The following is a 72,089-nucleotide window of genomic DNA, read 5'->3' as shown; positions in this document are numbered from 1 at the left end:
TGGTGAGAGAACATGAGTTTTGTTTTGAGAGATATTTGTGTTAAACAAACCAGAATCAGTCGTAAAGATAAGGCTCTGAGGAGTTTTATCGACGGAAGTGAAAGAGTTACGATTACCGTGAAGTTTATCAACATTAATAGTGAGGTCATAAGCTTTAAGACCTGAAGTGGCAGTGCCAGCATCATCCTGCAATAAACAAGGTAAGATGTCGGTTTAATCATTTAGTTAAAATTAGAAGACAGTATGTGGGTTGAAACCCAAATACCTTGGTTGGGATATTGTCTGGACTTGAATTATGGCTTTCGACAACGAAAGCATTACTGGCGGTTTTTAGAGGAGATTCTTCAGAAGATGCCTTGTCGCCAGGAGAAGCAACTTTGGAAGAACTTACCCCTTTCTCTTTTCCTGAAGGGGTAACAGCCTTTTGTCTCTTTCTATGTCCTTGTCTGATACGAGGAGGAGATTTATCGTCATCATCTGAGACAACTGTTGAAGAGACTTTCCATTTCGAACCTGTTGGGGGTTTCGAGCTCTGGAAAAAAATATATATTAAGCAAAATGAGTACTGCTCACAGATTATACAAGATTAAGAATATAAAGTGGGTATGTACCGTGGGCTTCTTGTCAGTAACAATGGAGTCACTTTCACTTGGTTTGTTGCTTTTAGATGCCCCAGAATCCTTTTGGGTAGGAGCTTCTTTAATCTTCCTCCTTCGAGCAACAGCTGTAGTTGAAACTGAAATCAGTATATCAGCAAAGAAAAGAAAAGTCAGTCGAAAAATTGTCTGAATCCAAACCTTCAGGTATTAGAGTCAAGACACGAACATGTTCAAGATCTATATGAAGATGTCCTTTGAAAGTATCCAAGGTATGCTTAGTCAGAACCACTCGTTCAGCACGTTTTTTAGTACTTTCTTGAAGATCTCTTAAAACGTTGCCACACACAAACCAATTTGGAAAAGGGGGGCTCAGAGCCACACCAAAATCCGCACTTGGTAGTGGAGGGAATTTTGGAGGATTAAGTTTGAAAGCCACTTCATAACGTAGTTCTGGTCGAACATACGAGGGCAATTTCAACTTATCCAGTTTGGCGGAAAACTTTTCGCGCAAAATGACTGCAGCCTCACGAACGGTCCGACTAAGATCATCAGGCCTGTAGATAGTTTCAAAGAATTTTTGAAAAGCTTGGATTTCTTTAATGTGAGTCGAGGTACCTTTTTGAAAATTCTCCTGCACATCAGCAAAAGCTGCAGTTAGTTCTTGAGTAAGACTATCGGCATCAAAGATTTTAGAAGTATAGTAATCCGTCCACCACTGGTGAAAGTCTGGTGTAGTATAAAAAGCAGGTTCGAAAGGAATAGGAGAAAGATTGGCGACGCCAACGTATTTGTTGATTTTGGGATTCACATTCTTCTTCAGTCAGGTACAAGGTATGGAAACACATATGGTTCCTTTTCTCATATAAACACTTGGGTTTTACTTGAACCAACCCAAACTGTCTCGAAACCAGATTTGGTTGGTAGCATACAAGGACACATTGACCTTTTGATGGTCGAAGGCGATGAGAAAACAACCTTGGGGTCAGAAAGGCCTCCCAAATTTCCATAGACTCAGTTTGTTGATCCTGAGATGTTGATGGGAACCTTCGAGTAAACCATTCAGGACCAATTGTTCTATGTACGAACGGAGCCATAGAAGGATCGAACTGATTGCGCTGGGCGAACATCATTGTGTATGCTAGAAAATGTTCACGAAGCTTCCCAGTTTCTTCTTTTGGAGTTAGGTAAGCCAACCTGGTTCCTTCTATAGTTCGATTCTTAATTTTGTTATCTTCTTCGTTGACATTGCCTCGAAAAGGAAGATGAGTTTCGAACGTAGCATTAAGCCACAGTTGCAGTAGCCAGAAAGGACCAGCAAAAAGCAGAGTGCCAGTTTGGTAGTTTTTGGTAAGGTTCGAGGCTTCGCTAAGATTTTCATAAAGAGATCCTAAAAGTAACTGGCTTAGGTTGAGCTTTTTTCCAGCATGTAGCTGATTAGCCATGCAAAGGTATCTCTTTGCGACCTGTATGGATCTTGAGCAGAAGGCACATCGTGAGAGCCATAATGCCAAGAAAGCAATATGCTCTTCATCAGAAACTTCTTCTTGCGTTTTGTTATGGTGCTTCTGAATGAATGCAGTGTAAGTAACTGTCGATTCATTGAAACCAATAGTATCAGTATCCATCTCATTGGGATCGAAGGTCTCCCCAGTTGGTTGAAGTCCCGTAATAGCAGCTATATCAAAGAGAGTGGGGGTAACCATCCCATATGGGAGATGGAAAGTGTTGTGAGAAGCATCCCAAAAGTGAACCGCTGCTACTAACATTGGTTGGTTATATTCTAAGCCTGTTTTTGACAGTTGAATTAAATCATATATGCCTAACGATTTCCAGAAAGATCCTTTCGTTCTCTCTACTTTTTCTAACTAGGCATAGTACAAATCAGGATCTTTGGCTAAAGGGATTGACCTAAACACTTTTACAAAGTTGGTCATATAGTTTAACCTAATTTTCGCCAAAGCCAAAGGGGTCACAGTTGAAGTTTCTTCAGTATTAGCAGATTCTCCTAAGGGGGAACGTCCATCTTCATCTATCTTAATCTTACTAACTAAGGGTCTAGTTTTGTAATAAGCGGGGAAGAATCTGTTCATGGATGAATTGTTTTCACCTGGTAATGGACCCATAAAAGCAAGAGGTTTTCCAAAAAGTTCAAAGGGAATGATTACCTGGGAAGCGTAATTAGCGCGCACTTCTGCGGTATTAGGGTTTGGAATGTGTTCTTGGTCCCCAGACCGCATTGTTGTTTGGAGCTTCAGAACAGGTTGAAGAACATTTGAAGATGAAGCCATGGAGAGGTTTTGATTGGAAAAGTAAGCTTTTTGAAAGGGTTGAGAGTTGTTTTTTCTTTTGAAGAGGATGAAGAGGTAGGAATGAAAAGTTGTATAAAAGTGCAAGACCAAGTATTTAAAGGTTTAACGGAAACCCTTTTTAAATCTTTTTGGGTAAAAACCAAGGGACACGTGGCGGCTAGTGATTTAATCCAACGGCGGTCGAATAAATTAGCTTTACTCCTAGTATGTAGGAGTAATGATCAAGAAGTAAGGTCAAAAACGTGGGAATGTATGTGGTGAGAAGACATCTTTGAAAATGACAAGACGTTTTGGAAACAGGGTCAGCAATGATTGTGACGTTAGTCAGCAATCTTGGAACTTTCAAAGATCAATAAGAGACGAAATCTTATGATGGCAAAAAACGCCTATTTCTCTTGATTTTCGAAACAGGCATTTATTGGGGGCAATTTGTTAGCTGAAGATTTCGTTTTATAAATTGGTTCTTCGAAGAAGTAAAAAATTCGAAGGAAAGATGGTTACTGATGACCATCCCTTAAAAATAAAAGAATGGCTCCTGATGGCCATGCTTCGAGAATGAAGACTTCTAAGTTCGTTAAGAAGATAATGAATACTGAAGCTAGTAGAAGTGTATGTCTTCGAGGACTTAGACAAAATTTATGAAATATGTTCAAGTATTACTTCTTAGCGTGTTTTCGTAGTGTTTTTAAATACACTGCCACGCGTCGAAGAAGGACTCAGGCGGGAAGATTTGAAATTCGAAGACGGTTTCGTAACTGTCTAAATAACAGATGGCGTCCCTGGAGTTCTTATGAGAAACGTGGCATTAGATTAGCGTAGGGTCGTTAAGGTCGAAATTAGTATAAATAGGAGTCTTAATGTTAGGATTCTGGGTGTTCATTTTGTACAAATCACTCACATATTACTCAAGTATCAAGTGTTAAGAGAAAGAGTTCGCTGAGAAAATGTACGTATGACACCACCATTTTAATACATGTGTATTCTCTTTCGTTTTCAAATATCTTTCAGTATTATTGCATTTCATTTACTTCTTGCCATTTACATTTCTGTATTTTTACTTTCATGTCATTTACTTTTGAAGTATTTAACATTCCTGCATTTTAAGATTCTTTACGCTTTAACAATACTTTCGTTTCATATGTTATTTTACTTATCCTTTCACTGAAATTATACTTACGTATAACCAAGTGATTGTCAAGATTACTCGTTTTATTCGAAACAATTCTTATTAACGAAGACGAATCATGACTATGGTTCGAATGACCATTGATAACAATCTTTTTGACTATGTGTCCTAGGATCAATCTAGTCGATCCTGCGAGTAACCAAATCATATTTATTATAGTTTGGAAGACTAGCGGTTGTTTACCGGAAATCACCGTAAACAGACACCTAACTCCCCCTTCACTTCAACAACATTCCTGAACAAATGCCCACTTGATAAACCCATCAACTCCTTCTACGAAATTTGGTTTAAGTGCACGTCTTCCTGGTTCCAATCTATCGTACATCCAACTACGATAGTACAGATAATATTCCATACTGCATATTTGTACAATCATTACACTAATTAATCCATAACATTTATGTAAACTATATATATAACTTTTTTATCTAACATATTCTCACACATATATATATATATATATATATATATATATATATATATATATATATATATACTTTATTCTCACATAATCTATAACCTATAACAAGAATATTCTCACATAATATATAAACTTTATTCTTTTAACATATAACATACTAACATATATATATATATATATATATATATATATATATATATATATATATATATATATATATATATATATATATATATATATATATATATATATATATAAATATATAAACTTTATTCTTTTAACATATAACATATAATATACAAAATCTATAACATATATATATATATATAATATTATATTTTTTTACCATTTTTTAACATAATAACATACTATATATACATAATAAATTTTCTTTTTACCTTTTTAACATATACACATTTATAATAAATTTTATTTTTACCATTTTAAAAAATATTCTATTTCCCAATATATATTAATATAATATTATATTCTTTTTACCAATAATATTATTTTTTACGATTTTTTAACATAATAATAACATACTATATACATATTAAAATTTATTTTTACCATTTTAAAATATATTATATTTTTCAATACATATTAAACCTCTATTTTTCATTAAATAATATATATTAAACTTTAAAAAAAATTGTATCTATTTACAATAATATATAAAAATTGTATCTATTTACAAAAATATATAAAAAAAATTGTATCTATTTACAAAAATATATAAAAAAATTGTATCTATTTACATATATAGATTATGTTTAATTAGATATCATAACTTACATTTATAAATCATTTTTAATAATATATAAAAATTACATATATAAATTATGTTTAATAATATTATATCTATTTACAAAAAATATAACATATATAAATTATGTTTAATAATATTATATCTATTTACAAAAAATATAACATATATAAATTATGTTTAATAATATTATATCTATTTACAAAAAATATAACATATCTAAATATTATAAATTTTAAAATATATAATTTCAATTTACTAAATTATATTCTTTTTTACTAAATTATATTTCGATTAAAAATATATATATTACCATGAACTAAACAAATTATCTCTATTAACCAAAATCTATTTTAATAAAAAACATAATATTTTTTATTAAAAAACATAAATATTTCTATTTACCATAAATTACTACATAACCTACAATTTATATCACAAAATTTTTATAAAAACACATACAATTTATCTATTATCACAAATATTACATACTACATTTATATATCACAAAAATTCCAGAAAAAACATACAATTAATCACAAATATTACATACTACATAACCTAACAATATTCAATAATCTAATTAATATATCAAAACATTACACTAAAAATATAATATTTACCTATTAACACAAATATAACACAAAACTATACTTCAAAATATTATATTTAAAATTATAAAAATACCTCAATCTTCTAATCTCCTCCAATCTTCAAGTTCAACTCTTAAAAAATTTATCTCCTCCAATCTTCAAAATCTTGAATAAAAAAAATTAAAATAAGTTAGAATTTTAATCAATACAAATTATAAACAAACAAAATATAAAATATAAATAAACTAAATAACTTACCTTCAACAATGGTGTGAGAGTGGAATTAATGAAAAGAGGAAGAGAATGAGAGAATAGCAATGGAGAAAATACAGAGAAGAGAAGAGAGGAAGAATATGAGAAATGAGGAAGAGAGGAAGAAATGAGGAAGAGAGGAAGAAAGGAGGAGAAGGGGAAGCGTGCAGATCTACATTTATTAAAAGAGTTGCGACGTGATTGACCAGACGGAAAGCACTGAAGTTAAAGCCACGTCGCAAGCTGCCAACGGTCCAGTTGGCAGCGGAATGGATCTCACGTCGCTAATATAGTGACTCATCAGCCACGTCGCTAATTTCAACGGTAAGAAAATTTTGAATTTGGATCTGTCTTCACCTGCCAAAGCCTGCGCAGGTCAGGTCAGTGTCAGCATTAAATTGTTCCGACGTGAATACCACGTCACAACTGAAAAGTTCAAAAATTTTATTTCCCCCCATTTGACTTTACAGATTTCAAAGTTTATAAATTTTGTTTTATTTCTTGCGACGTGTACTTCATTTCACAAGTTTTTTAAAAAATTATTTTTTTCTGATCCCCCATGTGAATGCGTAATTATTAATATTATTGATTAAAATAATATTCCGACGTGTTACTCACGTCAGAACAAGCCTTTTCTTCCCACGTGAATAACACGTCACAAATATATGAGGCTAGGGAACCAATTTCTTGTAGTGAGTCTTCCTCTCCACATCTCTAGTGAACCAGCTTTATCCATTGCTTTCTCAATTAAAAATCGATCACTACAGAGAACAAATATTATTATATTGGAAATTGTTGAAATTTAAAGACATGATTCAACCTAAATCCCTTAACAAGAAACATATATTTTACATCGATGAGAAAATTGATTCTTTCTCATTAATAAAATATATTGAAAAGCAATTATCCCTATTTATAAAAATATATATTTGTAATTGTAATAAAAGAAAAGTCCAGTTATATACATGAAGATATTTGTGATATATATTTTCATTGTCCATATCAAAACTATATCCTATTGTACCCAAAGAGATAAGCTAAAAATCTAGGGGTATTAACATAGACATTTTAATCTTTTTCAAATAAATAAAACATAAAATTCTCATAGATTAAGACGGTTAAGCTATACAAGGAAAAGTCATAGAGATTTGTAGAGGAAAACGACTAAATTCAAGAAGTCGAACATATACATCAAATTTCAAAGGAAAATTTCTGATTAACATATTAAAATAATATTTATACCAGCATAAATATTATATAAAATAAAAATTTAATAATTTAATATAGAGATTTTAATATTGTAAAAATTTAATAATTTTAATAAATGAATATTATATAAAATAACAATTTGATTGGTGGGTAGTTTTTTTTAGTGATTATCATTATTATTAAATATTATTATTATTATGTCTATTATTATATTAATATATTATTATCTTAATATTTAAAATATATTAATATTAAAGTAATTATCAAAATTAATTTATAATTATGTAAGGATTAAATTTTAGAAAATGAACAAAATATTGAAAATTAATTTCAACATATCGCATAATTTACTGCAAATGAATGAATGATATATTTAAGTAAGTATTTGATTATAATTTATTTAAGTAAGTATTTGATTATAATTTGTTAGTGTAGATTTGCTTTCGAATCCTTCATTATACAAAAGAAGTTAGGATTTGTTGTTTATAGTTTGTGGGTTATTAAATAACCACAAATTGAATTAAAATAAAAGAATAAAAGAAAATTTAAAGAGTTAACATTTTTAATTAATATTTTGCATTATTATAGTGTTATTATAGACATTATCACATGTTGGATTATTGAGTCAATGGGATGAAGTTGCATGGATTATATATAGAGATTAACTAATAATATCATTGTACTATTTGTCAAAAGTGTTCATATATATATATATATATATATATATATATATATATATATATATATATATATATATATATATATATATATATATATATATATATATATATATATATATATATATATATATATATATATATATATATATATATATATATATATATATATATATAAATGAGAAACAAAAGCTTCAATTTTAAGATTAAGAAATTAATTTGAAGTTCTTTACAAAGCATCTAATATCATAACTAAAAATCTAGGCCAAATAAAGATAAAGTAAAATATCATTGTTTTAGTAGAGATTATTGTCTGATGGCTCACTATCTATTAATAATTGAAACAAAAATATTGAGTATTAGATAATAAATAAAAAAGAAAAAATAATTAAAATAATGAAACATAAAAATATTACAATCCATTTGTCTTAAATTTCTTTACCAAAAATAATGTGATGCTTCAAAATGTATAACTACAAAATAAACATAACTAAAAATTAATAAACAATAATAAAATTAAGAATAAAAGAAAATAAGAATAAAATTAAAATAAAACACAACATAATAAATTGAAAATTCTTTTTTTATAATTATTTTATGTTCATTTCGGATTCATTTTGTTTAACATAATATTTATAAAAATGCAAAGTTTTCAAAATACACCTAAAAACATAAATAACAAATAGCAATAACTAAAATTAATAAACAATGATAAAATTAAGAATGAAAGGAAATAAAAAAAATTGGACAAAAAAATGGTTTACCATGATATTTATTAAAATGTCAAGTCTTCAAAATACACCTTAAAAAACATAATCAACAAATAGCAAACAATAATAACTATTAAAAGAAAATATCAAAGAACTTAATTTATGAAAATAAATATGAGAGACTGAAGAAGTTTTATGAACAAACTGTATTTTGTGTCTTCAAAATACACCAGAAGAAACATAATCAATCAATAGCAAAAACCAATAAATATTAGATGAAAATAACAAAAAACTAATTTATGAATTGAAAATTGAGAGATTGATAAAGTTTTATGAACAAACCTTATTTTGTGTATGCAAAATACACCTAAAAAAACATAATAACAAATAACAAAATTAATAAATATTAGAAGAAAATAAGAAAGAATAAGTTTATAGAAGAAAAACAATAAATTGAGAGATTGAAGAAGTTTTATAGTCAAACTTGTTAGTTGTGAAAATCTACTCCATCATAAATAAATGAAGTGTAGAAGTCTCTTGTGGTTGAACCATAAAAAAAATAAGGTTGATGGTGGAATCTTTTGCAAAATTACATATTAAAAAATTGTGTACTCCGAAGAACGTTGATAGCGTGATTTGAATGTGTGCAAGGGACTTCAATTACAAAATTGCATGTTAAGAAGAGTAGTAAAACCAAGGAAAAATCTCTTGTGCCTAAACTATATGAAAATGAGTGTCATGACTAAAGTTAAAGGTGAGATCCCTTGCAAAATTGCATGCATTATCGGTAAATATGGCCACTAAGAATGTGTCAAGGATGCAAGTTTGGTTTTATTTCAATTTAGTAAACAACATAAATTGATGTAGTGGAGTTTTAATTTTTAATTTTTTAATTATAAAATTTCTTATAAATTTTGTATTCTATAACTATAAATTTTAAATAATGATTTTTTTTCAATTGGGAGAAGAAAGAAACTATTTTTTAATATTCTGAGGGATATTTAATTAGTTAGGTAAAAATTTTATTAAGAATATGTTCTAAAATTATGTATATTCTTTTAAAATTAAAATGAGAGATTTTCTATATGTTGATTATCAATTATGAGTTTTTTTATTAATGATTATTAAGATAATAGTGATTTTTTTAATAGGGAGATTTTAAAAAAATTAATTGGTAGAATTTTGTAAGAATGACACATAAGTCAATTAATTGGTAGTTTTTGGTGACACTACGCCAAAATTTATATTTTGTAGCGCCTAATTTAATAGCACTTTTAAAAAAGGTGCTATTAAAAAGGAAAAAACATATTTATAATAGCACTTTATGGTCGGACGCTATTATAAAATACAAACAATGTGATTTTGATAGCACTTGGTAAGAAAACGCTATTATTAAATCTCAGTAAGATAGCACTTTCTGAAAAACGCTATTAATATTGTACATTTAGATAGCGCTTTCTGAAAAATGCTATTAATATTATACACTAAGATATCGCTTTCTGAAAAATGCTATTAATATTCTTAACTATTTAAAAAAAAAAATATTTATCATTTAGATAGCACTTTATGTAAAAGTGCTATTATTTTAGCCATCCCTAAATAAAGGGGGTAGTCTTATAATAACACTTTGTTAGAAAGCGCTATTACAAATCATTCCAAAAAATAATAAAAAAAAAAGACGCACATTGGTCGCGTGTTCGACACATAAGTATGATGCTAGAGTTTTTGTGTAGGATTGTCATCATGACAACTTTAGATTTATATTAAGTAGATAAGATTTTAAAAAATTAAATACATTATTTTTAATATAATATATTTATTACTTAAAATACAATTTCCATTTCAAGTAAATTTCTTTATTATTCCATTATTTCCATTTCTCATTCTTCATTCTCGACACCAACCTCACTTACCCAACGATTTACACATTAAATCTAGTCATTTACATGTGTAAAATTTATCTTAACCTTCAACTCTCCAAACTAACAATAACCACATGATTTCAACTATCTAACGTCTCACATTAAAGCTACCAGAACTTTCTCATCTTTCTTTCCCTTTATATTACGTGTTTATATTTGTTGTGAAAATGACAAGGTTGAATTCAAATCAAAACTTTATATTATGTCTTTTTCATTCCGTACACATGTTTTTCACTCTTGGTTCGTGCTCTCCTCGTGCCAATTTCGTGCTTTTTTTCTTCTTATATTTCAAGGTTCGATCGCTTTCACTTTTGATTTAGCTTTTTCTTTATCATACTTATTGTACAATATTTTAGATTAGATCCATGTTTTGATATTGTTTTTACTTCGATTTATTTACACACACGATGATCTGATTCTATTATCTAATAAATGATATTTTGTTTTGAATTTGTTGCAGAATTCGTTAGCTATGAGAAAACCATACCCAACTATCAGTCCCGATCAAGAAGTCCGTGGAAAAGGCTGTTTTGATCATCCTTCAAAACATAAAAATATATCATTTCTATGTCGTTTATGGCTATTTTGGTGATTGTTTTACTCCAACTCCACCATCAAGTTACTCCTCAGTCCTTGCTCCTAGACTTGCTTGAAATCATAATCATATGTACAATAACAATCACCATAATAGTCATAAATAGCATAGAAATGATCTTTTGCTTTCTATGATATAGCAGCAAATGGTAGTGGCAGTTAGAGTGAAAAAGGTATGAAACAATGTATGAAAATTTTTAGCTTGTTTTATTTCTTCTTGCTTTGCGGCTTAGATCTATCATTTAGTTTGTGATGTATTTGTAGTTGATATAATTGTTTATCATTCAAAGTTTTCATTTTATTAATCTACCTGTCATTGTTATTTTTGTTTTCATACGATTTTTTTGATTTTCAGAAAAAATACTCATGTTTTTAGATTTATCGGTTTGTGCATTGTGAATTTTTTTTTTAATGATGACAAATTGATTTTCAATTTAAATACTTATAATGATAACGATTTAATGTTTTGTACTCAATTTGAGCCCAGTTGTTTGGATTTGGATAGTTGCTTGGGAATTTTTTATATATTAGGTACTTCCTCTCATTCTTTTGTTGTCAGTGTTGTTCTTGAACATATTTTGGGGCTTTCATTTATTGTATGTTTAGGTTTTTGTAGTGATGGCAAGTCCGGCTTCACATTCTTCCATATTTGAAATTATTGAATTTATTATGCATCTATTTGAAATTATTGAAATTATTATGCATGTATTTTTTTCTGTAATTTGACGTCTATTTATTAACTTCACAGACTTGTCAATGACGGGCATGAATTCTTCACCTCATGTGACGAATTCTATGATAGGTTTATGATATGGATCTACAATAAGAAATTCCTCCAAAGCACATATGCCTATGGTATATAGCGGCAAATTCATTTCTTTATATTAAGTGCTTTTTGTCTTAAGTTGTGTTTAAATTGCACTCCACAACGGTAAATGCGGATACAATATTGCGGATGCGGTAGCTCCGCAATCACATCGGACTGGAATTTCTTTTTCAAATATTTTCATCAAATCTCAAATTTTCATAAGGCGAAAGCTCATTTTTCACCTTCATATGTAATTAAATTTTAACATTAAGTATTTTTCAACATTGTATTTCAAACACAACTCACTCGAAATTCAAACCGCAACGACTCTAATATCCATCACACCAAATGCAAAGACAATATTTGTTTCGTACTTTTGTTGAATCTTTGATATATTTTCTATATCTCATTCATTTTTGTTTTGTGGACTTGGATTATTTCTACGCAGTTGTAACAGAATTTAGAACAATATTTAATGTTAAAAAGACGTAATGCCTATTACTTTTTTTTTGTTGGATAAGTTTGTTAATAAAAGAAAATATTAAATTATTGGATACAGATCATTATTTAGTGTTGAATTGTTTGCATGGTTTGATTGTTAGATAATTAAATTTTATTTATGTTGTAATGGTATTGTTTTTGGATTTGTTTTGTAGGATTTGATTTTTATGATGGTTCTCATCTCCACGACTCATATACTAAAAAGACATATGCTTTTTTAAGGTATATTAATTTCACTCTACAGATTGTTTGTTACTTTAAATATTATATCAATCATGATTCATGAGATAGCACAAAATAAAAGGTTGTAGACAAAAGAAAAAAGGAATCATGCAATAGACTTGAATGATTTTATTAGTTTTCTGACATATAAAGTAATTTCCCATCGCTTTTCTTTATTATTACCTTTAATGGTTTTATTATTGGCAAGCTTTGTTTTAAAGGAATGGGAAAATCAAGTGAAATGTTATTTGTCAATATGAAGATTTATAACATAATCTTGATGAATTAGAGATGTTTATTGAAATTATCAATCCACATGGAAAAATCCTTCAGTGTGAGTTGTTTAAACCTTTTACTTATTAACCAAGTATGCATATTAAACTTAATCATTGTAGAAATTCAAAAATTCAACCAATTTGTAAATTGAACACTCCACCTCTATACAGCGTGTACAGTGAAGAAAACATTACTCAATTTGAATTATGATAGAATTCATAATAATCTCCAAAAAGTTGATCAATGATTTTATTATTTCATGACAAATGAAGTGCAATATCTTAACATTAACTTCTCAAATAGAATATGAAGTCGAAACAACAACATACTTGTGTATGTATATTTATTGCTCATGTTATTGTATAATATCTATTGGTGTTATCCTTGTTTTTGCTTTGTGCTTGGGGTTTGGGTTGTTATAGACATATACGGCTCAAATCTCATTCTTGGATGATTACCTATTATATTTTAGACTCTAGCGATAGATTTAGGTCTAATATTCATAGTGGGTACATCGCCAACAAGAGTAATATGATTGTTCTCTCAACTCTGTGTTAGACATAACCTTGTTGTGAGCGATACATGATGATATTAACGAGTAATTTAGGTTGCGTACAATTTATCAGTAGGTTTAAGTATTTGACGGGTATATGAAATTCAGTTTTGAGAGTTCTCTCATATCCAAAGAATGTGTTTATTTCCTGTTCATATGTTTTATTTTCCGCCCTTTACTTTTAAACCATTTTAACCTAAGCTCAGAAACGCGAAAACTATTAAACGACATTTTTTTCCCTCGCACCGATTCCTGTTGAGACGATAAAATAAGGAATACTTCCAATCTTTTGCGTGCCGCTTTACTACATCATCACATCTTTAGCCACAGTACAAGTATTTATCAACCTGAACATATTTTTGTCAATACCATTGAATAAGACATTCAAAGCTTTGGAGTTTTCAAGAGCAAGTTCATCTTCTTCTTTAGACCATTCCTCTTCTGGTTTCAAAGTTTCATTCCCTTATTTGTCCTTTACAACAGGATGGTTCCGACCTTTTAAGATAACTTTCCAAGTTTTGCTATCCATAGATTTTAGGAATGCAATCATACGAGCCTTCTAATAGTCATAATTGGTGCAATCTAAGAATGGTGGTATGTTGTTAAAACCTCCTTCTTTGTCCATGGTACCAGAAAGTATCTCCCCTAGATCTCACCCAAAATAGCACAAGGTGTTTGCTCTGTTGCAAATTGAAATGCTGGCACACAGATAAACCAGATGTTACGACACTAGGATCAAATCAGTAACAACACTAAGGATAATTATGCATATAAAATAGATTGTTGAAAGTAAAATAACACTATATATTGTTTACTCAGTTTGGTTCAACATCACATACATCAAGGTGCTACAAAGACATGAAGAAAATCCAATATAGTAGTATTATTTTGAAACCCTAAATAACACATGTTTACAAGTTTGTCACCTAATCACTACCAATGCAATTTCTAACTAGGATACTCCTAGATATGAGAACCCCCTCTCACTTCCTACCATTCACAAACTAGTCACAAACCCATAATAATAACCAAAAATAGAAGACATTTTTCCAAGACAAAATCAGTTATGGTTAAAAGTTTTTGACTGATGAACAATAGAAAACTTGACGCACAATCCTCTCTTGCTTAAAAGCTTATGAGATATTGACAATGAACAATAAAAATTAGTCATACTATGATTATCAAAGAGATAATCGAGTGGATTACAATGAACAAGAACACACTAAAAACCCTAAACCTTATCTCATGCGCAAGACTTATGTACATATGTTTTTAGGTCTTGAAGATTCTTTTAAATATACTCTTGCATTATGGGCTTAGACTCTTCACGCAAATCCAATCTTCTAGTAGTAAATCTTCTGCTGAATCTTTTCCCCAAAAATATGAACAAATCTTCCAGATTTCCTAAAAAGTCTCCAAGATCCTTTTTATGAAATCAAATCAAATCTGCAATGCTCCTAAAAACTGCTTCCTTAGTTACGACTGTGTGAGTACTAAATCCATACAGAATCTTCATAAAAATAAAATAAATCTTTCAATATTTTAAAACCTGAATTGTCATGATGTTCTGGTATAACATGTTACTACATCTGTCCGAACAACTGTCATTTGTGATGTCTTACCAGCATGTTAAGAAATCTGTTACAATATCTTGAAGTGAACCATGTTTTAGCAAAATTGCTTCCAATCATAAAACCAAGGAACATGTGTTATTGTGTGAAAATATGTTAGACATGTGTTTTTTGTTGTTGGGAACTTTATATGATATCATAGCTACAATGTTTGCTTTTGATTCAGAATCGTGAATGGTGACTTGATGAAGAATGGCTATGTAAATTACTCACTTTTTAATTCATGTCCATTTTGCCTTTTGATCTTTGATTCAAGGTGATTGGATATGGAAAATACGGAGCTTATGACTTGAAGAACAAGGATAATTCGATCCAAGAAAGTGATGAAGGAGTGCCCATGGAAGTGAAGCTCAAAAGTTCGATTTTATTCCATTTAGAATCTTGAAAAAATTTGGTTCCTCTTAGTTTTAGAACTTTGGACTTTCGAATTTTAGGACTTAGAAAACATGGCAAGTTTCTTGTAGTTTGAATGTATTTTCTTCTTGTAAATTGACTTGTAGGAACAAACTTGTAATTTGCCAATATGAATGAAAATTAGCAAAGAAAACACCCTTGGGCAAGGACATTAGCCAAAGTCACATGCAAATGAATGACAATGAATGATTGATGAGAAAGATGTTGATGAATGATAGGTGGTATCTTAGGGGTAAAAATTAGGGTATGACACATGTCATCTTACTCATATCCATAAAGGAAAAGTAACATGTCGGACCCTCCAAATGGTCAATTCTCTCAGCCAAGCCAACTTGACTTTCATCAATCACTCCTTTTAATTCACGTAGGACATTTTTTCTAACCCATCATCTATGTTGTCCTCTTTTCCCATTACTCATTCCAAACCGACCAAACATGTTCCCTTTTCCACAAACTTAGCAACCTTATCTCTTTCCCCATCGTCATTTTCTCATCTATTGGATCCTCCCAAACTTCAATCTAAACTACTAGAATCCATATTGGATTCCAACCAATCTTCTCCCCCTCCCTAAAAAATCAAAATTCTTCTTCCTCCTTACCCAAAATTTATGATGTTTAACTAAATCCAAGATCCTCAACCCCCTGCCCCCTCCGTCTCTTTTTCCCAAAACTCCTCTAAGTCACATGATAACACCAACTTTTCCCTTTTTTCCTCTCCACCGCATGACACACATGATTGCAACATTGTTTCCTATTTTTTCTCCTCATGAATCTCACGTGACATCAACTTGGACTTTAATGCAAAAACTTCAATTTTCCTCCTCCAATCATAGATCGACACATGACCATTCCTCCATGAATCTTGAGGATAACATTCTTATTGGGCCAATGATTATTGTTAGTGGACCAGTATTCAAGCCCAAAAATAAATTAAAAAGCCCTTTTGGCTCAAAGATTGCATTCAGTATTAAAAATGGTGCATCGATAATTATCTCTATTTCTATTATTATAGTTAGCCTTAAATACACTTTTGATCCCCCTCTTTTGATTTTAATGATTTTTTAGTCTCCATGTATAAAAAACTAGCTTTTTTGTCCCTCTATTTCATATTTTTGGAATTTTTTTGTTCTCCTTCAAATTTGTCTAGTTGGCTCTTCATTTTATGACGTGTCATTATGTATGTGGCTCCATGTCACACGATTTGCCATGTCACATTTTTAAAATAAAAAGTTAATAAAAATAAATTTTATTACATTATTGAATATAATTTGTAATTTATAAATTAAATTATATTCATTAAATAATTCATATTATTTAATATTTATTAAATATTTATAATTTGTAGTTTAAAGATACATGATTTTTTTAGAGGTATACATTAGTAGCGATAATTTAAAAATGAACAATTGGAAATTTGGTCGACTACTGAGAATTTTGAATGAATTATCGGAAATTTTGTTCGCACTTTTGACACAAATATGTCCATGAGCAATTTGTGAATTACTAAAATATGTGGGTGTGAGATTTAATTTTTAAAGTGCCAGGTAAAATTCTCTTGATGTGTTATTTTAAAAAGTAGCCCAGGCCCATTAGGTTAAAAAAATATAACTTTTTAAGTTGTAATGTTGCTTTAGTGAGACGGTGTATGAAAATTTTGAGCTTGATTTATTTCTTCTTGCTTTGCGGCTTAGATCTAGTATATTAACTAAACACTAATATATCATTTAGTTTGTGATGATTTTGTAGTGACGGGCATGAATTGTTCACCCCAAATGATAGGTTTGATGCTATGGGACTACAAGAAAATCTTACTGTATGTACTGGCAAATTCATTTCTTTATATTACTGTCTGTGTTTTTTGTCTTAAGTTGTGTTTATGGTTTTAAATTGCAACCGCATCAGCATGTAATTTCTGCTACGTACATTTAAAACCATACAGCTCACTCACAGCAAAAGGAACACAATTTAGAACCATTGTAATTCAATTAGTCTGCTTTGATTTTTTATTGTGAGTTGATGAATAAATGCTTAAATGCATTATTTAGTAGTTTTGATGAATCTTTGATATATTTGATATATTTGCTATATCTCACTAATTTATGTATTATTTATATGTGATCAGTGGTTGAAAGAGAATTTAGAACAATATATAACGTTAAAAAGACATAATGCCTATTACCATATATGCTTCATTATGTTGCAATGTTATTTTGTTTTTGGATTTGTTTTGTAGGGTTTGATTTTTATGAAGGTTCTCATCTCCTCGACTCACATATATGCTTCTTTAAGGTATAGTAATTACAATCTAAAGATCGTTTGTTACTTTTATATTCAAACTAATATATATAGAAAGATTTTACCACACTCATATTATTTAAGTCAATGAGTGAATCATTGGCCATATGAGAGGGAGTAAGAAAAAGTAGTATATTCTAGAATTATTAACTCAACAGTGCAATCATGTAAATGAAAACTGCATTCTACTTCAACAAAGTATTTCATCTAGTAATATTTTTTTAAGTAAGCAAGAGAAACTATATTAATGAATAAGGAGAACAAAGGGTTCTCCAAACCTTTACAAGCGGACTCGGAAAACAACCGACCAAAAGGAGAATTACAAACCAACTACTACTACGAGAGAAACAACAAAGGGTCCATAACAAACTCGTAATAGGAGAAATTGGGATGTGTAATTTTACCGCAAAACGTCCACTTCCAAGCTAAAAACTTAATATTCCAAACAATATCGTTAACATTCCACTTACCCTTCCGAAAACGAACACCGTTTCTAAGAATCCAAAGAGTCCAAACACAAGCAAGCCAAATCATTCCCTCCTTCCCTTTTTTCACTTTCTTCGATCGGAAAAAGTTATGCCAATCCAAAAAACTAGCTTTACAATCTTCCTCATTCTTCTCCTTTTTTCCCACCCAAACGGCTACCTCCAACCACACCTTCTTGACCACCCCGCAAGAAAAAAAGAAGTGCCTCATGTTCTCCTCACAAATGTCGCAAAGAATACAATTTAAACTATCCGCGGGAATAGCCATACCTCTTCTCAACAAGAGGTCTAAAGTAGGAAGTCTATTACAGAAAAGTCTCCAACCAAACGCCTTCACTTTATAAGGAACCTCCGATTTCCAAAGAATCCCAAAGGCCTCATGATTTATGTCAAAAGGACCATGAGGTGTCCGAACCCGCCTAAGAAAATCGTAACACGAGGCAACCGAAAAGCTCGAACCCGTATCCGCCTTTCCCATCCACACCACGAAATCCCTACCTTCCTTCATACCCCCGAATTCCATCAACCGGCCCTTAAGAGCGCCATACACACTATCAGCTCCGACTTCCCCCAACCCCTCATCTTTCACACCTAAATCCCCCCACTTCCATCTACCCTCCTCCCAACCTCCCATGGCCGCAACCGAGACATTTTTCAAGCACAACTTATCAAATATAACCGAAAATTCCTCTCTAAGGGGTCTCTCATCCAACCAAGAGGATTCCCAAAACGGAGTGGAGAAACCATTATGCACTTTAAATCTACATTTGTCAACAATGGGATCATTAAAGGAAGAGGAACCAACTTTTACCAAATCCTTCCACCAAAAGGAACAATTAGAGGAAACTTTACTACCTCTACCGTCATCACAAATAATAGAGGTTAAGTCATCGTACCTAGATTTCAAAACATTGTACCATAAAGAATTACTTCCTTCAAGAATTCTCCATCTCCATTTGCAAAGGAGAGCAAAATTAAACAATTTGATATTTTTCACGCCTAACCCTCCATCCTTAAAAGGCAAATTAACATCGCTCCATTTTACCTAATGAATTTTCCTCTTTTCCTCCACTCCCCCCCAAAGAAATTTGTTTTGGATGCTAGTAAATTTCTTCACCACTCTAGACGGAATTTTGTAGAAAGACATGGTGAAGATAGCTAATGAGCTAAGCACGGACTTCAAAAGAGTAATTCTTCCACCTAAATTCAAAAAACGGTTTGTCCATCCTTCCAATCTACACTTCATTTTAGCCACAATAGGATTCCATGAAGATTCCTTCCTCGGATTACAACCAATCGGAATACCAAGAAAATGAAAGCTAGACTCCTCCCTCTTGCAAGAAAGAAAGTGAGACACGACATCCAAAAAGTGATCGTTAGAATTAATCCCTATTAATTTACTTTTATGGAAATTAATGCCTAACCCCGAAACAATTTCGAAATCCCTAAGGACCGCTTTCAAAGCACGGACATGTTTCCAATTTCCCTCTCCCATAATCAACGTGTCATCCGCAAATTGAAGAATGTCCACACTACAAGAATCACTTAGAGTGAACTTTTGGAGTTCTCCAACATGGATTGATTGCTTCACAAGACCCGTTAATCCTTCCGCCACTAACACAAAAGGAAAGGAGAAAGAGGGTCCCCTTGCCTCAACCCCTTATGAACAAAGAACTCCTTCGTAGGGCTCCCGTTCACAAGCACCGACATCTTACTATTAAAAATCAACAACTCCATCCACTTCATCCATTTATCACCGAACCCCATCCTTTTTAGCATATACCTTAAAAAATTCCAATTAACTTTATCGTATGCCTTCTCAAAATCAACCTTGAAAAGAAGGAAATTTTTTCCCTCTTTTCTAGCAAAATCCACCACCTCATTCGCCACTAGAACCCCATCCAACAATTTTCTTCCGGGAACAAAAGCACTTTGAGAATTAGATATGATCGAATTAAGCACCCCCCCTTTAATCTACCCGCCAAAAGCTTAGCCACCACCTTGTACATGCATCCCACCAAACAAATAGGTCTATAATCGTCCAAACTCAAGGGATTTTTGCACTTGGGAATAAGAGTAAGGAATGAAGAACACACCGCCCTTGAAATGAAATTTCCTTCAAAGAAAGACTTGAAGAAATTAAGAAAATCAACTTTGATAATATGCCAACACTTCTTTAGAAACAAAAAAGAATACCCATCCGGACCCGGACTTTTCTCCCCACCACAATTCCACACCGCCTCTTTTATCTCATTTTCAAGAAAAGGTTTTTCAATCTCCGAGGCTTGTCCTCCACTACTAGATCTAAATTGAATACCGTCCAAGGTAGGTCTCACAGTATCATCTTCATAATACTTTTTATTAAAATGATTAAACACCACTTCCCTCACTTCCTCCACCGACTCTACCATCCCCCCTCGTGGTTTAAAGGCCCTAAATGATTAATCCTTCTTCTTTGTTTCATAACTTTGTGAAAAAAAACCACTATTGTTGTCTCCCTATTTAAGCCAATTCACTCTAGATTTTTAAAGAAGCATATTTTCCTTTATCCTTAAGTTCTTCCAAAATCTACCACAAGCTTCCCTTCTCAAGCACATATTCTCGTCAAAGTTAGCGTAATCATCCTCCATTAAATTCTCGTCGGCTAAGTTCATCTCCCAGACCCCATCCTCCATCTCCAATTATATCCTCCCAAACACCTCCTTATTCCACCATTTAAGTTTGTCTTTTAGTAGCCGAAACTTTTCTTTTAAAACAAAATCACCTCTTCCCTCTATCTTCAAACCCTTCCACTCACCCTCCACAAACGGAATAAAAGACTCAAAAGCAAACCACTCATTATTGAATCTAAAAGGTTTAGGCCCCCAAATAACCTTATCCGACTTCACCCAAATAGGACAATGATCTGAAACATCCCGGTCTCCAATGAATTGACCAATCACCTCCCATCTATTCACAACCTTACTAGATAAAAGGAACCGATCAATTCTACTTTTCGACTTGCCGTCACCACTAAACCAAGAAAATTTCTTCCCTTTACAAGGTATGTCCACCAAAAGAGTCTTGTCAATGAATTCCGCGAATAAATTCATCTCTCTTTGATTCTCCAAAATCGCCCTTCCTCTTCTTTCTCCACCATTTTTAATAGCATTAAAATCACCTCCTAAAATCCAATCCCCATCTTTGAATTTCTCCATCAAACCTAGAAGATCCTTCCACAATAATTTCTTTTTTCTATGCTCACAAGAAGAATAAACATTCACCACATAGTAGACTTGATTTTTCCACCTCACCTTGATTCCCAAAAAACCGTCCCCTTTAAAGCTATTCTCGACGTCGACTACATCCTTATTCCAAATGGTTAGGATTCCCCCCGATCTCCCCAAAGAATTGGAAAAAGAATAACACACCTCCGTATCTCTCCAAAAGCTTTTAGCTGTCACGTCATCCATACTCACAATTTTTGTCTCTTGTAATAAAAAAATATTCGCGTTTCCCCTCTTGATCAAAGACGAAATTCTCCTTCTCTTGAGAACATTCATACCCCCTCTAATATTCAAAGAACCAATAATCATTAAGAATCATTGTTTGACACCCTCCTTGCCTTCCCTTCTATGTCCTTCCCTCTTTCTAGATCCTCAATTCTACTTAGAAGTTTGCTTCGCCCCTTCTCATCCACAACACCCAACGCCACTATAGCAAACCACAATTTACCGGGATCATCATTGTTCAAAAACTCTCATTGTCTAGAATTGCTTCTTCTAATATCGAAATCCTCCCCTTGAGTGTCGTAGAACAAAGAAACCGAATCACTATTTTGACCCCCACCTTCTTTATGGATAAACTTCTCTAATGAGCCCTTCTTGTTAACCTCACGCAACCTCTCCATATTGTTCCTGCCACTTGTTCTTTTAATTTCCTTCCCTTTCCTTCTTTTGTTCACACACCCCTTACCTAAACCTCTCAAACCATTCAAACACTTCATTCTTATTTTCTTCTTTCCACCTTTATAAGACTCCTCTAATGAGTCACCCATCTTCAAATTAACACTTCCCTCAAACTGATCCCCTCATCCTTGTATATCCCGGAAATTCCGAAGGCGACATAATTCACCATCAAAATTCCCTAAAATAGAATTGTTACCTCCATCCCCACTTCCTTCGATACAGCAAGAAACCAACACAGTACCGGAAAAAACTCCACCCCTGTCCGCCAACCCCTCAGAACCCGCTGCCATAGACTTTCTCCCCTCACCAGAACTGGAAAGAGCTTCAACTCTTTCCCCCGACCCCTCAGATGCCACCGTCTCAACCTTCCTCCCATCACCATTACTGCCAATCAAAATGCCCCTGCCATCACAACCCACCTCCCCCAAAAAAACAGAACCCACAGGAATAGCAGTGCGAAGCGGCGAAACAGGACACAAAATAGGACTATTTCTACAAGCACTGGAGAAAGCCTGAATTGAACCATAGCATGATCGACAGCTTGAAAGATCGACCATCAATTGAGACTTGAATAAAATCCGGGAAAATGAAATGAACTGGAACTTTAAGCAGAATTCTAGCAACATCAAGGACCTTGCCTTCCGTCGTCTTCTCGTCAATACACGAAAACGATCCCCAAAACTCCGCCAAAGAAACAAAGAAGTCCGATTGCCACGCAATAGCAGGGATGTCGTATACCCTCACCCACGCGTCTCTGTGTTCATCAACCGATTTTGCCTCCCATCTCTTTACCTCGCTAAACCAAGGGCTCCACCAGCAATCATTCGACCCCAGAAAATCCTCAATGAAACCTTTCTCTAACTCTTCCAACAGACATAGATTACCACCTAGCGGAGAGACCTTGACTGCAAAAATACCTTCCATCTCCAAGTGAACCTGAACATTATAATCTGCTCTTGGTAAAATCGTTTTGCCCACAAAAGCCTTCTGGAATCTCAGTTTTTGCTCTTCGCAAGATGTGTAAGAAAAAGCCGCCTTGAAACCTAACTCCTTCACAACTTTCTCCCTTGAACCCATCACGATGTCAACATAAGAATGATTTTCCCTTCGAGCCCCTGTATTGAAATTCATACCCTCGTTCTTCCTCTCTGCAAAATCGCCACTGCTAGCCTCAACCCCATTTGTCGCGAAATACGCCTTTCCTCCAAACTTACCCGCTCCCCTCGCAAATCTCGGGAGATTCACATGAATCTTCTTCCCTAAAATCAGAATATTGTCGAGTCGAACCGCTAGCAGCCTACCATCTTCCACCTCTTCAAACCTAGCGAACCCAAATCGTTTGCCTATGCCATTCCTCTTAGGTGAAATAGTAACCTCCACCACCGTTCCTTCACACCCAAAGAGTTGAAACAAATCTCTTGCAGAATATGTATCCGGAAACTCTGAGACGTAGAAAGATATCAAAGACGCAACTTTCCCATCCCTTCGAATCTGATTCCCCCCTCCCCATGGAAACGTATCCCATCTCGGATTCGAACTTCTTCCACCTTTAAGATAAGAAACTCTCCTCCACCCACCTTCATCTTGAACGAAACCAGCTTTAACCATGAACAGGAAACGAAGGCCCTAACTCTCTCATTCGTCTAGTAATAGTGATTTGAGTTACGTGTCATTTGAGCCGAATTTTTTTAATGAGAAATTATCAAATGTTTGTTTCAAGATTCAAAAAGGTTGAAATACTCGTGTTTTTCAAATCATTGCTTTTTCTTTGGAAATTGTAATATATAAATTCATGATTAACACATTATATAATACACATAACTAATGTTACCATTTATTTCTAGTGTAAAATTGATGAAAAAAATGAGATCAATCATATAGATGGTAGAAAATGAAAGATTGTAGACAAAAGTAAAAAGGAATCATGCAATTGACTTCAATGATTTTATTAGTTTACAGCCATATGAAGTAATTCCCCGTCACTTTTTCTTATTACTTAGGATGGTTTTATTATTGCCATGTTTTGTTTCTAAAGAATGAGAAAATCAAGTGAAATGTTATTTGTCCATCGGGATATCTTTCCTAATCTTGGTGAGTTAGAAATGTCTATTGAAATTATCCATCCACATAGAAAAATCCTTCCATGTAATCATTGTAGAAACTAAAAAATTTCAACAATTTGTCAATTAAACATTCCACCTCCATACAGTGTATACAATAAAGAAAACATTACTCAATTTGAATTATGATAGGATTCATAACAATCTCCAAATAGAATATGAAGTCGAAACAATAGCATACTTGATACTTGATTTCATTTGAAAAGTTAATGTCAAGTTCTTTGACTTCATTCATCATGATGAAAGGAGTCTATTGGTAAATTTTTTGAGTTGTATTTAATGTATTGAATCCTGTCATAACCCAATTTGAAGAATAGTTTTCTTACTGTGCACTCTATATGGAATTGGAGAGTTCAGCTTATAAATTGATTGAACTTTTCCCTCCTACAATAATTAAATTTGATATGCATACTTTATGAAAGCTATAGCCAACTCACATATTTTTATACATGGACAAATAGTATAGTTATAATAAACATTTTCAGTTAATCAAGATTCTAGCTTGATGGAATTTTTGCAAAAAAAATTTCACGATTCTTCCATTTATTTGACACTAAGCTTGTCAATAATAATGTCTCGAAATGTAATCAGTAAAAAACATGGAGAATTATTTCATATGGTAGAAACTTATAAGATCTTTAATTTGAATCACATGTTCCTTTTTATTTCTTTGACGTACAACCATTTGTTAGTATAACATCATGTCTACTATTTTTTTCATTACACTCTAAATATAAACGTTATTGTTAATCATGAGAAATAAATAATGTATTATTTATGAGCTAATATATTAGCGTTTAAAAAGTGAAAACAATAAACCGACAAAAAATTAGGGCAAATGAAACTTTAAGTTATGGTAATTTTGTTTGTCTGCTTCATTAAATTTCTTCTAATAAATCTGGTCGTGAGTTGAATTGTATCCACCTTAGAATTTGCCTTTGGTTTGGGGTGATGTTGCAGGTTTAGTTTTATTTAAAAAAGAAAATTATTGTTAATTCTTATTGTTTGAGTTGATGACTGAATGCTTCTTTTTTTTTAATAAGGTTATATAACAAGGACACAAAAAGAGAGGGGGACTATCCAAGACCCTCTCAACCAGATATAAACTTAAAGAAAGGTAAATCTAGTCTATTCTTTACAAAAAACTTTCCATAGAAACAGTGGGAGAGAGGAAAAACGAGTAGTATTAGTCAAAGAAAAACCTAAGTTAGCAATGACATATGCACAACTATTCCCTTCTCTAAGAATATGAGAAACAACAAAATTCCACTGAGAGACTAAATAAATACAATTCAACTAATTTACTGCCATATGAAGTAATTCCCCATCACTTTTCCTTTTTACCTTTAATGGTTTTATTATTGGCAAGCTTTGTTACAAAGGAATAGGAAAATCAAGTGAAATGTTATTTGTCCATCTAAAGATCTATAACATAATCTTGATGAATTAGAGATGTTAATTGAAATTATCCATCCACATAGAAAAATCCTTCGGTGTGAGTTATTTAAACCTTTTACATGTACCAAGTATGCATATCAAACTTAATCATTGTAGAAACTCAGAAATTCAACCAATTTGTAAATTGAACACTCCACCTCTATATAATGTGTATAGTGATGAAAACGTTACTCAACTTGAATTATGATAGGATTCATAACAATATCTGAATGGTTGCTCAATGTTTTCATTATTTTATGACAAATGAAGTGTAATATCTTGACATTAACTTCTCAAATAGATAATGAAGTTAAACAATAGCATATTTGATACTTGATTCCATTTGAAAAGTAAATGTCAAGTTCTTTTATTTCATTCATCATGATAAAAGGGGTCCATTGGTAAAATTTGAGTTATATCTAATATAATGAATCCCGTCATATCCCAAAAGATAGAATTAAAAAATACTTGAGATTGAGTAGACTGTTTCTCACTTTTTAGGGAGTACAAATAAAAAAATTATAAAATTTGAATTAAACAAATTAATTTTTTACTAATTTGAATTTAGTGAAACTCAGACTGAAGTGAATATGAAAAGTGAATGGGATGTATAGATAGAATTATTGTGAAGGATATAAACAGAATAAATCAACTAAAGTAAGACTAGTTTGTAATAAGTGAAGGGAAATTTGCAAGCATAATAAGGACTTTTGTTTTTGTCTCGCATTTAGCATCGAGTTGTTGGACACTAAGCGATAATCCACCAGCTATCTGATAGCCAAGACACCAAGATAAGCAATGACATCCAGGTTCCATAACATCCATAAATCTCCCAAATTGCTCTTTTATAGCCTCATTCGACTGATCTACTTGGTAGAGTCCCAAAACTTAACCCATTTTCCTGATCTTTTATTGTTGTTGGGTTGATATTTCACTAGTAGGATACGTAGCTTATATCCGGGAATGTGTAGATCTAATAAAGTAATTGTCTTTCAATAATTGTACAGAGATTGTTTGTCACAAAAGTCATTAAATTCTAACCGGTTTTATATTAGAGTGGCAGAATAACTATTTCAAAAAATGGTAAGGATTTGAAGCTAGGTAGTTGGTGTGGTTTTTTTATGCTGTTTTTTCGTTTGCTAGTTGGAGCAGGGATCCATTCCATTTTCTCAAAAGAATGAAGAGTCTATTAACTATAGTTTTGTGTGTATAAAGTTAAATAAATATTAAATATATGTCACATGTCATATAAATATATGCAATTTACCCAGAAAACTATAGTAATGTACCTCCATTTCTTTTTAAGAAATGGAGCGGATTTGCTAGTTGTGGTTATGGTTTTTTTTGTGATGTTTTTTTCTCTGTATTGTTGGTTGTTTTGTTTTGATAGTTGTTTTTTAGCTTGACATGTGTGCCTCCTTTATCTTTTTATTTTATTTCTAGAACTTAGTATTTTATGTTATATGTTATAACAAATATTAAATAATAAAAAAAAACATGATAAAGAAGCAAATGTGTTGATGAAGTTAATAAATATAAAATATTATGACAAGTTTAATTCTAAAATAATCATAATCTAAAATATAGTAATAATGTTTTAAAATTTATTAAAATGAATTGAAATGTTTTCCCTTCATCTTGCAAGTACAAATAAAACATTTCACTTCATTTTCATAAATTTTAACATTGTAAAACATTATTACTATATTTTATCTTCTATTTATTTTAGAATTAAACTTGTCATAATACTTTATATTTATTAACTTCATTAACACAACTGCTTCTTTATCATGTTTTTGTTATTATTTAATATTTGTTATAATATATAACATAAAATATTAAGTTCTAAAAATAAAATACAAAGAGAACGGAGGCACAAGTGTAAAGCTAAAAAACTACTATCAAAACAAAACAACTAACAATACAGAGAAAAAAGAACAACACAAAAAAATCACAACCACAACTAGCAGATCCGCTCCATTTCTTAAAAAGAAATGGAGTGTCCATTACTATAGCCTTACGGGTAAATTGCACATATTTATATGAAATGTGACATATATTTAATATTTATTTAACTTTATACACACAAAACTATAGTAATAGACCCTTCATTCTTTTTAGGAAATGGAATGGATCCCTATTCCAACTAGCAAATAAAAAATAGCATAAAAAAACATACCAACTAACTAGCGGTAAATCCTAACCATTTTTTAAAATAGAGTTATTCCCCCGCTCTAATATAAAACCTGTTAGAATTTAATGATTTTTTTGCCAAACAATCTATGTAGAATTAGTGAAATCCAATTACTTTATTAGATCTACACATCCTACAAGTGAAATACCAACCCAACAACAATAAAAGATCAGGAAAATGGGTTAAGTTTTGGGATGTTACCAAGTAAATCAGTCGAATGTGGCTATAAAAGAGCAATTTGGGAGATTTATGGATGTTAAAGAACCTGGATGCCATTGCTTACCTTGGTGTCTTGGCTATCAGATAGCCGGTGGATTCTCGCTTAGTGTCCAGCAACACGATGTTAAATGTGAGACGAAAACAAAGGTCCTTGATTATTATGCTTGCAAATTTCCCTTCACTTATTACAAACCAGTTTTACTTCAACATTAAGAAAACATAATACTTTCATGAACTTGTTTTTTTAGGGTAATGTCTTTGTGAACGTGGTTGCATTTGTACAATACCACACTTTGGCAGACAAAGCGTCAAATGCATTTTATAAACTCACCAACACAAGGGAACATATCCAATCATATGTATTTTATGGTATGCTTATAATGATTTTTATGATCCATTCAATTATTGACATAAGTTTTCCCAAACAGTCGTTATAGCGTAGTAGAGTTGCATTATAGTGTTTGAATTGACCACTATTTTAACACAGTTTTACACTAAAAAATTATCTCATTTTAGATTTTTGTGTTGTGTTTTGTCCTACTATAATCGATAATTTAGTGGCTTGCTTCTTTAAAAGGTTTTGATACTTTTGCTTTGATTCAGTTATAAGAGCCAGTGTGTCGAAGTTAAAGCTCGATGTCGTCTTTAATCAGAAGAATGAAATAGCAAAGGCTGTAAAAGATGAGCTTGAGAAGGTGCTTATTCTTTTTTTCTTTTCCTCTTTATATAAATATTTACTCGGTAGGTCATGGTGGTTATAATCATGCTCGTTAACAAGTTAAATCAAACTTAATGCTTTAGAGATTTCATGGGTAGAATAGTAAAAATAGTGGAAGATCAGTTCTTCCTTCATTGTAGGGGTGGCTTTTCTTTTGTCTACAATAATTAATTTGGATATACTTACTTATTCATAAAATAAAGTAAGCTATAGCCAATTCACCTGAAATGATGTTTATATGTTGACAAATAGTTATAGTAAACATTTTCAATTAATCAAGATTCCAACTTGATAGTATCTTGGGTTAAATACGTTTTTAGTCCTTATAAATATGCGACCCTACAATTTTAGTCCCTCTAAAATTTTTCTTTAATAAATGGTCCTTACAAACTTTTCCGTCTCCAACATTGGTCCCTGCCGTTAGTTTCCACTAACGGAAGCTGACGTGGCACACCATGTGGAAGACAGCTTGGCAAAAATCTAAAACGTTTGAAATTGTGGGGGTTTTAAACCTCTCCTAAACTAACCCAAGAAAAAAACAAAATACTGGTTCTGAACTTTTCCCAAACACCTTGCAAGCAAGTTTGACAACCCATAAGTTTCGTCAATCTCAATCCCTTACAAACCTTCGTCGCAGACAACAATCCCGTCGGTGGCTAATAGTTTTAGATTGTGGGAACGTTGGATGAAAGGAAGTAAAGGTAGTTACTGGAAAAATCATCTTCGAATATGTAAAATACAATATTATGTTTGATGAAATCTTATATCAAATAGGATAGTAGATTTCATTAGCTTGTTGATATATTAAAATCCAACTTTGGTATTTCAGACATGAAATATTAATAAAATTTTGGAAGTTTATTGTTGCAAGTGATAACACACGCATACCGGTTCATGAACTTCAGCATCCTAGCTCTCTCACATCATCCTTCCAACAAACATCCTTATCACTATTTATATGAAACAAACACTTAAAGAGACTAATATAAATCCAAAGGCAACAACTAAATGTTGGTTAGCCTTTATACAATTAAACAAAGGAATAAGTTAAGAGCTATCGTCTATAAAGTCATAAGCCACATGAATTTAGGCCCTGGAGGCATAAGCACTTGCTGGTGAAAAATCAACAGCAAAAAAAAGAAATTGATACTTGCTAACACTCTTGCTTCTGTCACAGGGTTGAACTAAGTCAATGTTATTCAAATTTGCAAATTTAAATACTGCTTTTGTGAGAAGTATAACCTCTCCTTAATCTCAACTATCCTCACTCCTAGTACTACACTGACAACCTCTCAATAACAAAAATGCTACAACAACAAACAAACAGAGGCACACATGAAAAAACCAAGGAAATTGAAATCCAGATTTCTTCATCTCCCTTTTCTTTTCCGGATACCCCATGAATGTTTGAACCATGCTGAGTAAAACCCCTATGTTTGCCCCCTCTGATTCGTCTTCCCCATCATTTAATTTTGTCTTTTTAGATTTAGGGTTCATGAGGGTTTCAATGATTTGAGAGGTTAGGAGAAAAATCAGAGGAGTTGAGTTTCAGAGGTGAATTCGTGCTGAGAAGAGGGTGGGAGTGATGTTCTTGGGTCATGTTCTTTGTGGAATTATTGTTAGAGTTTGTTGCAGCATTGAATTGAAGAACATTGAACATTTGTAAGGTGTTTAACAAAAGTTCAAATTCAAGTTTTTTGTTTTTTTGGATTAGTTTAGAGGAGGTTTAAAACCCCCGTAATTTCAAATGTTTTCAGATTTTTGCCAAGCTGTCTTCAACGTGGTGTGCCATGTCAGCCTCTGTTAGTGAAAACTAACTGAAGGGACCAATGTTGGAGACGGAAAAGTTTGCGAGGACCATTCATTGAAGAAAAATTTTAGAGGGACTAAAATTGCAGGGTCGCATATTTATAGGGACCCCTGACATATTTAACCCTAGTATCTTTGCAATAACTTTTCACGATGCTTCCATTTGTTTGATACTAAGCTTGCTAATAATAACGCATTTCAAAATGCAATGAATAAAATAGATGGATAATTATTTCATATGGTAGGAAGCTTATAAGATCCTTGATTCCAATTGCATGTTCATTTTGCTTTCTTTGACATACAACTCATTTCAAATGCAATATTTACGAGTTTTATAAAATCTTATTTCTAGTTTTGCTTAAATTGTCGTTGGTCTGGAATTTCTCCTCTTTGGTATCTCCAACATTTTTGTAATCGAACAAGAGTATCCCTAATACTCTAAATAATACAATCCTTGCTTAAAAAAATCTATTTGCTAACATGATATCTACTATTTCTTTTATTACACACTAAATATAAACATGATTGTTGATTACGAAAAATATATAATGAATTATATATGAGCTAATATATTACCGTTTTAAAAGAGAAAACAATAAACCAACAAAAAAATTATGACTAATAAAATCAAACAAATGGAAACTTTTAATATCAATCCTGTTTGGCAAATTTATTGGGATGAAATAGAGGATGATCTTCACATAACTATTATAGTCTAAATTTCATTATATTATTACAATTTAGACTTGTCTAACGCTAATATTGAAACCAATATTTGTTAATAATATATTTAAAATAAATTTACTCAAATGATATGTAATTCAAGTGCTTGGCACGTATATGCATCAATATATGTGAATTGTGTCCATAGTTGGAATACTTAATTATATAAAATGTTATTTTCATTTATATGCTTGTAATTTGTAGTCAGTAATCCTAGAAAATAATATATATTTTTGAAAATTTCTTCACCCACCTCCTAACCTTCTTGCCCACCTCCGGTGAATTTACCACACTACCCATTGTTTCGGAAGTTCATTTCCGAAAAGGTACCTTTTTTTTGTTAAAAAGGGTGTTTTCGGAAATGAACTTCCGAAAACGTGTTTTTTTTAATATAAAATATTGATTTCGGAGATGCATCTCCGAAATAAAGTTACATTTTCAGAAAATGTGGTGTTTCGGAAGTTCATCTTCGAACGCACCCCCCTTGGAGGAATTCGGAAATGAACTTCCGAAATATTCCAAGACCAAATTGGTGTTGGAATGTTTCGGATATACACTTCCGAAATAATTAATAATTATTAAAAAAATTAAAATCAAGGTGAATCAATACAATTAATAGGTATAAAATCAAGGTGAATCAATAAAATTAAGGTGAATCAATAAAATTAAGGTGAATCAAAACATCCTAAACTATTTGAAAGTTAAAAATTATTTTACTAACTTATATAAATCAAAAACATTTTAATTCCATAAGTAAATTTTGAATTGTATAGAATTAAATATAAAATTTATTCATTAAATAAAATTAAGACAAAATCTTTTTTTAATTTTTTTAAACTAAATAAAAAATTATCTCCTTTTTAATTATGAATCAGAATAGAAATATATTAATATATAATAATAATTATTAATTTTATAAGTGAAATATATAAATATATAATATATAAATATATAATAATTAATATATAAATATATAAATATATAATAATTATTATAAATTAAAACACTCATTTTTTTAATTTTTTTAATTATTATATAAATATATAAATATATTTATAATTAATATATAATAATTATTATATAAATATATAAATATATAATAATTTTTATAAATATATAATAATTATTATAATTATTATATAAATATATAAATTAAAACACTCATTTTTTAATTTTTTTTGTAAATACAAAATGATTATTATAAATATATAAATAAAAAATTATAACTCATTTTGTAAGTGAAATTATTTTTAATTTTTTAATTAAAATAATTTTAAATTTTAAAATATGAATCAGAATAAAAATATATAATAATTATTATTCATAACTAATAAATTATATCAAAATATATAATTATTATTATTTATTACTCATAAATTATATCAAATTTATAATATATAAATTAATTCATATCCTAAAATTAATTTTTGGAATTTTTAGATTTTTTTTGTTTTTTCGGAGACGCATCTCCGAATTAATCAAAATCCCATTTTTTGGGATTTTTTCGGAAATGCACTTCCGAAGTCTGGAAAAATTTAGAAAAAAAAATATTTCGGAAATGCATTTCCGAAGCGGGGTAAAATGGGTTTTTCGCTGGGGGTGACCCCCATAGGGAGGTGGGTAAAGAAAAAATCATATTTTTTCTATTTCAGAGGGACAATAATTAACTAACCAATAGTTTTAATTAGTTATATGTTTCTCTAAGGTATGATAATCAAAATTAAGATCATTAACAGTATAAAGGAAAGTAGTAATTAATTTTATAAATAATGACTTCTATTAATACGACGAAGTGTCAGAATAAGACATTGGGTAGGAATGATTTTTTTTGTCTAAAAACTTTTTATTTATGAATCACTTATGTAAGCAATGATTTTATTCAAAGACTACCAGGGGTATTGTTGCCCGCATACAAAAGACAGAGATCGCAACTCCGAGAGGAAAAAATTTCCAATCAACAACAACTTAAGTTAAACATGATAAAGGATCTTTATAAAACTGGTAAAAACTACAATTGGAATATCCAATAAAATACCATTTCTACGCCGTCAATTTAACATCCCATGACAAGTCAGAGGCGTTTCACACAACATTTTTAAATAGACTACCATTCCTAACTTTTCAAACACACCACAGGACCGCCAACTAGAAGATACATTCCTTCCCTGCTTGTACTTTCTTGAACATGAGACTCCTGCGCCATTGAAAAGAATCCCTCAACAAACAACCATCTAACTTTATTGATATGCCCAACCACCTCTACACTTCTAACCAAACCTGCATTGTAACCTTACAATTGTAAAAAATATGATCCAGACACTCCTCCTCTTGAAAGCACGGAACACAAGTAAGATCATGAGGTGATGAAACAATACCCATCCTCTTCAGCTGGTCCTTTGTTGGGATCCTGTTATGAAAACTTCTCCAACCAAAGGCTTTAATCCTATAAGGAACTAAATTTTTCCAAAAGTTAGCAAAAGCTTTGGCCTTCCCTTCGATCAAAACGCCTCCATCCTGAGCAACTGCCAGCAAACCGTAACCTGGTTTGACAGTGTAACCTCCTAATTGTTTACATAAGTCACATTATCAAATAAGAGCCTTGTTCTGTCCTGCAAAGTAACGCCCTCTGCCTCACTAATTCAGAAGTCTCCCTAAACCTTATCGTTCCCAAACCAATTGCCCATATCAAACACCATCACTTTCTTGAAAGTGCTCAAATTTTACAGGTCCGGGAAAGTTTCCATAAGGAAATCTTCCTTGTTCCAAACAGAAAACTAGGATGGAGTAGAGAGTCCATCACCCAACAATTACCAGCAAAAATGAAATTTGAAGTTGGAAGCCTCTTCTCAATGTTGATCATATCCTTCCACCAAGTTGATTCGGGGTTACTTTTACTGTTACTAATTCCGGGTAGAATTTGCAAGTTAAGGATATCGTATCTTGCCTCCAAGAGATTATGCCACAACGTATCTTTTTCCTTAAGGATCTGCCATTTCCACTTGAGGAGCAAACAGTGGCGGAGCCAGGAACCTGGTCCAGGGGGTGCAAACATCTAAAATTTAGTTAATAATTATAATAATATATATTCAAAGAAATTATATTGTACTAAACAAAATTACATATATTCTACAATTGTCCTCTGCGCCGTCCCATGTTATGAAACCGTTGAATAATTAACTCATTATCAATTTTGCAGAACACATACATTCGTCCCATATTCAATTACGCAATCTAGTCTTCAAAATCTTCATAGCAGAAAAGGATCGTTCAACGGTTGTTGTGGCGACAGGAAAAATCAATGCTAACTTCAAAAGCTTGTAGAGTAATGGATAGACAATATGCCTTTTAGTTTCAACCATTTTTTTGAAAGATCGTTTATTCCTTTCAAAGATGCAAATTCAACACTCGTACGTATATCAATGATGTAAGTCTCAAGTTGATTATCAAGCATCACCAAACTAGTTAGACAAAATACACTTGGATAAAACTTTGCAAACTCAATTAGCTCTGCCTTGTCAAAAGTAGAGAACAAGTTACTTGGACACAAACAAGCCATACAAATGAGCAATCGATTGTCTATAGATTGTCTATAGATTTCAAAAAAGCCACCATACGGGGTTTCCAGTAGTCATAATTGCTTGCATCCAGAACAGGTGGTCTGTTCAAAAATCCTCCCTCCTTGGCCATCGTACCAGAAATTAACCTAGGTCTCACCCAGATGCAGAGCAGGATGCTTGCTCTAATACCAATTGAAATTCTAGTATCAGATATGTGATGTCGAATGAGATGTCATGACATAAATATATGTTGATGAAACTAATAAAACAAACAGCAGCAGTAATGAAAACAATAACAGTGCAGAAAGGTAAATAACACACAAAATTGTTTACCTAGTTCGGAACAACCTTCCTACTCTGGAGGCTACCAAGCCAGGGATAAAATCAATATACGATAGTATCAATTCGAAGCTAAACTTCCCCGTTTACAACTAATCACTTAATCAGTACCCTTCCTATGACTTCTACCTAAGACTCGCCTAGGTATGAGGCCCTCCTCAAATCCCCTCCGTCACAAACCCGTAACAAATAACACACACAATAAAAACAGAAGACACTCTTCCAAGACACACAATTCTCAATGCTTAAAAGCTTATGAGAATAACACTACTCTCCTTGCTTAACATCTTCGGAGATTAAACCAGCATTCAACACCTACAGGTTTGTGAATGCACACATATAGAACTTAGAGCACATCTAACAAATAAGGATTCCTATAACCCTAAAAACTCAAATATCAGTTACACTTAAAACCAGGTTAAAACCCTTCTATTTATAAGATTAATATCGACTGGACTGGGCTTCAAAACGCAGCAACGAGGCTGCCAAATAAACTGCTACTTGTTCTCCAAGAAAATAGGTCTTCAATCCAAACTTTCCTACATTGTCTCCAATTATAGAAAGTATGGATATCTCTTGATTGAATCAATCTTAGATAACACATCAGCTAATTGATTATTCCCGAATATTTTGTAGCTGAAACACGAGATTCTGTAGCAATAAAAATGCATGATTCACTTGACAGATCATCTTCTGCAGTCAGGATGTCATACCAAACATGTTGTGACATCTTGTTTAACATGTTGAAGTCTGAACGCTGGGACATCTTGCATTTCTTTCAACATGTTCTTGCTAAGTATGTTTTAGGAAAATGTATGCCAACCTCAGAGAAACTACAAGAACAATTAATTTACAAAAGTACTAATCTAGGAACAATGTACAAAATTTTAAGTATGTTTACACGGTGGACTACTACAACAACAAAACCAATGAAAACGTACAAAAACACCCAATCATTTATAATTAAGTCCTTTCAAACACTTGACATGTGCAGGAGGGCGACCTTCTTTGGGATTTCTAATATATTCTTCAGTGAGTTGTGTCTTAAAACCTCTCCATCGCTCCCCCGCATATTTAATCCATTCATCCTTCAACAGATCCTTCTTTGGATCATCACATTCTAGAATAGTGAAATGAGCCTACCCATATACATAAAGAATTTGGTGTTAGTAAATGACATATGTTGTTAGTATATAATTATAAAATATAATAAAGTGTTGAATTTAAAATACCTTAACATCACCTATCAATGTATAAATATAGTGAATCATGGCATCAAGCAACAATATATATAAACAAATGTTAAGGATTCAACATCTCATTTTGTTTATGCAAACTCAATACAAAAAGTACAAAATCTGTTATTAACAGGACATATTTATTTAATCATCCATCAATGAGTAACCCAAATGTATTAAGCCATTTCAACTCAGTAAATTCATAGATACATCGACATAAAAGTGGTATTGAAAAAGAACTGAACATAAATAGATAGAAAAGACCATAAAGATACACCACTGAACTTATTAATCCACCTTACCGTTATAACAAAATTTCTTTTTATTTACAAAACTACCGCCGCGTAATTTTTTCCATCAGTGAATTTTTTACATCGGTGTAAATCTATGCCCGTTGTAAAATCATTTATAACAAAATTTCATTTTATTTACCAAACTGTCACCGTGTTATTTTTCACATCAGTGGAAATAAATGTCTGATGTAAAATCCCTAAATCAAATATTTTTCACAACAGTGAAAATAAATGTCTGATGTAAAATCCCTAAATCAAATATTTTTCACAACAGTGGAAATAAATGTCTGATGTAAAATCCTTTGACAAATATTTTTCACATCATATATCTTAAAATCTGATGTAAAATCCTTTAACCAAATGTCTATTTTTAGTAGTGGACTCTGAATGATATGAGTTTAACAAAATTGACTTATGTTTTGATACATTTATGTAAAAGTGAGTTGAATAATAAATTACAGTGTAAAAATCATCCATATTCAATTATGGAGGCAGAAGCTACAAATTCTAGCTTCAAATAGAATCAATTATGAAGACAAAATCAATTCTACTTTTGTCAAACCAAACATCTTAAAATCATCCAGAATCAATTCTATACTTCTAAAATTGCTTTTGGCCTTTTCAAAAATCAAACCAAACATACACTTAATTAACTTTTAGTTTGTGGACTTGGATTTTTTCTGTGTTTGTAATAAACTTTAGAACAATATTTAATGTAGAGAAGAGATAATGCCTATTGTTGGCAAAATAAATTTAAGGGCCAGTAAAAGTTTTCCTCTCGAGTTAGGCTTCTCGCATGACAGTGCACATATTTCACTCAAGATTTTTTATTTTTCTCGCATGACAGTCCACATATTTCACTCAAGATTTTTTTATTTTTCTCGCATGACAGTCCACATAGAATTTGTTTGTATTTTATTTATTATTTTTAAGCCCACATGGATTATTTTTTATTCATTTTTTAAAAACTTTTTTTGTACTATTTTTTTATTTTTTAAATTATTTTAATATCATTAAATTAATCATTTTTATTTATATATTAAATTTTTGCAAAATATATATTAACTGTTTAATTATTTTATTAATTATTTATTAATTAATAATTTTTGTTTACTTTTTTAATCAAACAAATATTTTTACTGAAGCACAGGGCCGTCTCAAACGATTTGGAGGCCCTGTTTTAAATTTAAAATTTGACCTCTAATAAAAATTTTGAGACCATATTATAAGGATGGCACAACAATTTACTAATGGCATATATAAGTCTAAATTATCAATAGAAATAGTTAATTTAATTTATTAATTTGTTTTTTGTTTAATAATAGTGACTTAATTAAAAATAATATTAATATTGCTAACTTTTTAATATATTATTATAAATAAATTTAAGAAATATTACTTTCTATAATATAAAAAAAAATGGATTAAATCACAAAATAATAATGTGTTATATTTCATCTTAAAATTTAATAATACATGAGTTGGTCATACAATGAGCATTAAATATGAACTATAAATGATATATAAAATTTATAATAAAAAATAAAATAAAATTGTAAGAATTAAGAAAAATCATTTTTTTTAAATTTGGCTATTAAGATTATATTATATAAATTAGTTCTAAAAGAAAATAAAATTTGATTAAAAAATAAAAATTATATAAATAGATTTCAAAAGAGAACAAATATTTGACTAATCAATAAAATAAGAGAAAAGAATATGCGCTTGATAAATTTCCAAATAAAATAATAAATACTAGTTCAAATAAAATAATAAAAATTAGTTTGAAACAACTACCATCAAGTTTCAATTTAAATGAAATAATTAAAATTGCTGCCACCAAACCTTGAAACCTCAATTTAAATGAACTAACAAGTTTCAGTTCAAATAAAATATAAAAATTAGCTTAAAAACTGCTGTAGAAAGCCGATTAAATTTGAGGCCCCGTTTATTAGGATTGAGGCTAGGGGTGGCAAACGGGCATGTTTGTCCCGTTTAGGCCCGCCCCCAAATGCCCGCGAAAAAATGGGGTGGGGCGGGGCGGGCTTTTTTAAGAGTGTGGGTCTAAAATCTTGCCCCGCCCCGCAAAAAAGTGAGGACGGGGAAAGCTCGTGGGCATTCGTCTTTTTAGGCCTAAAAATAGTAAAATTCTATAAAAAAGCCCACATAAAAACGGGACGGGCACATTAAAGAGAGCGGGTCTAAAACCGGGTAAAACGGCTGCGGGGGAGCCCGTTTTGCCACCCCTAATTAAGGCCAGATGCTGAAGCATGTGGACATATTGCCCCATAAACAGATAGCATGTTTTTAAACTAAAATCTCATATTTATGTTTGTTTTATAAACACTTATTTTATTTATCTAATAATCGATGTGGGACTTTAAAGTCCCACTACAACACTAAGACACAACCACTACAATATATCTTTACATTGTTTTGTAAAATTCAAATAATGAAAAATCCCTCATAAATTTCTCTTTAATTTGATCTCCGTAGCGATTTGTATTGTTAGATATGAGTTTAAGAATCAAATTGAGAATTGAAGCTTGCTTACCCAACTTGTCTGAATTCACACTAATTTTTCTCACATTTTACAATAGTTCTAACTTTTAGTCTTTAACTGTTATTGCAATATAGGATATGCTTGAAAGAGATGAGTGCAATTTCCCCCATAAACTCTTTTTGGATGATAGGTAATGGTCAAGAGAACCATTGCATACTTGCTCATATACAATCATCAATTCACTCATCTCAGCAACTACTGTCTGATTCATTATATGTTGATTTATTATCATGTCCATCATATCAGCATTACATGGAACCTTAAACTGATGACTTACATATCGAACCTTTCACATATCGTAATAGCCAAACTCTTGTAAATGATGGTGTTTATTTGTTTGTATTAATGTTGTCATTTTGGTTGTATTAATGTTCCATTACAAATTCAAGAGAGTGAGAGTAGCCAACAAAGAATAAGCTCTCACAGCTAAAATAAGTCATGATAGTGACGGTTTTTACTGACCGAATTTTTACTTTGGTCTCTAATTTCTTGGTCGCAAATCTCAGTGACGGATATTTTTATATGCATTTAGTTCTTTTAACCTTGATTTATAAAAATCTAATTTATTTTCGTATTCTAAAAGGTGTTTGGTAATTCTTTCAATTTCAAAATCAATTCCTATTATTAAATAATAATCTAGTCTATCATATAATATTTTTATGTGACCTCTTGTTCTTTTAATTAAACTATTAAGTTCTATAATTCGCAACCTTTCATTAACTATACTCATTTTCTAGTTTTAATTTTTTTTTATATTTAATTAATTTGAATCTTAGTGCTCTGATACCAAAAATGATACCTCATTATTTATTGAAATAATTTTATAATTTATTTTTATTAGCTTAATCATCATCAAAATAGTCTCAAATTTCATCATTTTCTATTAAAGCTAAGTCTATTATAAATTCATCATCATAAAAACTTTCAACTAATAAAATATAATTTATATCACTTTCTAGTGCATAATCTATTTCATTTTCAAAAAGTATAGCTTGTGCACATAATTTACCATATTCTTTACATATTTTTGTTTTTAAGTCATTTGGTAAAGTAAATTTCCAAATACATCTTAGTTTTTCATAAAAATCTTTCTCTTTATTTTCAATATTATCAAAATAAGTTATATCTATTTCTTTTATTTTTAAAACTATTTCTTTTTCTTTTTCTTTTATACTAAATTCAGCAATATTCATTTTGTTTAAATTTATAATCTATTTTTTAAATATGTTGTTAAGTCTTTTATTTGGTTTGAAAGTTTATCAATATCACTTTCTTCAATTTTTTCAGGTTCATAAAATCTAAGTGGTTTTGGTATTTGATTTTTTCTTAACTCTAAAAACTTTGATTTATTCATAAAAGTTCCTAGCTCAGTTATTTCATTTTTCTTTGGATAATAAATTTTTCCTATATCTTCAAAAAGACTTGGAATATCAATTCTATTATTATTATTTCTAAAGGTAATACTATGGTGAGAATTAGTTAATGCATAATTAACACAATAAGTGATTGAAAATATTTTATCTCCTGATCTCATTAAATTTCCTCTAAGGAATTTGTGTTCAAGAGTTAAAGTTTGCTCTAATCTTTGAGTATTTAAAGGTATTCCAATATTTGGATGTATTTCAAATTTTAGTTTACCATAAGCTAAATTTCCTTCTACTACTCCAAGTATTTTATCTAATGGGTCTGTAATTCTATCATCTTTTAATATTAGTTCCACTGGAGAATTTATTCCTTCTTGAAAAGTTGCTTTGATTAATACTTGCACTGCTCCTATATGAATATATCCTATTTTATTTCTATGTTCATCTTTCTTTATATTTTTCTTCAGTTCCATGAGTTTCTTTTTATTTAATAATTGTATATAGGTTTGTCCTTGGGCATCTGCTATATCAGTTGGTGTTTCATTAATTATTTTACCATAATATATAATATTATCCTTTTGGTTAAATCTTTTCATTATTCCTCCAATTCTATCTTTTCCTTTCATATTTGCATCCTTAGTTAAATCTAAGTCTTCCTTTTGTATTTTTTGAAATAAGGTTGGATCTATTAAAATACTTCCTTCATAATTTCCATCTTCTTCAGTAATATGTAAATGTTCTATATCATTTACTATTTCTTTTTCCATTTTTGTTATGCTAGACATATAAGAAAATTATAACACTTAATAAAAGTAAGTAAATAAAGAAATTATACCTGATCATGATTTCTTCTGAAATTTTGGTCCACTGCTGCTTCCGTAAGTTTATGTGAGATAGTTGATTAATAGATATATATGTTGTGTAATTTAATTGAATGATTCTTGAATAAGTGTAAACATGGTATTATTGATATAAGTTTATGTTACAACAATGCACACAAAAGGTGCCAAGCTAAATCCTAAAGGATTAGCATATGTTTCTAAAGAGAAACTTACACAAAGGTTGTTTTCTACAACTCTTCTCTTCCCATTGTAGAAGCACTTATTTATAGCTCTAAACACACATTATAATATTATTTTCTATTCACAATAATACATAGTACTATTCATCTATAGTACCACTTATTTAAGATACTTAAATACTACATGACAAATGACTTTACTCTTTATCTACTTCATGACTCTATTATTGCTTCCCCTTATCCTCATCTTCATGACTCTATTATTGTTTTCCTTTATCCTCATCTTCATGACTCTATTATTGGTTCCTCCTTGTCCTCATCCTTAAGACACATGGACTTTTCTAGACAGTTGGTCACTTCCACGGCATCTTTTTCTTGAAAACATCTTTCACATGCATGATTTTCACTCTTTTTTATACTTGAACATAACTCCTTAAGTACACATGGCTTATAATTCATTGTCTCCTTATTAAATGCATAGAATGGTAGCTCAAAAGATGTCAATAGATGGATATCTCTATCTTTTATTGCTTTTCCACTTGTCTTGCTTAGTAGTAGGAGATTAGGTGCTTTGTACAATACTTTCACACATGAATTCTTTCCAATAGCTTGACATTGAAAGAATATGCTTGAAAGTTGATTAGATAAAATTATATTTAAGTGATCATCCTCATACATTTCTTCTTTTGAGTCATCTCTTAACGGAAATTGATTATTACTTACTCCAATGAAGACAAAGTGCTTGGCTGGTTTATTCGTTGTAAAATCCGGATAGGCTGAATAAAATTTTAAATAAATATTTCTTTCTCCAGCAATATTCTTTTTAAAATTCTGGACTGATTCTTTAAAATTATATGGGAAAAGATTAATTTCTTCCAGATTTTTACTTAAATAAAGGCATTCAATAAGTCCAAATTAGAACATATTAAATGTTAGTAACTGGGATGCTCCTGGGGTGATTATAGCTTTTACTCCAAAAAGCTTTCTATCCACCATATAGAAACAATTAGTATTTTCTTTCTCGGTCCAGTAAGTAAGTCTTTTTAAATTCTCCTTAAATTTTTCTTCAGAGAATTTAACCTGATTTTCATACTCTTTTCGAGACATAATTGGCAAATTATCCAGGGAAGAGGGGATTCTTCCTAAGATTTTCATGGATGTTCTTTCTGGTGCAGTATTCTTTGTTGTTTCTGAAAAGTTCTTGGGCCAAGATAAATCTCTTTTCTTGATTTTTCTGATTCTCTATGATCATTCATTGTTTTTTCAGCTTCTTCTTTGGTGGCATACCCTTTATAAATAACTCCTGAGATTTTTGTACAGTGAGGGGTTGCTTTATACCATTCATCATAAATTCCTGGAAATGGTCCGTTAAATAATGCATACCATTTCTTAGGTTCTTTTAATTTAATCTCTTCAAGTGGATTTTTCATTCTAAGTTGAGATTTTATAATTTTTATTTCCTTATCGATTAATTCCACTTCCTTTCCAATCAGTTCTTGCTCTTTTATTTTGTGAATTCTTAATGCTTCTTTTAACTCCAATTGTTGTTTCAAAATGTCTTCTGAGATTCGTTCCATTCTCTAGAAAGTATATCTGCAAGTACGTTTTTTTTGCCTTTAATGTGAGTAATTGAGTAATTATATTCGGCTAGTTTCATCTGCCATCTTATAAGTCTGCCTTGCTTGTAAGTTCCTTTATGATTAATATTTTTGAAACCTGCAACATAAGTAGAATCGGTTCTAACAATAAATTCTTTATCAAGAACATAAATTTGATGTTTTTCTAACATCCGAATTAATGCTAATGTTTCTTTTTCATGAGTAGGATAATTAATTTCGGTGTCTGAAAAGGTTCCAGACATATATCTGCATAGTAATTTTTTCTTTTGGCCAGGGGGCTTAGCCTTCACAACACTTCCCCAACATTCATTTGATGCGTCAGTTTCAATAATAATTAGATCTACATCTGATGGATGATATAATTCAGGAAGATCTCGACATAAATATTTCAATTTAGTAATAAGTATTTCGTCTTCTTCGGTCCATGACCAAATAGCATCCTTCTTAAGTTTTTGTTGAAGTAATTTTCTTTCAGCTGCAAGATTTTTAATAAAACCATCATTTGAAATATATGTTAGTAATCCAAGAAATCTTTGTAATTCCTTTTTGTCTTTTAGTTTAGTGGGAAAATTTTGAAGTTTTTCTAATACATGTTTTTGCATTATTATTTTCCCTTTTTTAATTTCTAATCCTAAATAATTGATTTTATTTTGAGCTACTATAGCTTTTTTCTTACTTAATACTACTCCATGTTCTAAACACCTATTAAGTACTAATTCTACCTTTTTAAAGTGATCATCTAGATCCTTATTTGAAAAAACTAATATATCATCAATATAAATAAGACAAAAATCTTTGAATTCTTTAAGGATAGAGTCCATCCTGCATAGGAAAATACCTGGTGATTGTTTCATTCCCATTGGAAGAACATTCCATTCATATTGACCTTGAGAGCAACTAAATGCTGTTAAAGCTTTAGATTCTTCTGACAATCTTATTTGATAAAATCCAGATTTACAATCAGAAGTACTAAACCAATTCATATTTCTAACTCTTTCGATAGTTAAATCATTTCTTGGAAGAAAATACGCATCACCTTCCATAGCATCATTTATTTGTTTATAATTAATTACCACCCTTCTCTTTCCTCTTTTAATCTCATTATGATTTTTCAACATAAAATGCTGGTGCTGAATGTTTACTTTTTGATGGTCTTATTAATCCTTTTTCACACATTTGCTTAATATCTTCAGCAAATTCATCTCTATCTTGTTTTGTGTATATCATAGGTTTACATTTAATTTCTTTTGTTGGGTCTTTTAATTTCAATTCAACTAGTTCCATGTTTTTATTATTAATTTTAGGATCTAGTGGGTTTTCACTACACACTTTATCTAATAGTTCTTTAATATGTATTGAGATTTTTCTTCCTGGTTCTAAATTAATTAATGCATAACGCATTTTTCTACAAACTAAATCTATAATTTCATCACGTTTTAGTCTAGAGAGCTCTGATTGTTTTCTTGAATAAATTGTTTGTGAGGAAATGAATAATAGGGATATCTATAATTTCTTTCAGTTGTTTTCCTTTAATATATGGAGCCTTAATCGATATATACTCTAAGTATTGGCAAAATGGTGCTTATAATCGTAAGAAATTATTTCCTATTATTATATCTAACCCTGTTTCTTGTTGATATATTGTAGGTACTATGAATAATTTATTTTCAATATATAAAGTAATTCTTGTAGCTACCCAATTTAGTAGGTGTATTGAGCCATCTGCTATTTGAATCTTTAATGGTTTTTCTAATCTTTTCCATTTACTAAATAATGCTTTGGTTGCTATACAAATACTTGCTCCTGTATCTATATAGGCTTCAGTTTCTTTGTTTTCTTTTTCAATTTTAATTTTGATATATGTACTATTCAGATTCTATTTCTTCTGAAGATAATTCATCCTCTATATATTCATATACACTACAGTCAGAATCACTTAGTTCATCTTCTAATGGTTCTAAATTATATATTTTATATACTTTCTTTATTAGTTTGGATTTTTCTTTAACATCCTTTTCTTTCTTTGTTGGACATTCATTGACATAATGACCTTCTACATTGCATATATATCCAACATACGCATTTCTTTTTTCCTTTTGGACAATATTTTTTAGGTGTTTGTTTTCTCTTTCTAAAATACTTTCTTCTAGTATTTTTATAGGCCTTTTTTCTTGGATAAGTTTTTCTTAATTTATGTTTTCTTTTATAACTTTTTCTACTTCGTTGATTACAACCATAATTTTCCGGTTGCTCTATCTCTGGTATATCACAACAAAGTGAGGTTCTACCTCTATTTAATTGTTTAGCTCTTGTACTCTTTATGCATTGTCGTCTTAATTCATTATATAAGATTTGAATAATTTCTCCTAAGCTATCACCTAATTCAATTGGTTGGGATTTTCATATATCTCTTATTTTTGCACTAAGTGGGTATGGTAACTTGGATATAAAGATTCCTCTATATATTTCCCTAGTCTCATTATCTAATTCATAATAGTATTTTTTATACTCACAAATGAAACTATATATTTCACACATATTACATATCTGCATATTAATTAGATGAATTTCTACCTTTTCTCGCAAAAGTTTATTTACTTCTGTTTTATGTTAAAGAATGTTGTAGCCTATGAATTCTTTATATATTAATTCCATTATTAGTTTAGCAAATTGTTGATTATTATTTTCTACAATTCCTATATATTGATTCCATGTTTCATCATTAATACTTGTTAAGAATTTCAGCACATTTCCTGTTGTTCTATAAGCTATTAAATTCTTGACATCCATTAGGTTTATCTTAGAAAATTTTTCATCGGTTTCTATAAGCATAATCATATCATTAGACCATCTTTGTAGTATATCCTCTGGATTTCTTACACAGTCTAAGTTTAATAATTTTTTAGATTTAGTTTCTTCATAATAAGGTTTAAATTCTTCTGCAACTTTTGTCCATTTTCCACTAGCCTTTGCATAACCTCTTTGACTCATAGTTTCATTTTCATAGTTTTCCCAAGAACTATGAGGATTCCCACTCTCTTCACGTTTTCTTTTTTGTTTAGAATTACTTGTTTCTCCTTTTTCCATAAATATTTCGTCTATATCTAATTCAGATCCTATTTCGGAAGAATTATAATTTAATATTACTTCTTTATTCTCTTCCTTAGTTTCTATTTTTTTTTTCTATTTTTTCTACTTGTTTATTTTCTTCTTCTATTATTTGTAGTTGTTCCATCAATTGTCTAATTTCTTCAATATCATTAGATCTTCTTAATGCTTCTATGTATTCAGTTTTTATCCCCTCCATGAAGATGATGGGTTTATTAACATAAATGTAGTTATAGGTTCTTGTTTAACTACTTTTAGTTGGTTTACTTCTTTTGTTCTAACTAATATTTCTTCTAAATCTTTTATTGTTATACTTCTATTACTTTCTTCATGTTTTAACAAGGTTTCTAATTGATAAAGAATTTTTCTAATTTATTGAATATTTATATCTTCATCAATTTCTTTATCTCTATTAATTTCATCAAGGGTTTCATGTATATTATTTATTTCATTAAGACCATTTTTTATTTTATTAAAGGTATAATCTGCAATTCTATTGGTATTTTCTATTAATAATATAATATTTTTATTTATTTCATTCATTGTGTTATTTAAATCTTTATACATCACATCAATTTCTTCAGATAATGACATTATTTTAAATTTTCGTGGCTATTTCAACTTTTTCTAGTAGTGTCTAGCAACATTTCTTTGTTGAGTTGAGATATATAAAACTCTAAGAGTCTGTTTGGTTCAACTGAGGGGGAGGGGAGGGGAGGGATTTTTTGTAATTATATATATGTTTGGTTCAAACGAGGGGAGGGGAGGGGAGGGAAGGGATTTCGTTTAAAAATATGTTTGGTTCACGAGGGGAGGGGAGAGATTTTAATAATAATTTACAATTTTATCCTTGTAATTTTATATTAGTGATATGATATTCAATTATAAAAATTTCATAAATATTTTCTTGGAAATAATATTTGTATAACTGAGTGATTAAAAAGTCATAACTTATAGCATAATATTAAAAAAATGAGTACTTATAACTCTCGACACAAAATAAACTATGCGTTGATAACAACTCCTGAATACATAAAATAAATTATAATAAAAAAAACAAAAAAACTATAGTAGTTATAATTTTTATTAAATAAAAAAATAAAAAATAATTTGAAGGTGAAGAATAATTATAATAAGTTGATGGAAGGCTGAGAACCAATCGAGAAAAAATCACAAAAAGAAAATTAGGAACATGAAAGAAAATAATATTTTTAAAATAATAAAATAAAATTGAGGATATTTTAGTAAAGATATTAATTTAATTAATATTAAAACTCAGATCCCCTCCCCTCCCCTCCGAATCTCCCGATTCAGGGGAACGCAAAAAGTGTCATTTGGAGGGATTTTGCTCCCCTCCCCTCTCCTCCTCTCCCCTCCTAAAAATTGAACCAAACACATTTTATTTTAAATATTCCCTCCCCTCCCTCCTCTCGCTCTACCTCGAACCAAACACACCCTAAAGGATTGTTATGGAGGGGGCGCAATTTTGAATTGTGCTGTTACAAGCAGCATGTTTGCTTCCATTATCTGTGGATGTTATGGTTCGCCACTACAAGTTCAATGTAGGTGCATTATATTTATTTTCATTTTTATCATGCCAATCATGCAAAAGCATATCATGTTTTCTCGATTTATAAAATTGCAAAATAATAGATAAAGTAAAACCTACATGGATCAAAATGAAAATGGCCTTAAGTTTTTGGAATCTTTCACTATAACAATGTAAATGATGGTGTTTGTTTGTATTAATGTTTGTCATACTCCAATTTTTGAATGCAGATTTTTTGAAAAAATCTTTCCACGTGAATAGTGAATGAGTATAATAGTTATAATTGAAAGTATTACCCGATGACTAATTATTACAACAATTATTCTAGGATAGTAGTTATTACTCTGATTGATTTTTATTTGTAAGTATTTAAAACACTCAATGACTATTAATAAATAAATATAGTATAAATAAATGATTTTTATCATTATAAATAATAAATAAATATATAGTATAATGATGGTTAAGAAAGTATATAAAAGATATATAAATTAACTAATCTCGACCCGTCAAAAATGTATAGTTTAGTTCAAAAATAAATAAAATAATTAAATAGTCATCTACCCGTGTGTTCGTACGGGTCGCATAAACTAAAATATTTTGTCGCCCCGTTAGAACATATGATCTATAATATAATATCTGTTCAATTTAAGTAAATATTTTGTCGGCCCGTTAGAAAAAAAGGTTCGGCCCGTCGGACATGCTTTTAATTTTAAAATTCTTATGTATTATAAATTTATGGATTCTATTGATATTATATAATTTTATGATCATATATTAAATAAATATTTAATGATATATTTTAAAAATAATCATAATGAATATGAGAATGAATTTAATTTAATTTCTAATTTTTTAATTAAAAAATATTTAAAAAAGTAGTAACCATCACTGTTGTGTAAGAACTATAAATTAAAGTTAATAAATGATGATTTAATTAAAATATTTAGGGTTTAGGATTTAAAATAAAATATATCATAAATATTAAATTTTTGATTTTAAAAATTCCAAAAATTAAATATTAATAATATTAATAATATTAATAATAGTAATAAAAAATAGATATTAAACTTGGGGCTTGTGATTTAATATTTTTTAATAGTAATTCATTGGATAATTATTATCTATTTAAATTCGAAACTTAAAACAATCGTGTGAAAATAATGAAGATCTTTTATAAAATGATGATTAGAAAAACATCAACTCAGTAACGAAAATAGAGGAAAAGAAAAGGAAGAAAAAGTCACGGTCCAGATCCGCAGAACACCAGTCCGACCGCGCATCTCGCTTTGCACAGCAACTGTCTTTGATGGCGTCTCGAGGTCGCGACCCACCATATCTCCGTTCCGCCGCAAAAGCAGATCCAGATTCCCTACAGCTTCGATCACATGAATTTTTAGACCGAGACGCCAAGAAGTACGACGAAGCAACCAAGACGCACTGAATCTCCCACCTCCACAAAGCCGCAACAGACCATCCTCCGGCACCGGTGCGGATCTCCAATCGATCTCCCTCCGGCCGTTCACCGAAACGGCACCGAAATCACCACCGCCGGTGCTTGTTAATGGAAGAGTGAAAGAGACTTGGCAGATTGTGAAAGAATGAGAAGAAGAGGTCAGGGAACAATTATATGCATTATATTTTATGTGTCGTATCAATATATTTGGATGAAATGAGGGGAAGAACAAAAAAAATAAATGCATACAACTTACTTGGAAACCAAACAGACGGCTTTACGTTTTTCACTGCAAATGTTAATTATGCATGTTTTTTGGAAACTGAATAGATGCAGCAGCTTATGTGATGATTGTGTCTGCAGCATAAAATACGTAAAAACATCAAAAATAATTAATGAAAATACTTAATACATTAATGACAAATTCAATTTAATTGTAATGACAGTTTTATCCTTAAAATGAAACCAATCTATGGATTAATATGAGATTAGGATGTAATTAACAGAGGCATTATTTTTCTTAGTATAGTATTGATCTCCACAATTCAACTCTAGAAAGAGTGGGCCCAAAATATGTTGAGTCTGGGCCCAAAATATGTTGAGTCCAATGAAGCAAGGCCCAAACACAATAGTTTTGATGGTCGATTATAAATAGATTTCTCTAGTAATCTTAGTTGTAAAAACCTCTATACATTTTAGGTCTTAATATTTGAAAACTTCTGCTGCTCCTGATATTTCTTGGGTTGTCGATCCGTTTACGTAGGCATCAGTTCCACTTTCATTTATACAACAATGAAACTATTCCGCAGTTTTCTGCTATCACTGACTTCGGTTCTCCAATCGGTACCACTTGTTCTATTCTATTATCTCATGATCCTTGTTTATATATACAGTGCCTTGATTCGTCAGATCTGAATCTTCCAGATCAATCTCCTTCTCTGAGCAGATCCGCCATGGTGTAATTCAGTGATGAAAGGAAGATAGATACAGTAAACTCTCAATCTCAAGGTAACATTTTGTTGATTCGTGAATTTAATTTGGATACTGATTTTCCACGATAAATAGTATTGTTTGTATTAATTGAACGAATCTATTGTTTATATTGGATCTATTGCCGTTGAACTGTTTTTTTAAAAACCTGGCAAAATGAAAGAAAACATTAATTAGTTGTTATTATAGTTAATAATTATGATTTTGTGTTTGATGGGTTGTATAGTCTGATTGTTAAAAATTGTTATTTTATAATTGAGTTTTGTTTCAATGGAAGTTCTCATGATAGTCTTTTTTTTCTTTGCAGATTGAGCTTACAAGAACTGCTCGCATAAGTGATGAATATGGAATAAATAAAATGGGTGATTCATGATATCCAAACTCATCATAGCATGAGGAAGGTAAGACCTATTAAAATAAATAGGATGCCTTGCTAGTGATTTTATGTGTATTTGATAAACACCATATTTCTAACAATATGCTAAACAAAACAATATGCATTTGAAATCAAAGATTTCATATATTTGCTACCATATAAAGTAATTCTCTACCTGTTCTCCTTATTATTTGGAGGTATTATCACTCGTAAATCATGTCAAAGAACTCCCATGTCTATAAATTGTGAAAATATGTTTGTTAATGATATCATGAATTGAGTAGAGTTTCCCTTACGAATTAGTATCGTATCAAATTCAATTATTGTTGGAAATAAAAAATTTGATCACTTCGCATACAAAACACTTTACCTCCATTTATGGTGCATAGTGATGAGACCATCCCACAATTAGTATAATGATAGGCTTCATTATCCTTCATTATCGAAAGAAGGTTGACCAATGGTTTCACATTATCATGACAAATGAAGTTAAAGGGCACCACATTAACTTCTCAAATTGAATATTGACATGACACAAAATAAAATCATTGGTCAACCTTCTACTGATTTGTCATATAAATTATGGAATAGTTTTTTTTTCACTATGCACATTGTATGAAGGTGGGGAGTTTTTATTACAAGTAGATTGAATTGTCTATTTTGAACAATAATTGATTGTAATATGTATATCTCAATAATAAGGAATACTTTAACCAATTCGCATTGATGGATTGTAATATGTATGTGGGAATTAATAATTCCAGCAGACATCTTTAACTCATCAAGATTTAGGCTTTTATGATATCATTGATAAATATATTTTTACTAGATTTATCATTCCTTTTGACATGAGACTTGTCAATATTAATACCCTCAAATTTAATAATGAGAAGATGTAGAGCATTACTTCAAATGGTAGAAAACTTATAAATTCTTCAATTTCAATTGCAAGTTGTATTTTGTTTCTTTTGCCATCAATCTTCCACTAAGAAGATATGGAGCATTCCTTTAGTGATCATGGAATTTGATTGGGGTTTGTGGGGGTGTGAGCTTAGAATTTTTTATAAAAAAAAAATCAATGCTGAATCTAAGATATACATCATCTACAATTAAAAAATCATCGATCTATTTTGTGAAATTAACCCCGTTGATACAAAATTCTCATATTTGTTAATTCCCACTATGGATTATTCTCATCAATTTTTTCAACATAAATGTGTTATTTGAGATTGTTACGTAGTAGTCCTTAAGTTTATGGATATTGTTTGTGGTGAATATGATATTAAGATGTAATAAATTTGAATATTTGTTAATTGGTATGTATAGCTTTCAGATATACAATGCCTTGATTTGTTAGATCTGAATCTTCCTGATCAATCTCCTTGAAGATCTCAATCAATAATCTCCCTGGTGTCTTCTCCGCGATGGTGTAATTCAGTAATGAATATATAGGGAAGATAGATACAGCAAACTCTCAATCCCAAGGTAACCTTTTGTTGATTCGTTAATCATATAATGTTATCACTCCCTTGTGGTACCTTTAACTTATTTTGGTTCGTGAATTTAATTTGTAAACTGATTATGTATATTAATATCAATGTTGAAATCTAAAATCTCAAATTGTGCTGATTTTTTGTTTGAATTAAATGATCAAATCTATTGTTTATATTGGATCTATTGCCGTTGAACTGCTTTTTAAAACCCTAAAGAAAACATGAATTTGTTGTTATAGTTAATGATTATGATTTTGTGTTTGATGGTTTGTATAGTCTGATTGTTTAAAAATTGTTATTTTATAGAGTTTTGTTTCAATGGAAGTTCTCAGATTGAGCTTACAAGAACTGCTCACATAAGTGATGAATATGGAATAAATATATTGGGTGATTCATGATATCCAAGCTTATCATAGCATGAGAAAGGTAAGACCTATTAAGTTAAATATGATGCATTGCTAGTGATTTTATGAGTATTTGAATATATATTGATGATTAGCTTTATAGTCGAAAAAATATCTCTTCATACTATATTCATATTTAAATTTTTTAATTTAATTCTATTTTGTTAGTCATGATTCTTTATTGACTTCATGTTTGCTTTTATTAAACTTTATTAATTCATAGCCAGCACATTCTATATTCCCCATTGTTAAATATAATGTTTATTTTTAGTGTAAAATGGAAAACATCAGTAACAATCATGTAGGAAGTACAAAATGTGGAGGGTTATAGTTTAAATAAACAATACAATATGCATTTGAAATCAAAGATTTCATATATTTGCTACCATATAAAGTAATTCTCTATATGTTCTCCTTATTATTTGGAGGTATTATCATTCGTAAATCTCATGTCATAAAATGTCAAAGAAATTCCATGTCGATAAAATGTGAAAATATGTTTGTTAATGATATCATAAATCCTAAATTCTAATGAATTAAAGATGTCTCCAAATAGTCTTCTGTGAATTGAGTAGAATTTCCCTTACAAATTAGATATACGTATCAAATTTAATTATTTTAAGAAATAAAAAATTCAATCACTTCGCATACAAAACGCTTTACCTCCATTTATGGTGCATAGTGATGAGACCATCCCATAATTAGGAAGAAGGTTGACCAATAGTTTCACACTATCATGACAAATGAAGTTAAAGGGCACCACATTAACTTCTCAAATTGAATATTGACATGATACAAAATGAAATCATTGATCAACCTTCTACTGATTTGTCATATATATAATTTATGGAATAGTTTTTTTTCACTATGCACATTGTATGAAGGTCTGGGGAGTTTTGATTACAAGTAGATTGAATTGTCTGTTTTGAACAATAATTGATTGTAATATGTATATCTGAATAATAAGGAATACTTTACCAATTCCAGCAGACATCTTTAACTCATCAAGATTTAGGCTTTTATGATATCATTGATAAATATATTTTTATTAGATTTATCATTCCTTTGACCCGAGACTTGTCAATATTAATACCCTCAAATTTAATAATGAGAAGATGTAGAGCATTACTTCAAATGGTAGGAAACTTATAAATTCTTCAATTTCAATTGCAAGTTGTATTTTGTTTGATTATGGTTTGTGGGGGTGTGAGCTTAGAACTTTTTATAAAAAAAATCAATGTTGAATCTAAGATATACATCATCTACAATTAAAGAATCATCGATCTATTTTGTGAAATTAACTCTGTTATAAAAAATTCTCATATTTGTTAATTCCAACTATGGATTATTCTCATAAGTTTTTTTCAACATAAATGTATTATTTGAGATTGTTACATAGTCCATAAGTTTATGGATATTGTTTGAGGTGAATATGATATTAAGATGTAATAAATTTGAATATTTGTTAATTGGTATGTATAGCGGACATATAATTTGTTTAGCTTTCAAATATACAACACTGTTGACTTTTTGCGTCTTCTTAATTTAGACTTAAAGAAGAGTAATAGATAAAAAGAAAACTAGTATAAGGAGTTATTGTGAAGAACATAGACGAATTTATATTTGATGGTTTGTATTATTAGATTCTTTAACAATGTATTTCTTTTTGTGTTGTTGGTGTTTTGTTTTAGGATTTAATGCAACACAAAGAAGGATTTGTTGGTGTTTTGTTTGTAGATCAAATTTCTATATGACGAGTTAAATATGATACATTATTATATTAGTATGTTAAGAATATATATATATATATATATATATATATATATATATATATATATATATATATATATATATATATATATATATATATATATATATATATATATATATATATATATATATATATATATATATATATATATATAATATGATGATCCATTCTAAAAACTCTTATATATGAGTAAACTATAAAACAATTGACATTGTTGGTGGATTGGACTGTCGATCACAGAATACTATAACATTTTAGTCCAAATATGATGGTTAAAATTGAATTGCAAAGACATTTTTTACCTATAAAATAGAGGGCTATGATATGACATAACAATCCAGAGACCTTTAAAAGACATGAAATTTTATAGAAAATTCTCCTTTGACACTATTTTTTTACAACTGCACCGTATTTTATACCAAAAATACAAATTCATAATTAAAATGCTAACATGTGCCTTTAGGGCACATGTTAAGAGCTAAATGTAGAAAATTTTTTTAAAAAATTGTGCATTGTTTTCATAAAAAGTTCATAATTAATGTGTTTATTACATTTTCCAATACTAATTTACTATATTTAGGTTTCTTAACATGTGCCCTTGGGGCACATGTTAGCTTTATCCTTTTTTTAATAATTTTAAATTTTACATTGGCATCTGAGCAACACTAAAAGAGATGTATGCATATGGTGTAATTTTTTTACGGTGTAATAAATTGGTGTCAACCTAGTAGTGCTTGATCGCGACTTAATATGTCTATAGATTTGTGTCTGCAAGTGTACAGTTGTATCGTGTAGCTTTAAAGATTATCAAACCCAAAGGATCAAAAATCAATCTATGACGAAAATACGGGGGGCGAAGTAATTAAAAAGAGTCTAAAATTAATTATAAGCAAACTCCGATATGTAATTTATCTAACTTCAGGGGTTCGGTAATTTATTGGCACTGTTTCAAATATCACAACTTCTTTCAGTGGAAACTATCAATTTTAAAATCTTTGTCTCATACTCTCGTGTTTATTGATTCCGACTATATAATTGGACCTAGATGATCGCTCTCGCTGTGTCATTTAAAACTCCAAAAACACTTTTTGAAAACAAATAGAGTTCAATTAATCTTAAAGCGTTATCGCTGTATTCAAAATTAACGTTTCATTCTTACTGTCCAGTTAAAATCTCAAACTCTCGTTTTTATTAATTTAAACCTCTATATTGCTTTATACTCTCGTAATAAAGCAGTCTTAATATTAATAATAAGAATCGAACTAGAAAAGAGAATTGATTATAAAATAAAATGTGCCAATTCGTTTCAGAATCCCTTCGGTTTAATATTAGATATCAGAGTTAATAAACTTAGCCAGACATAGTATTTATAACAGAATCGAAGCAATAAATAGCAAACGAAATTTCATACATATTTTCATATATAAAATTAAAATTGCAAAGCATGTAAATAATTAAAACTTGGAAATAAAATTGAAGCTTGAAATATACTTTGAGTATCATATGCAAATCCTCCACAGACCGGTAGACTTTTTGCTTCTTCTCTTCTCGGAACACAAATCAATTGCAGAAAAAGAAAATAGAACGAAAAGTAAAACCTAAAACTAATTCTGGAAGTTTAAAAACAAACTAAATTGGCAGTAGATTTTCGGTGTAGAAATCTAATGCGGGAACTAGAAAATTGAAAGGAAACTTGAGAGGAAGTAAAGCTCTGAACTCTATCAAAAATCTGGGTAAAAACGGCGGAACCCCCAAATGTTGTTTCAGCCCCTTTTTATAAGTGATCTTCGTAACAGTGCAAGGAGAGAATTTAGGGGAAGTGGAAGTTGTGATTCCTGAAGAATCGCTCTGGCGAAAACCATGGAGAAGAACGTTGAATTGTTGCTGTGAACAAACTTGAACGTGTGAAATTTCTGGAGAAAATGCCTAAAATAACGCTTGTGGCGGGGGCCACAAGCGCAAGGGACGGACGTCCCTATTTCTTCTTTTTTTTCTTTCTTTGCAGAGGCTTAGGGGCGGGGGCCCCATGTAGCAAGGGTCGGCGCCTCCTTCTTTCTTCTCTTCACTGGAATGGCACTTGAGGGTGGGGGCCCCAAGGCTAGAGGGTGGGCGCCCCCACTTTCTTCCATATTATTTTTTTTCTTCTTATTTTCTTGATTAAATAATGGTCCTCCAATACGGTCTTTTGCATTTCTTCACTGAATAATCCTTCGAAAATACTTTATTTCTCTTCTTTTTAATCTAACTCGAGAAAAATTAAATACCTGAAATAAAATAAAAATACCAGCATAATACTAAAATAAAATAATATAATTAATATAAATTAAAGACATAATTTATGTTAATCGAATCAAGTATACGGTTAGGATTTTGTTAATTTTTAACGGTTAGGATTTTGTTGACATTTTGGTAGGATTGTAATTGCACCAAAAAAATTGGGTGCTCCATAATAATTCCAAACTTATATAAATATGCATCATATGTTGTTAAAAAATGTCTCTATATTGATATCTCACATTTGTGTACTTTAACAACATGAAACCTCTATTTTATTTTACGCTCACATTAGACACCTCTGTTGTCATTCTGAAATCCAAATTAGATAATATTGTGCATCATATCGACAATAGAAAGGTGGTTATGCTTGAGTATTGTTCATCATCAATTCATAATAAAAGGAAGATCAGGTTTAGTAAGTTTGAGCTATAGATGGATGAAGATTTAAAAGTCGTGTGGAGCACATATCACTGATATGAAACAAAGAGTCCGATTGAGGAGCATGTGACAATTTCCAGATATGTCATTGATATTATCAAAATGTTGAAATGTCCTTAATAGTCTAGTACTATTTAAGTTTTATTCATGTTATTGTCTTGTTAAGTTATGTTAAACATTGTTCTTGTTAAGTAATGTAATGTTAGTTTTCTTCTAATGAAATGTTAAGATAAGATAATATATCAAATTGTCAATAATATATAAATAATGTCAGCAACATCAAAAAATAAACAAACCAGTAAAATCTACTCAGGTCCATCACAGGAAATGTGTACTATCTAGGACAACCAGACATACATCCCATCATCTAGGTTTGCCAAATTCATGAGGTTATTTGAAAGAAGTGTTATCCTTTGTAGTCGTGTTGTAATTATTATAATAGTTGCTCCAAAATGACAAGAGAAGTGAATTTGAAAAATGGCAACACTTCATGAAGTGTTGTAGAATGAAACCATGCAACTTTTGAAGTGTGTTGTTATTGGCCAATCATTGTGACTTTTGGTAAAAGACATTGTTTCACCAAGGGTCGCTACCTTGTGAAACAATACCAATGTGGCCTATAAATAATTCATTATGAATTCAGAAAAACAACACAAAAATGAAAATCCTTTAGAATAATTCCAGAGCACTCTTCGCTACATTCGAGTTTTCGCCGGTCTTGTGCAAACTCGATAAGGCTGAATTATCCTGGGTATTCCTGCGTAGAAACTCCAAAACAAATTGGGAGTGCTTGAAATACTATAAGGAAAGTGTTCCGTACACGATTCTAGCCTCGATTCCATTTGATTTAAATTGATTTTTTCTAACACGTCGATGCTGGTCAGTGATACCAGGAGGATGTGGTGAAGGTGGTGGCACGCCATCTCAAGGTCTTCCATCCTAGAAAGGTCTAGCATTATCAATAGGCTGATCAGGTGAGATGATGCGAGGGTCTGATACTGTAACGTACCACTCTAAGTAATCATCCTCACACTACCAAGTCACTACACCTCTGATGCATTATCTCTCATAGCAATGGCACTGCTAACAATGTTAGACATAAACCATCTATCAATGCCCTCAAATGGCACATCAGGGATTAGTAAAGGGATGCCTTGAGCATACCCAAACTGGTGCAGACATCTCTCGGGTAAATATCTAGCCACTAAACTCTCCCATCGCAAACTAGGCAAGTTGCACTGATTCAAGAAGGTCAACCATTGACTTCCTTTTCTTCCTATGTAATTCCCTCATATCTTGTAGAAATAAGAAGCAACAAACTATTTCAAGATCTTCTTCATAAGCTAAGTATCATGCCTTATCTACTGCAATAAGTATCATGCCTTATCTACTGCAACATGTAAACTATAGTGGCTGCTATATCTTTTGAAGGATTTGAATGCAACATGTAAACTATAGTGGCTGCTATATCTTTTGAAGGATTTGAATGTCAACTGCATCAAACAACCTGTGTTGTAATGTAACTCTTAAAAGTGCAATTTATATTGCATCAAATTTTGTCTTTCATGAGAGAACAAAAATCTAGAAATAGCTTATCATTTTGTGAGAGAAAAGGTTTAAAAAGTATTCTAAGACTACTACCTATACCCACACAAGAGTAGTTAGTTGATTTTTTAACATAGGCTTTAGCTCCTCCAAAGTTTAATTCAGTTGCATCCAAGTTTGGAATGATAACATTTACCATTGTCAAGTTTGTGGGAGCGTGTTGAATGACAAAGAAAAGTAGGATCAAAATATAAAAGAAAAAAATGGCGATCTCAAGTAACTTGCATCACAAGCAATCGATACTCAAGGCCTTTAAGGCTTTCAAACTGTCATAACAGCTTTTTGAATTCAGTTAGAAAAGTTAGTTAAAATTTGATATAACTAGGCTTATCAATCTTATCATGTACTCAATTGAAGCTTGTATAAAAGCTCAATTATAAACTTGTTATTTTCAATGACTATTATATCTCTGATAATGCGAATTATCATAGACGAAATAGACTGATATTTCTTTAAATAGATATTGTTCTCCTACAAACAAGGTAAAGAAATAAAAATTCCTAAAAGTTTGCAGCATCTATACATATTTATACATCACTGATTTTCATGGAAGGGAAACTACTACTATTATATTAATACAGAGAGTTGTAGGTGCAGCAGGTAGCAACAATGGATGAGATGCAGATAAGTAGAGCAGGGAGTAGAGTGGCATTCAGTAGTTTACTTTCACTGAAATACCCAACAATTGTTATCGTACCGTCTGCAATAACTCGAGCTAGAGTTCCCGCTTCCGTTGAAAGTAAACCTCCATTAAAGGTTCCACGCGAAAGCCGCGATGACATCATTTTCGATAGAAGTGAAAGGTTAACTCCTGAATTGTTCACGCAAAAACAATAATATTAAGCCATGTTCAAGGAGAAAACTTTACCGTATTATGAGAATATATATTACCTTCGAGAACTTCAGCAGAAACAAATTATGAGAATATATATTACCTTCGAGAACTTCAGCAGAAACAAATGTGATAAGGGCCGATCCTACATATTGAGTTACTGAATAAGGGATTAACGTATGGAAGCTTAGGAGTAGTCCAATGCAAACCATGATTTCTGATGTTAGTAGAACTTGCCTGCAAGTACAAGCCAACCGACAAGTAAAGATCTAATATGAATTCGTAATGGTTTTTAAGTCGTCGTCTATTCTTCCATTGTCTAAAGTGAAAAATGTCGTAGTAATAATATAAACTAGAAGGTCTACCTTTCTTCAAAAATGTTGCCGATGTAGCTTCCGATAATAATATTCACGGGAAGGACAGTAAGACCAAGGCATGCAAGGAAAATGGCTACTTTGGTTGTTGACCAAACAAAATAGTATTCTGTTACAAGGCTTGATTCAGCGAGCAATATCTCCATTGCATACTTGAGCATAAAATACACAAACAATTGAACCTAGTAAAATTATTCATAGTTAGAGCAAAAGATTGATTCAGACTTCAAATAATAGAAGAAAGTTAAGAAAGTAAGAAGAATCATAACAGGTTCCTTACCTTTACTGATGGTGTAAGCAACTTATACGCCAGCGCAATAGAAGTAACAGGTTTCTGAGATTCAGCTTTATCATAAACTTCTTCGTCATCGTCTTTTTCTTCATCTACATTTACATCTTGCTCTCTTGCTTCTGAATTCATTAGTAATGGTTGTGCAGGACTATTCTCTACTGCAATGTGCACTGCTTGTTCTCCTATATGCGTTTAGAGAACCGTAAATAAAAGTAATACCATATAAAAAAAATGAATACAAGGAACCTTGCTGACATATACATACCAGTTTCTGCTTCATAAGCCCAAACATTTTCTGGTTCCTTAAAACAAGTGCACAGCCAAAGTAGATAAACGAGCCACGCAACAGCCATTACCCATCCAGGTAGCGTGTCTTGGTTCATTGTCAACTTGTAAATCTTAAACTCAGTCTGTAACAAACAAGCAACAGCTGGACCACAAGCCATTCCAAGAGCACTTGCACTGACAAAACCTGCTGATGCTTGCATCCGAAGTTTCACCGGCACACAGTCGCTGATATAACGCCTATTCACCGCCCTTGCAGAGCCTAGCCCACAGAAAAGTCGTCCCATAAGAAGAACTACTACTGAGTTAAGATCATAGGCCAATGCATACATGATGTTTCCGATTAGAAGAACGATGGTACTGAATATAAGAGGTTTTAGATAAGATCGGTTTGACCACGCGCTGAAGTAAACAGAAGCAAACACCTGTGCAACAGCCATTGAACCGATGACGACGCCACAAACACTTGCAGCAGCTCCAAGGTTTAAAGAGTAGTTGTCGGCCGTAGGTACAACGATGTAAGTATTGACCATATACAAAAATGTGCTTGCCAAGTTCAAAAGAAGCGACATAAAATGATATCTTTCGTCAATAGTGTTTTCTTCGGACGGAGATGGTGATAGTTCTTCTTGCTGCATGATAAAAGCATGTCTTCCCAAATACTGAAGGAAACTTGTTGAGTTGGATAATTTGTCTGTTGCTGCTTTGATAGATACAAGAATTGGATCCTTCAAGAAAAATTCAAAAGGAAATCCTCATCAAGTGTTTGAAGAATACTGAATACCAATTACCAACCATAACTGTATAATGTAAACAATGGGTCAAAAACTAACTTGATGAGCATAAGAAGGTTGGTCATATATAGAAATGTAGCTTCCTTGACTCCTTTGTAAATCATGAATGTCTGCAAGATTATGAGACAAGACTCCCACAACAGCACCAATTCCCTGCAAAGAAACTTTTACATGATACCAAAGATGATACAAAATCCTACCTTACATTTTGCAACAATAGAATTGTAACATTAATAGGCCCAGGTCCGTCTTTGAGGATGTGCAAGGTGTGTTCAAATTATCCACAGTTAAATTGAGTTAAATAGGGCTCATAATAGAGTTGTCACGGGTAAACCATGACTAAATAGAGTCTTTCATTATTTTGTCCCAGTTGAATCGTAACTAACTTACACATGACTTTCAAAAACTTAAGACGACCCTGAACATTAACCAGGATATATATCAGGGTTAGAAACATTACCACGTGCCTTAGAACCTGTCTTAGCTGAGAATACGGATGATTTGCGCGAGTCTTGACATAATAGTCGGCGAATTTATAGCTGATTCGTTTATCAAACTTCTTCAAGATCTTTCTCAAACCAGTAGCATTCATTTCCACAAAATAAAGAAGCTTTAATAGATCTCTTCCAACTTCTCTATATGCATCTTGGACTTCAGATATCTTTGAACAATCTGGCTGCTGTACAACACTTTGGTGATCTTCTCCAATACGCGTAAGCCTCCCCGCCAGAACTCCTTGTTGCTCAAGCAGAAACAAAACAATTTTTTCTATCTGAAACTCAAAAGCAAAGAAAGACTTAAAAAAAAAAATTCTCAAGTACGTGTTACTAATAATATTATATTTACCACCAATCCAAACATATCCTTAGATATATTCACCTGATTGTCTAGAAGCAATGAAAAGTCGCGGAGTATGTTATGGTGATTTTGAGCTCCAACCTCAATTTGTTCTGTATATCTCTTCACTTTCTTCTTCATAAACTTATAGTTAATGTAGTATCTGGAAGAAAAAAAAGTTAAGCGTGTGTTACATGAATCAAAATAAAAACGTTACTGACTTTGGTACAAATATCAAAACTGTATACCCTTTCCATTCTTGAATCTGTGATTCTCTCAACTTTTTGCCAAAAGCAACCATATTCCAGATAGAAAAATGAGTAAATGCACTGCAACAGAACCAAGAAGAGGCTTCAGGACAACAATATCAAGCTAATAAAGGTTCAAAAAACCGTTTAAATAGAAGCCGAAACGTTGTAACCTTGTAGTAATAATTGGCAGTGTCTTTCTTTGTTCCTTGAGGTTAAAACTTCAGTTGGCAAGATGCAAGACTTTTATGGTAACAATATCATGGATTTTGGGAGCTGAAAAAGGTGCAACGAAAAGTGGTAAATATGCATGTGGATGATGAAAAGGGTATTTGGTAAATGCATAAGTGAGTGTTTGTTTTGCTTAGTACACACAGACGGTAGTGAGAGTTGATGTAATAACAAAGTAAGGAAAGACCGAGTATGTAGGAGCATGTGTGATGTGATACTGTGTCTTTTGAGGGTTGGTGTTAACCGCAATTTAATATAGCCTGGTGAGAAGGAGAAGGATCTCTCTTACAACTTGACACCTAGCAATGTTGTAAAACTAAGTAAATTTTTTAATATTTTTGCCAAATCTAAAGTACTCCATACTTTATATATACTTAAGATTTTTTTCGTTGGATTTTGTTTTCCATGGCCAAACAACCTTTGGTGTGACCTCTTCTATGAAACAACATTTTTGTTTTCTCCAAGCAGCTCAGAGTTGGTCGGTTAATCAGAAATCAGAATGTTATTTAAATAAAAAAACTGAGTCATTCTTGTTTATTGAACCAATTGAATACACAAGATAATGCCACATTTCTTAGTCTAAAACTTAGAGGTCACAATGTGCTGCCATGGCATCGTCCTTTCCTGTCGTTGGCCTACTGCCCTCCTTCACCGCTCTCACCTGTTGCAATTCACGACGTGTTGCCATGCTTTTACACAGGTGTTCATTTGAGTGAATCCGAATCCATCATAAAAAATTAGATCGTTACAATTGTTTGTTATTTTTAAAATATTTTATATTTGAAGTAATTTTACCCAACACACAAATTGAATAATTTATTTTCAAAATATTTTACATTTAAAATAAATTTTAACTTTTTAAATTAGATAAATAAGAATTCAGTTAATAGAGCCAAAAATAGAGAAGAGGGCGAAAACTCTCTTCCTCACATTAAATTTTAAGAAAGAATTTAACTGAAATATAATCATAATACAAAAATATCAAAGCGGTTTGATATACATATGCAATTTTAGTGTACATTTTTTTTTGGAAACACCTTTAGTCTACAATTAAAACTTAAGATCAATATTATTCAATATTTAATATCACAAGTTCTCGTTAGATAAGAGCAGGGATGAGAATATGCTAAACCGGTGGTCAACTGAGACATATAGCTCCTTAGATAAGAGAAGGGATGAAAATATGCTAAACCAGTGGTCAACTGAGACATACTTAAGGTCATATCATATCAGATCAGACTTATTTAATAAAAATGTCAGACTTAAACATTTTTAAAAATCTATTTAATTAAATAGGTCAAATTTAAGTTATAAAAAATCCTAACAAGCTTTATAGGCGGCCTATATTTTCATATATATTAAAAATAGTCTAAATAGACTAATATATATGGCCTATATATGCATATATGTTAAAAAAATTGTTAAATAGGTCGACTTATATATTCATATATAGGCCGACCTATAAGACTGAGAAATAGACTTTTAAATAGGCTGACAGACCATGGCAGGTCGAAAAAAAACCGATAGTAGGTCATAGACTAGACTGAGGCCTTGTAAGTTTATCATAGGTCGGACTTAGACCTTTTATATTATAGCCTAGTCTATTTCCAACCCTAAATAATAGTATAAAAATATTTTAGGCTGACACTTTATTTTTATAAATATTTTGTATATTTTATTTAATTTGAGATATATTTTTGAAGTAATTTCCTATAAGTTAATAATATTTTAACTTAACTCTTTTGAAAATATTTAACTTCAAAAATAGCATTTGTAAGTTTAAATCTAAAAAAAAGTGAAGTTTTTGTAGGTTTAAGGAAATATTGAAGAGATGGGCTAAAAGAAAATATAGTAACATTTTATTAGAGAATATTTCAATTAATTATATCTGGTAATATCATTCATGTAAATCTGAGCTATTATATTAAATTAAATTTAACGATTATTATTTGATGCCAATATAGAGAAATCTATATTGGTAATCAATTATAATGGTTACATGATTAAAAGTCTAAAAAGTTACTACTAGTAGTAAAAGCCTTCTATAAAAGAGTATATTAAGAAAAAGGGGGGTGCGGCTAATTTATATTAGCCCATGATAATGAGACTTTAATTGGGTTAATATCGAAAACCAGACCCATATTCAGGGATTTCAGTGTTTATTAGATTTAATATAAAGTGATTTATGTTTGGATATATTCACAACAAAAGTGATTTGTATGAAAAATATTGTTTGAATATTTTTATCAAAATGGCTTTTGGATGTGTAAATTACGAAAAGGATAAAAAAAATGGTAAGAATTAAGGATATTGTTCAATTTAAGGGCAAAAAAGAAAAATTGATGCAAAGGGAGAATTGATTTTAAGAAGATAGAAATTGTAGCTTCATAAAAAAATCAATTCTGAACCAGAAAAAACACAGTAACAGCAAACTGTTTGAGAATACCAAACACTCCAGAATTAATTTTACAAGTCCTGAATTGAGTTTGATGCTGTCTACCGAACAACCAAGCATAACCAAACATAGACTTAGATGATTGTGATCTAAGAATTGTATTACCTATTTTGAATCTCCTAACCAAGCAAAACTATTGAAATTAAGAGGGATTTGGACTCATGTGACATGTCCTATTCAACTATCTATGCCAATCCAAATTGTTTATTTAAAATATTTGCGGATGTCAAATTTTGTGCATAAGTAGGTTATAGTTAATAGATATTAAACTGGTACCACAACTGGCCTATCCTCTACTAGTTGTTGTTATGTAAGGTTAAATTGTAAATTATCTTATCATATGTATGTAATCCAAATAAAACTATGGAAAAGTAAATATTAGTGATGATAGACACTAACTAAAATATTAGTTCATTATCCATTTGATCTATTAAGGGTAGTAAGAAAGTATAATCGTTAATCTAGGACAAAGTGTTTGACTCAGCATTCATGTATAAATCGTGCAAAAGTAATTATTTATCCTACATGTTTGTTAACATATAGTAACATATAGTAGTAATCAATGGAACAATAATTATTAATCCTACATGTTTGTTAACATATAGTAGTAATCAATGGAACAATGATTATTAATCCTACATGTTTGTTAACATATAGTAACATACAGTAGTAATCAGTGGAACAATAATTATTAATCCTACATGTTTGTTAACATATAGTAGTAATCAATGGATTAATTAGTGGTGGGAAATTGACATGTATGTTCTGTTTAGGCCTGTCTTGTAAAAGACCCTAAAAAAATAGGGTAAAGTGGATATAGTTGAGAGTGTGGGTATAAAATTTTGGTTTATTCTGCAAAAAAAAATAAGGGCGAGGTGGAAAGGGTCGGCGAATACTGAAACTTTTAAGTCTAAAATGTCTGGCAAGAAAAAGGGATGAGACGGGACAGATCTATTAAAGGATGCAGACGTAAACTCTTGGCTTGGGTTTTTTTTTTCCCTAGGAATAATCCATAACTATGACAGCAACATGAATTTCAAAATATTGCTAAGAAGTGTCACTTGAACAATGACATTTAGGCCCCGTTTGTTTTGACTTTTTTTTAAAAATAATTTTTATAGTGTTACAAAATTTTGTGTAAAAAATTTTTACAAAGAAACTTTTTATAAAAGCTTCAAATAAAATTTTTGTTTGAATAGTTATTCTTAAAATGTGATTTTAGATAATTCATCAAAATTTTAAAAAATCACTTAATTTTGAAGCTATTTTAAATAGATTTTCATAAAAATCATTTTTGAAATACAATTTTTTGAAAAAATTGCGATTTTGAATAGGTTTTGATCTTCAATAATATATGTTTATGTGATAAGATGTTAAACTGAGTGTTTCATTTAAAAAAACGAATATAAGAAACTTTGTAATATTTTGTAAAACGGTTTTGAAAAATCTATTTTCAAAACTACAAGAAAAAAAATTTATTTCTTTAAAGCTGAAACAAACAGGCCCTTAGTCGTTTTAATCTAAATTATTAGTAAAATTAAGAATAACTGTTAATTTCTTTTTGTTAAAATTAAGAATAACTGTTAATTTCTTTTTGTAAAATTAAGAATAACTGTTAATTTCTTTTTTAAAAAATTATGCAATAAAAAACTGTATTTCTTCAATTATCTTTTATGTATGTTTAATTTTGCATGTAATATGTTTCATTGAGGAATATTTTGAGAATAGCACCACTATTAAACAATATGAAATTACTTATGACTGTTTATGTTTTGTTTATACTTTAGAACACTGAATATTTGAGATTTAGAAAAACATCAATTCAGGTAACATGATGAGACACCAGTAAAGATGTTACAAGTACAACTACTAAAAGTATCATAGTATTCAAATATAAAGTATATTTTTAAATTTTTCAACAAAGAAAAACATGAAGAAAAAAGCAAAAACAGAAAATAAAAAATATATGGAAATGAAGGAAATGCTACTTGGACTTACCAGTAGATATGAAGACTGAAGATAGTGTATGTATATCTCATTTTCTTGAATGCTTTATCACCTGAAGTTTTAAAGGAGCAGAGCTCAGTGGAGAAAAATGAAGTTGGAACAAAGTGACAAATATGGAAAGTTTAATAACAAATGAATGTGGTTATGTTATGTTCACAAACATGTTTGAAAGTGAGTGACTTGATAGGCAACAATAGTGGAATCTCTTGTCTCTTACAAAAAGAAAAGGCCACGTTTACATGCTATCCCCAAAGCATTTCTTGAATTTATAGCATTGTAATTATTATTACCATAACTTTTTTAATTAGTAGTGGTGGGTATTGTTTTGTCCTGAGTTCAAAAGTGGCTTTATAATGCTTGGTTCTTTTAATTATTTTGATCATAGTGGTTGATGATTAACTGTCATAATTGTTGGTTTACATTGTTCTTATTGGGGAAAATACAACTTCCAAATTGATTAAAGATAAATCTTACAAATAATTTTATTTCATCTCTCATTTACAAATAATTTTATTTCATCTCTCATTTTTCAAATTTGTTTTTGTAAAGTTAAGTTAGAGTATAGTTTGTCGATTTTGGTCATATATATTATTTATATATGCTACTTCGGTCGTTCACAATTTATATCCACACGTCAAACTCAAACTCAATAATATTAGGCGTGATCAGGAAAACTCAATAATATTAGGCGCGAGGGAGTGTATCAATTTGGACCAGACACCATTTATATGTGCATTAAGCTTAATAGTGTTCAGGTATATTGAAAAAATCAAATCTCATTCGGATCACTCACCTACACATCAAATCCAATAGTATTACTAGTGAAGGAGTATATTAGAAAAAACTCAAATCTTGCCTTAATTAAAAATAAAACATACATTTATATAAAGTAACTTCATTCACCTTGTTAGACCAAAAATTGTTGAAAAAATTGTTCAATATTTTTTGTTGAAATAGTACAGATATTATGAGAAATTATGTTAATAAAAAAATGGGAAAGGAATAGTAACTCAGAATCTAATATATTTCAGGTGTCAATATGTGATTGCATGCTGTCTTAAATCAATAACATCAACAATTTAGTGGTAGGTGCTAAAGTTCTTGTCTATTGCATCTTTTTCACATGCCAATTAAATTGTTTTCTTCTTTTTATCCACAAATTATACGGTCTACAAGGAATATTCTCTACCTTTCACATCACAATGAATATATATACTTGTAAGTTGTAATATAATTTGTTCTTATGATAAAAATGCATGAGCATCTGCAGATGTAAAATAATCTCTCTGCAAATAGGTTCACTCGATCATGTTATAGTGGGAGCTAGTATTTCTCGATTCAATTGGTAGGCATAGATATTATAATTGTGTAAGGTAGGTAAGGTTCAGATTCGTATCCCTGACTTTTGTTGGCCATGAAAACCAAATCGTTAGGTATCTAATTTTTATGCAGTTAAGCTATTAAACTTCAACATGATGCTAATGCCAATGGATACAAAAAAATAACTATGACCTATTTGGTTTTAATTATGAAATTTATTAACTAGTTGGAATTATTTTAAAGTTATTTTCTTTCTAAACTATTTTTAATAGATAGTTGATATGAGTGAAAATAGATTAATTCGAGACTACGTTGTCCGACCTAATTAAAATTTTAAAGGTTTCGGTTCAATCTATAATTTGTCGTAGACTTTATTTTTAAAGTTTATTTTGTCTTTTTTGAATGTCTTGTAAGATTTGTTATTTTATTCAGACTATATAATAATAAAAGAGTGTTAAGAACATTTTCTCTAACACGTGTCAATTTATTAGGAAAATTCCATATCAATCTCAGTACTTCCTATTTATGTGAAATTCATTTTTAAAGTGTGAAACTGTCTGAGACAACACATTAGGTTTATCCAACAAAAAGATGTTAGAATGTTAAAAAATGAGTGTTTCTATTATTATGGTGTTTTGTTCACATAACAAGAAAGATTGGCTAGATATATAAAGGGAGAGAGTCTTTTCGATATAATGGCAAGAATCTCTGGTGTGATGGAGTGAGGTGGACCTCTAAGGTTAGCACTCCTACGTCCAAATCAATGATGTAATAGCAGAGTAATCTGCAAGAGTGAGAATGAGATAACACATGTTATGGTGCGTGGCATGGTTAATATATGGATGACAGTTAAAATTGTCCTTCTTTGATTTGGTGTGTGTTATGATAAGCTATTCAATCATATTTGACGGTGGTTCATGCATTGGTAGCTTAGGTCAAATGTCTAACTCTCCATTGAGGTTCCACTTGTTCATTAGTCTTCTCTAATGATGTTTTTAGTTACGCCCCTGAATTGGGCATGTGTTATTGGGTCTTTAGCCGGTCTGAAATAGTTTCATTCCAAGTCTTTATTGCCACAAATGAAGCAATCCTTGCATTAGAGGATCTTGGACCATCTCTTTCATCATCTCGAGTTCCTTATATAGGCCTTCATATTAGAAAAGGGGAGCAGAAGAATCAGTTTCATTCCAAGTCTTTATTGCCACAAATGAAGCAATCCTTGCATTAGAGGATCTTGGACCATCTCTTTCATCATCTCGAGTTCCTTACATAGGCCTTCATATTAGAAAAGGGGAGCAGAAGAATCAGTTGAATGGGAACGGGTTCATCTTGAGCAAGAGATAATCTAGTGGAAGGTGGTAACACTTGGAAAGGAGTTAGACTCATAGATTCCCTCTCCCTCCCTCCTTTTTTTATCGAGCTATCTTTGTAAGGGGGTTGCTTATTGTTTTAAGAATCAAGTGCAATTTTCGTGAACGCACGTTGAATTTATCTCGATGTGAAGTATTATTCTTTCGATTAATTACAATGGTTTTTACCTTTGAGGATTATTGTTGAGCTCCATACTTAACTTCTTTGGGCTCTAGTGCACTCTCTCTAAAGTCTTATCTCTTTAATATATGTTAATTATTTTATTTACATTGTGTTTATGTCTTCATCTTCTTCGTTCTTCTATCTTATTCTTTACCTCTAAAATAAATATTTTTAAAAAGTAAAAAGATTTTATTAATTAGCCGCGAGAATATCACAATTCACCTCCCTATTATGTTTGGAGGCACTTGATTAACATGTTGGATGTAAGTTACGACTAGACGAGATAGATTAGAAATGATAACTTTATATAGTATTGTGGTAGCACCTACAATAAAAAAGATGGTGAAAAATAGACTTAGGTGGTTAGTGCATATAGATAGAAGACATGTATATTATGTTATAAGTAGAGTAGGAATACCTCAAAAAACTATAAGAAAAATTATTAATAAAAACCTTAAGATAAATGAATTGGATAAAAAATTATGAAAGAATTTGATCCATGTAGTCGATCTCGTTTAGTGGAATAAGGCTTAGTTGTTATTGGTGTTGTTGTTATTGAGTAAATTTTTTGATTCAATACTAATTGCAGACTGCTTGTTCGATACTTAATGTTATTCACCTAGATATTACTTGCAACAATTTGGCAAGTTCTAGATTGCCATCACACATCATCAAGAAAAAGCAAGTCTCCATCCAAATTCAAAGTAATAATTGTTCGTACCATCCCAAGTCATCTAGCTTCACACCTAAGATAGTGATGTTAGAAAGGGAAGTATATGGGTCTAATCAAAGTAGGGAAACGACTTAATCAGTGTAGACCTTTAAGGATAAGAATAATGACAAATATTTACACGATATCTGATTCCAAAAAATCATAAACCCGACAAAGAACGTGTGACATCTATAGGGTGTACTTTGACGTGCGTTAGAGGAGCTCCAAGATCACGTCAATCGTCTAGGATTCACAAACCATCATGACCTACGACAACCCTCGTCCTATTTTGCTTTTGGTGACACGCCCATTATTATAAGGGTTAGATCATTATGATTCATAAAGTAAGCCATAACATTGTTTTGTCAATTAATGGCTTAGGAGGATGTTATAAACTAGGTCAAATCCCATGTCTTGGGAGGATGTTATAAACTAGGTCAAATCCCATTGTGTATTAGATCGAGTCGCCCAAGTCACAAGGGCTTGGGCGGACCAGCGGATATGCATGCCCTAGAGGCACACTAGATAAAGGTCAAACTACACGTGTTGACCGTCAAATGAAAAGATTTAAAGGACCTCTCTACACAAGTCCAAGGAGAAATATATCAACAATGAACCTACAATACCACTTAGAGCCTAGACATATAATCCATTGATTAGTACACCATTCATAACATAGACAAAGCCACGATCATACTCTCTCCAAAAACCACCTTCAATGCGTAACTAGGATAAATTCAAATAGGTCATTCCTTTTTCTTTCTTTTTTGAAGTAGTTAGGTCGTTCCTATTAATATCCTTATAAGAAAAATACATACCATTTGAAGTAGTTAGGTCATTCCGACTGATATCCTTATAAGATGAAAAATACATACCATTCTAGTGAAAGCACCATAATGAAGTCCAACCAACAGAACCCTACCTGATATCTTTATAAAAAGAAAAATACATATCATTCTAGTGAAAGCACCACAATGAAGTCTAACCAACAGAACACTGCCTGCCAAATAAACTGGAAAAAGCCTACCCTTAAGAATGACTAAAGCTATCTGTTACCAAAATTGGTTCACCCTGGTAGGAATTTTGTCTAGTATAAGTTTCCAATCAAAAGCAAATTC

General features: G+C 30.9%; 3 protein-coding genes and 1 long non-coding RNA gene across 6 annotated transcripts; 1 reads left to right on the top strand and 3 right to left on the bottom strand.

Moving 5' to 3' along the window:
- Window positions 1–21,104: 21,104 nt before the first annotated feature.
- On the bottom strand, window positions 21,105–21,998 carry LOC131614336 (uncharacterized). Its single transcript, XM_058885935.1, has one exon. The coding sequence runs from the start codon at window positions 21,996–21,998 to the stop codon at window positions 21,105–21,107; it is 894 nt and encodes a 297-aa protein (XP_058741918.1).
- A 24,196-nt stretch (window positions 21,999–46,194) lies between these two features.
- Window positions 46,195–46,671, bottom strand: LOC131614335 (uncharacterized). Its single transcript, XM_058885934.1, has one exon. It carries the CDS (start codon window positions 46,669–46,671, stop codon window positions 46,195–46,197), a length of 477 nt encoding a protein of 158 aa, XP_058741917.1.
- Window positions 46,672–50,356: 3,685 nt separating this feature from the next.
- On the top strand, window positions 50,357–54,751 carry LOC131609592 (uncharacterized). Of its 2 annotated transcripts, XR_009286261.1 has the most exons (6): window positions 50,357–50,540; window positions 50,622–50,705; window positions 50,995–51,088; window positions 52,390–52,548; window positions 52,863–52,982; window positions 54,652–54,751. It is a non-coding gene; the product is annotated as an uncharacterized LOC131609592 (long non-coding RNA). The 2 variants fall into 2 exon arrangements; XR_009286260.1 differs by lacking the exon at window positions 54,652–54,751 and having other exon boundaries at window positions 52,863–54,638.
- Window positions 54,752–59,407: 4,656 nt separating this feature from the next.
- Window positions 59,408–67,639, bottom strand: LOC131609591 (SPX domain-containing membrane protein At4g22990-like). Of its 2 annotated transcripts, XM_058881318.1 has the most exons (12): window positions 67,568–67,639; window positions 67,398–67,458; window positions 62,887–62,989; window positions 62,714–62,794; window positions 62,508–62,628; window positions 62,089–62,400; window positions 61,668–61,781; window positions 60,815–61,562; window positions 60,538–60,731; window positions 60,249–60,439; window positions 59,987–60,120; window positions 59,408–59,862 (listed from the first exon to the last, which is right to left on the bottom strand). In XM_058881318.1, exons 4-12 carry the CDS (start codon window positions 62,764–62,766, stop codon window positions 59,624–59,626), a joined length of 2,106 nt encoding a protein of 701 aa, XP_058737301.1. In that variant the 5' UTR covers window positions 62,767–62,794; window positions 62,887–62,989; window positions 67,398–67,458; window positions 67,568–67,639; the 3' UTR covers window positions 59,408–59,623. The 2 variants fall into 2 exon arrangements, with proteins under 2 accessions (XP_058737301.1, XP_058737302.1); XM_058881319.1 differs by lacking the exon at window positions 67,568–67,639 and having other exon boundaries at window positions 59,686–59,862; window positions 59,943–60,120; window positions 67,398–67,559.
- Between the last annotated feature and the right edge of the window lie 4,450 nt (window positions 67,640–72,089).

Source organism: Vicia villosa, linkage group LG6, assembly GCF_029867415.1.
Source record: "Vicia villosa cultivar HV-30 ecotype Madison, WI linkage group LG6, Vvil1.0, whole genome shotgun sequence".
NCBI lineage: Eukaryota > Viridiplantae > Streptophyta > Magnoliopsida > Fabales > Fabaceae > Vicia > Vicia villosa.
This window is presented reverse-complemented; position numbering and strand designations above follow the sequence as displayed.

Bases quoted from the DNA above. Each gene is read 5' to 3' on its own strand.
- LOC131614336 (XM_058885935.1), bottom strand. From the start codon at position 21,998: ATGATTATTGGTTCTTTGAATATTAGAGGGGGTATGAATGTTCTCAAG.
- LOC131609591 (XM_058881318.1), bottom strand. From the start codon at position 62,766: ATGGTTGCTTTTGGCAAAAAGTTGAGAGAATCACAGATTCAAGAATGG. The intron at 62,401-62,507 runs GTGAATATATCT...TTTGAGTTTCAG, and splicing joins CATTGCTTCTAGACAATCAG to ATAGAAAAAATTGTTTTGTT. The intron at 61,563-61,667 runs GTTAGTTTTTGA...TTTTTCTTGAAG, and splicing joins AACCTTCTTATGCTCATCAA to GATCCAATTCTTGTATCTAT.
- LOC131614335 (XM_058885934.1), bottom strand. From the start codon at position 46,671: ATGGAAAAAGGAGAAACAAGTAATTCTAAACAAAAAAGAAAACGTGAA.